This window comes from Chenopodium album, chromosome 7 (genome assembly GCF_948465745.1).
Source record: "Chenopodium album chromosome 7, dcCheAlbu1.1, whole genome shotgun sequence".
Taxonomy (NCBI): Eukaryota; Viridiplantae; Streptophyta; class Magnoliopsida; order Caryophyllales; family Amaranthaceae; genus Chenopodium; species Chenopodium album.
Genome location: NC_137840.1, coordinates 4,874,701 through 4,946,789, shown reverse-complemented (window position 1 = coordinate 4,946,789; position 72,089 = coordinate 4,874,701). Strand labels below are relative to the sequence as shown.

Below are 72,089 nucleotides of genomic sequence, written 5' to 3'. Positions count from 1 at the left end.
GGTATAACAATTGTATTTTATTTATATTGAGTAAAAAAATGGGCTTAAATTGATATATGATTTGGGCTTAAGTAACACTTTTATTTAGTTACAGGGTACCCTACAGATTCCGATTTTAAAAAATCAAGAACTCTGATCCAGAAGCTATTGCAACAGGTTTTCTATTTTACTACCTGGAACAAGAACCTCTGATACAAGTTCCGGTTTTGAAACCTATGGTTCTTAAAAGGTACCAGTTCTAATTCAGAGTACCTTTAATATTTGTTCACCCCTATAGCAGCATGAACATGAAATTTTAAGGTACATGCGCCGATTTCACAAATTCTTGGATCAATCAATCAATCAATCAATCAATCAATCAAAGCCTTAGTCCCAAAAGTGGGGTCGGCTAACATGAACCAAATATGATTATTCCGTGTAGTCATCAACATAAATCTTTCTCCTCCATCCCTTACGATCCAAAACTTCATCCTCACGTAAATCCATGCACTTCATATCCTTCCTCACTCCTTCCAACCAAGTCATTTTTGGTCTCCCTCTTCCTCGTTTAATCCCTCCATGATCCCACTCTTCCACTCTTCGCACCGGTGCACCCACGGGTCTCCGTCTTACATGTCCAAACCAACGCAGACGATTTTCCCTTAATTTATCTGCAATGTCTGCCACACCTACTTTCTTGCGAATAACCTCATTTCTGATTCTATCTCTTAAAGTGTTTCCACACATCCACCTTAACATGCGCATTTCCGTAACCTCCATCTTTTTAATATGCTCTTTCTTAGAAGCCCAACATTCTGTACCATAGAGCAACACTGGTCTTATGGCAGTCCTGTAGAATTTTCCCTTCAACTGTAGGGGAATGCTGCGGTCGCATAACACTCCCGTGGCCGCTCTCCATTTAAGCCACCCTGACTTAATTCTGTGGGTTACGTCTTGATCAATGTCACCATTCTTCTGGATGATCGACCCAAGATACTTAAAACATTCACTCATGGTCAAATCCTTTCCATCCAAACTCACCACTTCATTGCTTGTCCCCCTCTGAGTGCCAAAACGACATACCAAATATTCAGTCTTACTCCGACTTAGCTTAAACCCTCTAGATTCCAACCTTTGCCTCCATTGCTCCAACTTAACATTAACCCCGTCCTTAGTCTCCTCCACCAAAACGATATCATCCGCGAACAACATACACCATGGAACCTCATCTTGAAATGGTCTAGTTAATTCATCTAGAACCGTTGCAAAAAGAAAAGGGCTTAATGCAGACCCTTGATGCAATCCGATTGTAATAGGGAAATCTTTTGTCAACCCTCCGCATGTCCTCACATTTGTTGACACATCCCGATACATATCCTTAACTAGGTCTACATACCTTCGTGGGATACCTTTCTTCAACATTGCCCACCAAAGTATCTCTCTTGGCACCTTGTCATATGCCTTCTCTAAATCAATAAAGACCATATGAAGATCTTTCTTCTTTACCCTATAAAACTCCATCATTTGTCTTATCAAATGGATTGCCTCCATAGTAGATCTCCCAGACATAAAACCAAATTGGTTATCTGAAATGCTTGTGTATGCCCTCAACCTTTGTTCAATCACCCTTTCCCACAGCTTCATAGTGTGGCTCATAAGCTTAATTCCTCGGTAGTTAGAACAATCTTGAGCGTCTCCTTTGTTTTTATAAACCGGGACCAAGGTGCTCTTCCTCCAATCTTGTGGGATCCTTGTAGCCGTCCATATCTTGTTGAAAAGGTTTGTTAACCAATCAATACCAATCTTACCCAAACACCTCCACACCTCTATCGGTACCCCATCAGGGCCAACCGCCTTCTTAGGTTTCAACTTCCTCAGTGCAATCTCCACCTCTACTCTCCTAATCCTTCGCACATACTCCATGTTGATTTCTTCATCACTCACAGAGGTATCTCCTATCACAACTCCATTACTTCCATTAAATAATTCATCGAAGTACCCCTTCCACCTGTCCTTGATGTCCTCCTCTTGCACTAGGACCATTTGGTTCTTATCTTTGACACACTTCACAAATTCTTGGATATAAGGCAGAATTTCATTAAGCTATTGTAAGATGGGTAAAATTTATACTTAAGTTATTTGAAATTACCCTCATGCGTTGTTTTGATCTCTCTAATTGTGAAATTGTAATGTGGTTGATGGTGGATGATGTCCGTTTGTAAGACGCATCATACTTGGAGTCAAGATTAACAAAATATGATGCTTAATTAACAAAATTTTGATCTTGACTCCAAGTATGACATTTTTGTTAACCTTGAATTAACAAAATATGATATTTTTGTTAACCTTGAATTCAAGATAAACAAAATACTTGGAGTCAAGATTAACAAAATATGATGCGTAATTTACAATATGATATTTTGATCATTTACTTGGTTAATCTGACTCCAAGTATGATATTTTTGTTTACCTTGAATTCAAGATTAACCTTTTTTTTTATTTTTTATTATTTTTTTTTAATTTTGATTCAAGATTAACCTTTAATTTGAATTCAACAAAATACATACCTGAAAACTCAATGATGATTAGGCATTCTCATAAAGGAGAAATGTTCGACAAAATGATATTGCATGAGGATATAAGGCCTAACTCACAAAAAAATGTGATTGACTTTGAAGCATAAATCTCTATAGAATTTGATTTAGTTAGGGCTTGTTTTGATTTACTGAATTGAAGTGGACTGAACTGAATTGAATTGATTGGAGCTAAGCTGAATATTTTATAAGAGAAGGTCATTAGGAACTGAACTGAACTAAACTGAAATTAAGCTGAAGAGAACAGACTCTTAGATTCTTAGGATTGTTCCTTGGGTGAAGACAGAAATGAATTCATCCCTTAGGCTAATACATGCCAATTTTGGGTAAATTTTTCGTTATCTCAACAATTTTGATCAAGTCTTAGTTATGTGTTTAAAATATCCACACACTAAAGGAATCAATTAACTACAACTCCTTGTGACCCCCCTTAATTCTATCAACGGTCCCAAAGGTGACTAAAAGTAAGTTGGTAAGTTTTAGTTGTTTTGATTTCAATAGTTGTAAATAAAATAATAAAATGGTAATGTTAACTCAGTTGTTGTAATAAAATAACAAAAAAGTGCAAAAATAAAATAAAAAATTGTTCTATTAAAGAGTTTCAATTGCATTTGTAAAAGGATTGTTCTATTAAAGAGCTTAAGGGCATGTTCTCTTCATATTATTTCCATTTCAGTTCAGTTTAGCTCCAATAAGTTCAGTTCAATCAATTAGAACATACCCTAAATAACTACTCATATTAGAAATTAATATTACTTGTTTTAATATTCAATCTGGACTTTTAGTCCCAAATTTCTCCTAGTTTGTAAGTATTGAAATACAACACCCACGGTTCAAGTATATATTTTGCATCATGGCCGTTATGGGTTAATATAAAGAAAAGATTCAACCTTTGCAACCATAGAGACAATAATAAAGCTTTCATTATCCCCTTTTACTAATCGTTAAAGAGGTAGTAAAGGCAAAATATCAAACAATATATACCACACCATTATTCTCATTAGGACATTAAAAATGGAAAATGCAAAATACAAAATTAGAACACAACAACCATAACTGGAAAAGAAGGGTGGTGTAATGAAAGTTGCATGCCAAATCGGTTTCATATTCATTCATATCGTGTATGGATGGTAGGCAAATGATGATCATCACATGGCCTTGCACTCGTATGCTGGTGGATCAACCTGGACAGCCACACACTCCAATTTAGGCTCCGCAGTATCGCAACATTCAAATATTCCAGGATAACATTCATGGTCTATGTGCTCTTCGCAAAATTCGTCTTTGCATCTATACTCAGTCGGGCTAACTTGTTGACAGTGAAGCCCAGATTCACAGCACAAAATTGGATCATTTGGGGCACATACAGCATCATATGACCCACACGGCCACACACTGCTTCTACATCTTGGGTAAGGGATTGCAGTGTCACTACATGAATTGAAAACACCAGTATTTCATGAACACGGGTTTAAGTAACATTATCGGTTAGCAGTATATATACTTATTACATATGCAAGTAATGCAACAATTAGATTTTTGTGCCTTTTAAAAAAAACCGCTTTATTTATTAATATAATTGAAACATTTAAAAGTTGGTATATCCTAATTAAAAGTACATATATGGCAAGAAAAATTTAATAAGGTATCACATGACTACTATTCAAAAAAAAAAAAAAAAAAAAAAAAAATCACATGACTAACCTATTTTCCTCAAGTAAAAAAAAAAATAGTTAATTAGGTGGTCAAACCATTAAATACCAAATTAGGCCCATTTAGTATGCATAAACATGGTACGTAAAATAGATAACATTTAAAGGGCATAAAATAGTAACCTGCTAAAAGAATGAAAAGGGTAGTTAACTTTATGCTCTTGACCTTGATTGCCATTTTTTTGTAACGTTGAAAAAAAATTATCGAACTTTTGTGTAACTTCGACAATGAGAATAGAAAGTTTTTGTGTGATATACTTTGTACTTTTGCGGCTATTTATACTATTATGTCCGCCAAATTAAAAATTATTGTTTTGTTTAAATATTACTTCGTTATTTTTTTAGTCATATCACTAATATATGTATATCATAATAATGTCACTTGTAATTCTCTTATGTGTAAAGATGTTATTATATTATGTGATTTACTCCCTCCGTTTCTTATTTCTTGCAACAAAGGAGGTGTGCACAACTCCCAAGTCAAAACTTTTAAGGGAGTTAAGCATGGTTGTAATCCCATGTGATTAAACTTAAAAAAGGAGGGAAGGGAAAGGGACCACTTTTTTTTAAAGCATTCACATGGGCTGATTTTTTGGGAGGGTGTACTTTTCCCTCCCAATAATTCACCAAAATTTAAAAACAAGCAAATTTTCATCCAAATTTTCCCTCCACTTACTTTTCACAAGCAAGTGGGGGTATAAAAGTATCAAAACACAATCAGAATTTTTAGTTTCATCAATACATCATCAAAGTTCTCTCCCTCCTAATGAATACATTTGACCATGATTTTCCAAAAGTTAGCACTAACCTACACCTAATCCTACCATAATTACCCACATCCTAAAACATCTAACCTAATTAGTGCTAAATTAGGGGCAGCATCTTCGCTTTTTCTTCATCCAAAAGCAGGTTCAGTTCGAGTTGTCCAAAAAGTTGCATCCTCCACTTCATCACCATCCCAAGACCTAAAAAAAACAAGGTTAGTATCTGGCCATGGATTATGAAGAGTTTTTTTCATTAGAACAATTACTAGGTGAAGAAAATCAGCCATATTCAAGTGAATCATCAAAGACAAGCAGTGATTCAGAGGATGAATATGCTGCAGAATGGGCATATTCACACATTGTAAACAACCAGCAACAAACAGAGGTAGGAGAGAAGAGGAGAGACCTCACCAGGAACAGAAAAGGCAGATTGTAGATGCAATACTACTAAAGATGCAAGGGGGGGGGGGGAACTGACAAGAGGGTTTCTATCACAACTTGCAAGGCAATTTGACATTCATAGATCAACAATGTCAAGGTTGAATGCTGACATTAAGAAGCAGATGGCACAGGGGAATGTCATTGATGTCAGGTCTAAGAAACTAGGCAGGACTGGGCCTAAACCAAAACAGTACTCTGATGAGTGGCTTCAATCTGTGCCTCTGTACAAGAGGACCACAGAGAGAAGTTATGCTGGAGCACTTAATGTCTCACATTCAACAATTAACAGATTAAGAAAGAAAGGAAGACTCAGAACACACACAAGCACAAATCATCCATCTTTAACATCCAATCACAAGGTGGCAAGAATGAAATGGGTGTTAAGTCATATTAACCCCATTCCAAGTCAAGGGAACCCAAAGTTTGTTGACATGCAAGACACAATTCATATTGATGAAAAATGGTTCTATTTGAACCCAGAAACAAGAAAATTCTACCTGCTGCCAAAAGAAGAAGACCCCTACAGATGTCAACAGTCAAAGAGGTTTAAGATTAAGGCCATGTTCATGGAAATGATTGGGAAACCCCTGTATGCAAGAGATGGGACTCTTTTGCATGATGGAAAGTATGGTATCTTCCCATTTGTCAAAAAACAGATGGCAAAGAAAAAGAGTAAAAATAGAGAAGCTGGTACAATGGAAACAAAGGTTGTGCAGAATGTAAACAAAGATGCAATCAGGGAAATGCTACTGGACTACATCATCCCAGCAATACATCAACAGTGGCCAGAGGGACTCTCTAAAAATGTCAAAATTCAGTGGGACGCAAGACCTCATTAAGTGCCAAAAGATGAAGAGTTTGTTGCTGCCTGTCATGCTAATGGGTTCAACATACAAATGGTTTACCAACCAGCACAGTCCCCTGACTTGAATGTGCTAGACCTAGGGCTTTTCAAAGTCATACAATCCCTCCAATATTAAGCATTCCCTACTACTCTGGATGACTTAATCAAAGAGGTGGTCAATGCTTACAATGCATTTAAAGCTAAGGCCAACAAGTACATATGGCTAACACTTCAATCAGTCATGATAAAGATATTAGAAAAACAAGGCAACAACAACTTTTCACCACCACACATGAAGAAGAAGAAGCTGGAAAGATTAGGTGTTTTACCCAAACACCTACATGTCCCAAAGGAGCTCATTCAACAAAGTGTGACATTCCTAGACACAATGTTCATCCCAACACCACATGCAACAGAGGAAGAAGCATACATGGAAGTAGATGCTGACTGAAGTAAAGACATATCAAAAAAGGGACCCTGCCAATGCACAAGGACTGCCACACATAACCTTCATAGTATGTTTAAAATTCTGGTAAGAAACCTTTTGTTTTAGTTACCTATTACCAGCTTTTGTTAAAGATCAATGTGTAATGCTTAGGTTATGTGTATTTTGTTGAATCATGGTGAAAACATGTAAGGCAGTCATGTAATATAGGGCCTCAATATTTTGAAATGTAATGTGAACTTTGGTATCTTAAATTACTGTATTGCATGATCAATTGTTGGTGTATTATACTCAAAACACTTAGTACCATCAGTAAGGGTATGCATATATCAGAAAGATGTTCTATGATGTTACCTCAACACCTAGGTCATAAGACCATTGATGGAGCAACACTATCACAGGCATCAATTAATCAAATGAGTCCCTTCATCATTTGGTGTTCACAACAAAGGCATATTGGGACATGCAATATGGGGGGACCCACTCAAAACACAACCATAAGGCAACTTATTATCCCTCACAATAAATGGCATACCCAACACACAAACAAATTGTTCTCTCATTACATTGTCATTGAGAACAAAGTAGTGTAAGGCAACATAATCCACAGGACAGTCTATGCAAATTGGTCATCATTCATCAACAACACATTCCCCTGGCCATATCACCCTTACAAACTCCAACAGCAACTAAGGACCAACAACATCAAGTAAATGTATCACAGCCTTAGGGCATACAATCATCAACATCATGTACTTTAGCATCAAATCATCATACATCATTAACATTCAAGGCATCACAAAACAACCAACACAGAGAGTACCACAACCCTTTTGCAAATAACAGGCTAACCAATTTCCTAACATAACACTGCATCATTCATCAATTAAACAATCCCCTGGCCATATGCACACACAACAACCAACACAGAGAGTACCACAACCCATATGCACACACAGCTCATGACAAGACAAACAAATCCAACACAATAATAAGAAAATTCCTTGTATACACAACAGTCATAGAGGGACTCATAACACAAGTAAACCAGCAACAATAAACCAAAAGAAGAAAAAAAGTAAGATGAAATGAGGAGAAGAAAGGTTATACGCTGCAGGGTTAATTGGCAGAGAACCACTCAGGGTGCATATCCCTCAGAAAATCCATGTAATCCTCATCAGACAGAAGCTCGGGATCAACAGGCAGCCCAGATCTAACCCTTTTCATCCCTAAGAGGGACCCTTTCTTCTGCTGTTTGGCTGTCACCGTCTCACAACCTTCGACCGCCGCCTTTGCAGGGGACTCAATCACCACCCCTTTAGAAGACCCAGCACCTTCCCCCTTCACAGATCCCTGCCCTTTAGTTTCCTCTTCCAGATCTGAAATCTCAATAGGGTTTTTGAGGGTTTTCCCGGCCAATTCAGACTGGACCTCACTCTCTTCATCAGAAGGCACATCAAGCTTCGCACCACGGCGAACCCTACAAGAAAGCGGCCTCATCCGAGCACGGCGCATGGGTTTAATCTTCCCAGAACCTCTTTCACAGATGTATCGAGTCGCACCTGGAGGGAGGTCATCCTTTGGTGGTTCAGGGGGGAGATTCTCAAAGCAAAACAAGGAGGGGTCGTTTTTTTCAGAGGAACTCATGGTCGTTGGAGAGGAAAAAAGCAAGATCTTCAAGGGGGAAAAGGTGGAAATTTACGAACAAGGAGAAAGCGGCGAGTTACAGCAGAAAAACTAGGGTTCCAAAAATATAGGAGAGAGAAAGTGTCGAATATAAAGGGAGAAGAGAGAGAAGGTGAAGCCATGGAGTAATTGTTGGTAGTTGAATATTCTGGAGATGAATTGAATGAGGTGGTTGGGGAGATGAAGAGATTTGTTCTTCAATGAGTATGATACAGATACAGGGGAGATAAAAGGGTTCTGAGTTTTTTGGTGGGAGTGGTTAGTATAAGTTGAAGAGTTAACGATGTTATTGTAAATTAGTAAGGGGCAATTAGTTTTTTAATCATACATAAGCAAGGGTAATAAGGTAATTTGACCAACTAAAATTTACTAAATAAGGAAAAAAAACATTTGTTGCAAGAAATGTGAACCTTCCTAAAATGGCAAATGTTGCAAGAAATAAGAAACGGAGGGAGTATTAAAGAATAATGAAAGAGGTCTTTGACTCTTTGTTATTTGATAGGCATTTAAAATTTCATTTACGAATATAAAATACTCCATACTAAGGCCCTGTTCACTTCACCTTAAAAAAATAATATTAAGTAAAAATAATTTTAATTCAGTAAAAATAAATTCAGTTCGATAAAATTCAATTTTTATTTACAGAAGAATTTTAATAGAAAATCAGTAAAAATAATTTCAGTTTAGCTTTCAGTTCAGTTTAATTAATTTAAGTTCAGTAAAAATAATTTAAATTCAGCAAAAATAATTTTGTTTCAGTAAAAATAATTTTAGTTGAGCAAAAACAAGGTGGAGTGAACGGGGCCTAACTATAAATTTTATTTTTTGAAAAAAAAAAAAAAAACACATAGTATACTAATTATGATGAGTTACCAAAAATTCTTAAAGGATATGCTTTCCCCTGGCCTGCTATTCTATTTGTTTAGGTCGTCACAATATTCTACAAGTATAATGTATGTTGCAATAATGATGATATAACGATTATATTAAAATGTACATAACACTTGAATGACCTTAATAAACAAACAAAGACATAGTATTATGTTATCTCCTGAACTTTTCAAAGAAACAATAATGTATAAGTAAATAATAATGCTAAGTTAGAGACATACTTAGCTTCGAGTTTAGGGATGCGTTCAAATACGTAGTACATAGGGTCACTTCCTCGAGTTTCGAGGATAAAAATCATAAGCCTAACTAAACCAATAGTAAAATTGATTAAGAAAGCAAATTAGCCTTAACAAAGAACAAAGTGACTTTGAGTGGATGCAATACACACTATCAACTTATCAAGAATCTGTATCAATTGTGATGTTGGCTCGCTGCAAAGAATAACATAAAATGACGTTGCAATTGGAGACTTAGGGCATGTTCGGCACTACCTTTTGAGTAGCTTTTAGGTACTCTCCCTCCGTTTCATAATTAAAAGTCTATTTTTAACATTTATTATTCACATAATAAAGTGAAATATGCTTTTAATTATAAAACGGAGGGAGTAGCTTCTAATTATAAAAATGTGAGTGTTTGGCAAGTAGCGGTTATGGTAGCTTTTAGTGGTGGAGGTAGCTTTCACGGAGTATGAAATTTTTTAGAAATATTAGCTTTTGAAATTGGAGGAAGCTTTTGAAGAACCCGTTATAAAATTAATCTATAGTTTAAAAAAATAAAATATTGAGTTTTATATGTAAGTTACAGATGGTCAATCACTAATTTACCGAAAACTCATACCTAAATTATCTATCTTCACAGCTAACAATTTGTTGACAGCTAAATAGCTAACAGTTATCTACACAGCTAAAAGGAGTAAAAGCTACCTTTACAGTTAACAACTACCTTCAAAGCTATATTTTGCCGAACATGCCCTTGAGATTCCTATAATGATAAGAGTAATAATTATCATGCCACCACATCCTTAAGATTAATGTCATTCCAATCTATTCATGTACCTCAACATTATAGTCTTTTATCCTACGTAGTTGTGTTCTTCTACCACCTCTTTTGAGCATTTGAGGTTTTAGTTACCATATTTTCCCCCTTTTATAGAATATGAATGTAGGGATTTCGGAGAGAAACATTTAATGAGTGGGTGAGCACGTAACTAAGGGGGTGAACAATCAGTGGCGGTGCCCGACAAATTTGGAGGTTTAATGTTTTTAAAAAAAAAAAAAAAAAAAAAAAAAAACCTGATCACATCAATGTAGTATTCAAACCACGAAATCAAGGGAAACTTTATTCTAACTCAACCACCAGACCATAGTCATATTTCTAACGTTAAGCATATGTAAAATATATATACCTGTTTATGTATTGTTTTAAACCCAACAAAATATATATATATATATATGTGAGAATAGGTTCATATGTGAGAATTCATACTTATATGAGAACTGATTTAAAATTTAGAACATATGAGTAAAAATTTAGAACATGTGAGTAAAAATTTAGAACATGCGAGTTAAAATTTAGAACATGTGACTCAAACTAAAATTCTGAACATATGAGTAATAATTTAGAACATTTGTGTGAGTAATATGTTTAGAACATCTAATTTTAAATAACTTGTTCCAAAATTTTAACTTATATGTTCTAAATTTTAAAACGTGTGTTCTAAGATTTTTAATTATATGTTCCAGATTTTAAAAAGTATGTTCTATTTTTTTTTACACGTATGTTCTAAATTCTTTACTCACACTTTCTATATTCTATATCAGTTTGTTCTAAATTTTTATTCACATGTTCATAATCTTAAGTCAAATGTTCTAAATTTTACTGATATGTTTAAAATTTCATAAAGCAAATTTTTTAAATTTTTAATCACTTGTTATATATATATATATATATATATATATATATATATATATATATATATACTTGTTTCAATGTGGCTCCGCCACTGGGAACAATGCGTTTTTTGTGCGGCTAGTCACATAGTATGGCTATTTATAGAAAAACAGAGCAACCCCTATTTTATAAACAAAGTACTCCCTCAGCTCCATCCTTCATCTATGTGCTTATGTTCCTTTTTAGGGGTTTCAAAACTACATGTCTATTTCTATTTAAAAAATTTACTTTTTAACAATATTTCCCTTTAGTATCAATTTCCTTTTAGCATTTTTTTTTTTTTTTTTGTATTTTTGACATCATTTTCCAATACTTTCTCTCTCTATCTCTTCAATAATTATCACTTACCTTTTCTTTCTCTCTATCTCTATAGAATCCCAAATGCAAATTTATACTTCTCAATAATAGGTTTTAAGAAGTTTTTAAGTCCCTAATTAATTCCCGTGAAAAATGAAAACTAAGCATGTAGATAAGGGACGGAGGGAGTATTTCAAAATACCTATTGAGTAATCCTTGAACAACACAACAACACTGATATAATAGCCTTTATATACAATGACATCTTTATTACTAAGTAGCTCTTATAATAGTAATCGATTAACCAATTAATGGTGGCAAGTCACACACATATAAAGTTTGACTTACTTTGTACTTGTTTGGTTTGTAATGAACATCTTTTTAATTAGTGTATACTCGTAATTATTAAATATACCCAAATTTATCTTATTTTGACTAGTGGAACTTTTAAAATGTAAGTAGTATATAAAGTTCCTAAAAAGAAATTAGTTGTTATCTGTTTATCTGTTTGATTTAGCTAGTTATATTAACTAGTCTCACTAGCTAGTTATAATAGCAGATTTGACTAGCGGGTTGTTAATAATTTGTGTAAAAGTTTTTGATAAGTATTCTGTTAACCAAGTCACCTGCATAGTCAACATCAGTAAAGTTATTTAATTCAAATGAGTCACTTCTAGGATAGAAGAGACTCAAGTCATCAGTTCCTTTTAAGTAACGAAGAATTCTCTTTACTGCTACGAGGTGAGATTCCTTTGGATTTGCTTGAAATCTGGCACATAGACCTACACTAAAAGATATGTCAGGTCTACTTGCTGTTAAATAGAGTAAAGAGCCAATCATACCTCTATACATAGTTTGGTCTATGCAAGTTCCAGTTGGATCTTCATCCAACCTAGTTCCAATACCCATAGGAGTCTTATTGGTTTTTGCATTTTCCATCTTGTATTTCTTGATCAGTTCCTTGATATATTTGGATCATGATTCCTTCTTCAGTTTGCTTGATTTGCAACCCGAGAAAGAAGTTTAACTCTCCCATCATACTCATTTCGAATTCTCCACTCATTAAGTCAGCAAAATACTTACACAAAGATTCATTAGTTGCACCGAATAAAATATCATCAACATAAATTTGTACAACTAATATGTCAGTTCCATTTGATTTTAAAAATAATTTTTAATCAATTTTTCCACGTTTAAAACCATTTTTTAATAGGAACTTTGACAGTCTTTCATACCATGCTCTAGGAGCTTGCTTCAGCCCATAAAGAGCTTTGTCAAGCTTGTAGACATGGTTTGGGAATTCTGGATTTTCAAATCCAGGAGGCTGTTCTACATAGACTTCTTCATCAAGATATCCATTCAAAAATGCACATTTAACATCCATTTGGTACAACCTAAATCCCATATAAGCAGCAAATGCAATGAGTAAGCGTATAGCTTCTAACCTGGCTACAGGAGCAAATGTTTCTTCATAGTCAATACCTTCTTGTTGTTTGAAACCTTGTACTACAAGCCTAGCTTTGTTCCTGACAATAATACCATGCTCATCTAGCTTGTTCCTAAACACCCATTTTAATCCAATTGTCTTCTTTTGTTTAGGTCTAGGTTCTAGATGCCATACTTTGTTTCTTTCAAACTCGTTAAGTTCAGCTTGCATAGCATTAATCCAGTCCGCATCAGTCAAAGCTTCAACATGGTTCTTAGGTTCCATTGAAGATAGGAACGCATAAAATGCACAGAAGTTCCTAAGCTGAGATCTGGTATGTGTTCCTTTTGTGATATCACTCATGATTGCATCAACTGGATGAGATTTTTGATGTTTCCAAGGCTTTGGAGTAAAGTCTTTAATTGGATACAATCTTTCTTCATTGTTGGTGACTGGTTCAACTGTTAGAACTTCAACTTGATTTTCAGTTTGAACTTCTTCTGGAACTTCTTGATTAGCTTCGTTCTGTTCTGGAACTTGAGGAGTTCCTGTTGCATTTTCTAATGTAGGATCTTCATTTGCTTCTGTATTTGCCTCATTTTCTTCCAGCTTCTTTTGTAATGATGTTGACTCTTCATCTTGATCCATCTTGCGAACAAATCCTATTTCAAAGTCATCATCACTTTCCTGTACATCAATCAATTGTTCAGTTTCATCGAATATAATATGTACAGATTCCTCAACACACATTGTTCTCTTATTATAAACCCTATAAGCTTTACTATTTGAGGCATATCCTAAGAAAACAGCTTCATCACTTCTTTCATCAAACTTTCCTAAGTTTCTTTTACCATTATTATGAACAAAGCATTTACAACCAAAAGATCTGAGGTGAGAAATGTTAGGTTTTCTCCCTTTGATTAGCTCATAGGTAGTTTTGTTGGAGATGGCTCTAACAGATACTCTGTTGAGAATATAGCATGTTGTATTTACTGCTTCTGCCCAGAAGTTTCTTGGCAGACCACTTGAGATTATCATTGTTCTAGCCATGTCTTCAAGACTTCTATTCTTGCGTTCCACTACTCCATTTTGTTGTGGAGTTCTTGGAGTAGAAAAGTTGTGATCCATACCATGCTCAGTACAAAATTCATCAAATTTAGAATTTTCAAATTCTGTGCCATGATCTGATCTAAGGTGGATCAGTGGATTGCATGTTCTTCTCTGTTCTTTCTTTACAAAGGCTACAATTCATCAAATGTTTCATCTTTGATGACAAGAAAGAAAACCCAAGTAAATCTTGAAAAATCATCAACAATTACCATTACATATCTCTTACCACTTCTACTTTGGATTCTCATAGGACCACATAGATCCATATGGACAAGTTCCAAAGGTCTTTTGGTGCTTACCATTTTCTTGGACTTGAAGGAACTTTGAGTCTGTTTTCCTCTAACACAAGCATCACACACTTTGTCATATAGGAACTTGATGCAAGGAAGACCTTCCACAAGTTCCTTAGCTCTAAGCTTATCGAGTAGTGTAAAGCTTGCATGACCAAATCTTTTATGCCATAATAAAGGATCATTCTCAATAACACTGAGACATGTTAGACTGCTATTAGGAACTTCGTTAAGATCCATAACATATGTGTTCCCTTTACGAGTTCCTTCTAAAATAATGTTCCCAGTGTCATTGTGAATGATTCTACATTTATTTGAAGTAAAACTTACTAAGTTTCCTTTGTCACAAAATTGTGAAATGCTTAACAAGTTGTGTTTGAGACCCTCGACCAAAAATACATTATCAATAGCATGGGAACTTGACCTTCCTACTTTGCCAATGGCAATTATATCTCCTTTCATATTGTCACCAAAGGTCACGGTTCCTCCATAGTAGGCATCCAGTGAGAGAAATCTAGATTTGTCTCCAGTCATGTGCTTCGAACAACCACTGTCGATGTACCAAGTGTTGTTCCCCCTCACTGGAACCTGCATGAAGAATTAAACATTAGTATCAGGAACCCAGGTTTCCTTGGGTTCCTGTGTAATAGGAGTGAGATTATTTTTCATAACCCAAATTTGCTTAACATAATTTTTATTTTTCTGTGTACTACTTTCTCTCTTTAAGCAATTCATCTGCTTATGTCCAGTTTTTCCACAGAAATGACAAACAATACTACTCGGCAAATTAACATACTTCTTTTCCTTTTGGAACTTCTTCTTGAAACCTAGTCCTTCTGTTCTTTTGGTTTGAGCATTAGTAATCCAGTCAGGAACTATGTACTCAAAAGGTTTCTTACCTTTCTTAGCCTTCTCAAGTTCCCCCTCAAGTCTGGCTTTCTCCATTTTGACTTTCTCTAAATCCGATTTCAGTTTTTCAAAATTGGTGAATTGAGCTAGAGAAGGAACTTCAGAATTAGGTGAGTCTATTCCTGATTTTAACATAGAAAGTTCAACATTTAAGAGTATGTTATCATGCTTTAAGTTTTCTAAGGTCTCTTTTAAAACACGATTGTCATAAAAAAGACTAAAGAATCTATATTGAATGTCAAATTTCATGTTGTCAACCCACTCACTATTTTCTTGGTAAGTGATCAAAGCTTTATCACTTTCCTGTTTGGCTCTATGCAATTCTTTAAGCTCTTCTTGAATATCCAAGACAGCATATATTAGATTCTTTTTAGAGAAATGTTCTAGATCTCTTTCAGAAAATCATACCTCAGCTTCAAGTTTCTTCAGCTTAGCCTTTTCATCTGATTTTGCCATTAGGCACAGATGAGCTGTTTCTTCAGGAGGTTGATCTTCTTCTTCTTCTGTATTAGTATCTCCCCAGGCGGCTAGCATTGCTTTCTTCACATTGTCTTTGGTGAAGTAAGTCTTATACACTCTGGATTCCTTGGATTTCTCCTTAGGTTTATTCTTACCGTCCTTGAGTGGACAATCTTTAATGAAGTGATCTTTTGCCCCACATTTGAAACAAGTAATGTCTCTGGAACCAGTGTGCTTCTTGTTTCTGTCAAACCTTCTACTATTCATCATCTTTTTGAATCGTTTGACTAACATAGCCATATCCTCTTCATCAACTTCAGATTCCTCTGAGTCTAAAGCCTTTAGAGCAAGACTCTTGTTTTTGGAACTTTCGTTGTTGGAACTCAGATGCAATTCATGGGTCATAAGTGATCCAACTAGTTGTTCCATATTGAACTTAGTGAAGTCCTTAGCTTCCTCCATGGCAGTAACTTTGGATCTCCATCGTTCATCTTGTGGAAGACTTCTCAAAATCTTTCTAGCTTGTTCATCAATAGGAATGTGCCTGCGAAGGGAGTTTAATTCATTAATTATGTCGTTAAATCTGGTAAACATTTCTTCTATTGTTTCTTTGGACTGCATTTCAAACCTTTCATATCTAGACATCAGTAAATCAATTTTAGAACGTTTTACCTCGTTTGTTCCTTCATGAGTGACCTCGAGTAGATCCCAAATCTGTTTAGCAGTCTTGCACCCCATGATACGATTATGCTCATGAGGTCCAAGACCACAATGTAAATACTTTATTGCTAAAGCATTCATTTCGAGTTTCTGATAATCTTCTTTGTCATAATCAGAAATAAGTTTAGGAACTACCTCATTTTTATCATTTGTTGCGTTTACCTCATAGTCACCAGCTTCAATAACACGCCAAACTTGGTAATTCTCAGCCTTAATGAAAATCTCCATTCTGTTCTTCCAGTAGGTATAAAACTTACCGTTAAACATAGGTGGACGTAGGGTTGAGTACCCTTCTTCAAGTTTTTCCTTGTAGTTCATTTCTCCTCAAGATCTTACTCAGCAAAATTATCTGCTTACACGTGAGAACCTTGATCTGATACCAATTGTTAGTTGAAACGAACACTACAAGAGGGGGGGGTGAATTGTAGATAAGTTCCTACTGACTATTTTTGCAAATTTAAAACAAAATATAAAAGGAACTTGATAGTGCACACACAGTTTTACGAGGAAACCTTCCAGGGCCCAACTGGAAGTAAAACCTCGACCCTTCTAAGGGATTTCAACACACAAACAATCCACTATAATAGGGCAATGATGAAATTACAAACCTATTATAATCCAGACCTTTATATACAAGTTCCAACTAGAACTTGTAGCACGGTAAGACTCAATCCTACCCAATTCAAATCCCCTGACTTGAATTCACTCGTACTCTCACAGTACCAATGCACTCTTTATCACAAAATAATTTCTACTGTATGTGATTATAAATCTCATACACTCTCACCCAATTACCCAATCAATTACAGTAAATAAAGTGCCTAGAATATGTTAGGCAAGCTATGCATAAAACCCGAAACTAATATGACAAGATAAAGCTTGGCAAACTTACACTTTTGATAAAGCTCACAAGATTTTCTTCACGCATAAACTTAACAAAAATCGAAAGCAGTTTTACCTCTACTATTTATACAAGTATAACTTGTATAGAAAGTAGGTTTTCAAAAGATAAAGATGTTAACTTTCCTTATCTCAAAATACGATTTTTCATAAATCATTTTATTGAAGAAAAATCCTTTCCGAAAAATACAAGAAGATATATATAAAAGAATAATATCGTTTTGTAATTGATTTTAGAAAAATAAATTAAAACAAAATCTTTTTCCAAAATCTATCTTTTTATATTTTTCCAATTTTATCTTTTTGCCAAATTATCTTGTCACGTCTCTAATAGATTTCATGCATATCTTATTAACATATTTAACAATAAATCTAGAAGATAAAATCTTAACTAAATTAATATCTCAATGTCGCGCTTCTGTAATTCTGAATATCTTGGGCTTCACGCAGGCCAGGAACAAGTTCCTGCTGTCGCTTGGTCTCCAGTTCACAACTGGAACTTCGCAGCCTAAGTTCCTTGTGGAACTTACTGTCTTCAGCTTACAACCTTCAAGTTCCTGTTAGGGAACATTCCTGTTAAGGAATTTAGTTCTTATTTGAGAACTCTTCTTCTATTGATTAACTCTTTAACTAAAGATTCTTCAAGTCTTCATAATACAAGATGTTCTTCCTCCACCAAGGTCCATTTCTCCTGTACTTAAACACTTGTAAACCTTTAGTTGAGTTTGCTTTAGTTTAAGTTCATCATCATCAAAACTTATAAGCTTCAACAAGCTAATTTCAAAAGGCTGGTTATAATAGCTGATTTGATTTGCGGGTTGTAAGTAACTTATTGTGTAAAAGTGTATGATAAGTAGTTGTTTATTTTTAGCTATTTTATTGTATTCTGTATGTATTTAATACCCAAAAACCTAAGTGTTCAATAAGCTAATTTCAAAAGGCTAGTTATAATAGCTGATTTGACTAACGGGTTGTAAATAACTTATTGTGTAAAAGTGTTTGATAATTAGTTGTTTATTTTTAGCTATTTTAGTGTATTCAAGGCTCTTGAGTTTTATTTATTTATTTATTTATTTTTGAGCCCAAAAAGCTATTTTAGTACGGACGAAAGTACAAAGTAACCAAATAAGCTTTTTATCATGGTCAACCTCTAACAGTGTTCACGCCTGTTCTAATATACTGAACTGAGGGGCCGTTTGGTTCGCACACATTAAACGGAATGGAATCAAAAAAGGGAAAGGAAGAGAAAGGAAAGCTAATCCTTTATTTTTGTATTGTTGTTTGTTTTACATAAACAAAGGGAATCACATTTGCAACCACCACTACTCTCCTCCTTCTACAACCACCACTACCCCTTAAATCTACCCTTCACCTACCACCACCACCACGACGTTAGCCACCACCCTCCTCACGACCTTCCATCGTCTCCCCTATCGCCTGCCCTTGCCGCCACTGGTTCCCTCCCCTCTACCGCCGTTAATGTCCTTTTCTCTCTCAATTTTTTTTTAAAATTTATTTAATAGATCTAGTTGTTTGGTTGTTTTTAGATTATTTTTAGATGTTTGTGGGTAACTTGGGGTGTTTATGGAGAAATATAGGGTTTTTTGGGTGGTTTTTGTGGTGAATCTGGAGGTTTTGGAGATATGGGTGGTGGTTGTGTCGAATTGGGTGAGGTGGTTCACAAGGATGGGTTTTCGGGTGGGTTTAGGTCGATTTGGTGCAATTGTTTTCGGGGAGGGTGTATTAAGGATGGTTTCGGTGGGGTGGTTGTCAAGGAGGGTGGGTTTTTTCCTGTGGGTTTAGGGCGATTTGAGAGGCCGGTTATGCCGGTGAAGTTGGGTCGGTTGATGGTGGTGGTGTCAATGGTTGGGCGGTGGTTTTGGCGGCGGTTAAACAATGGTGATGGCAGCTAAGGCGGCGGCTATGGTTGTTGGGCGATGCATCTGGTGTCGGTTAAACAATGGTGATGGCGGCTAGGGTTCTGGGCGGTGGTTCTGATTGTTGGGTAGTGATTTCAATGTTGGTCAAAGGTATTTACAAGGTGGTCATGGCAGTTGGGTAAAGAGGGATTTGGGGGAAAGAGTGATTCCTTAGAGGGGGTGGGGGAATCAAAGTAGAGGAAAACGGGGTAATAGGAGGGGTAAAAGGAATGATTGATTGTGTGTAGCAAACATCATCAAAGGGATTTAAGGTAGTTGATTCCCTTTTCCCTTTCTTGAATACCCCAACCAAACGGCCCCTGAATATAATTGAAATGAATTGTTTATAAGAAAAAGAAATTTGGAATCAAACTGAAATACTAGTAAATCTTTATCAAACAAGCCTTAATTTTAGTATCTAAAGCGACGTCGTTTATATTGTCCTCTGACCTCTGTACTGTGTACTCTGCTAAAGGGTTTAGGCATAAACCTCAGCTTCCTCCGTTGGTGAAAGCTCGCTTGATTTCTTCCCATTTCCCATTTCCCATTTCTAACAACCATAAACAAAAATTAAAGCTTTCTTCAACATTCCTACATTTGTTTCAAATGGCTTTAATTAGAACAAGATTATCATTTTCTCTCTCTAAAATTTCCCTTAAACCCTTCTCCACATCCGCCATTGAAACTCTGCAACCCCAGAAATCTGACAATGAAGATGATATTGAAGCTCCAGAACAACCCAGAAAACCTTCCAATCTCTCTCCTCAAGAAACCCAAATCGCGGAAAATTTCCATTCTTTAATCAAAGACCATTTCCGCAAAAACCCTAATTTTGAAGAAAACCCTAATTTTCTAAACCCTAATTTCACCATCCCTTCTCTTTCCCTCTCCTTCTCGAAGCTTTCCACCGTCGATTCTCTCTCCCCTGAAATCGTAACCTCTGTTATCGAACGGTGTCGTATTGTCCGCCATGGAGTTCCCTTTCTTCAAGCTCTCGCTTTCTTCAATTGGGTGGTTGGCCAGCATAATAATGGCGTTATTGTCTTGACGGATGAGGCTATTGCGGAAATGATCGATTTAGCTGGGAAGGTAAGGAAGTTTGATTTAGCATGGAGTTTGATTGATTTGATGAAAACTAGTAATTTACCAATTTCTGTAGATGTTTTTAATTCCTTAGTTAGGAGGTATGTTAGGGCAGGAATGGTAGCCGAGGCGATACACGCATTTAATCGAATGGAGGATTACGGTTGCCACCCTGATAAGGCGGCATTCACGGCTATCATTAGCATTCTTAGTAAGAAAAAGAAGGCGGCCGATGCTCAATCGTTGTTTGATAGTGTAAAAGATAAATTTGAACTTGATGTTGTGCTTTATACTAGCTTGGTGAATGGGTGGTGTAAGGTGGGGAATATTCCGGAGGCTGAGAGGGTTTTTGGTGAGATGAAGAAGGCCGGCATTGAGCCTAATGTGTATACTTATACGATTGTTATCGATGCTTTGTGCAGGCACGGGCAAATTACTCGTGCCCATGATGTTTTTTCGGAGATGATTGACAAGGGTTGTCAGCCAAATGTTGTGACCTTCAATAATTTGATGAGGGTGCATGCTAAAGTGGGGAAGACTGAGAAGGTCTTGCAGGCTTTTAATCAGATGAAAAGGCTTGGGTGTGAGCCTGATGTGATCACCTATAACTTTCTGATTGACTCCCATTGTAGGAATGACAATCGGGATGAAGCTACTAAGTTGATTCGCCAAATGGCGATCAAAGGATGTGTTCCTAATGCGCATAGTTTTAACCCAATATTCATCTGTATAGCTAAGGCTAAGGATGTGAATTCTGCTCATCGTTTGTTTGCAAAGATGAAAGAATTGAAGTGTCAGCCTAATACAGTGACATACAATGTGCTGATGAAGATGTTTGTGGAATCCAAGTCGACTGATATGGTTCTAAAGCTGAAGGAGGAGATGGATGAGAATGGCGTAGAGCCTAATGTGAATACTTATAAGACATTGATCTCGATGTTTTGTGCAATGGGGCACTGGTCCAAAGCTTACAAGTATTTTAGAGAGATGATTGAAGTGAAGAGTTTGGTGCCAAGCTTGCATCTATACAACATGGTTTTGAATCTATTGAGAAAAGCGGAGCAGCTTCAGTTGCATGAAGAATTGGTGGAAAAGATGGTTGACAGGGGATATGCTACTCGGCCTATTTGAAGACACAGTATACGAGTGCTACCAGTTTGAGCTGGATTTTCTGTGCTGCACATTAATTGACCTCGGTTGTTAAACTTAATAGGAAGGGAAGAAGAAAATTTTGTGGAAATGTATTCCAAGATTTGTCCCTTGATTCAGTGATATATACAGTGCACTCTTCTATTCTCGTATTTTGATGCTAATGACGGGCAAGGTCCTTACAAATTAGTTTACAATAAAACACTGCAAAGCAACTCCTTTAATGCTTTTGTTGAACTTCTTGTCAAGCTCAAGAGGCAGAGCCTGGACAACTATTATTGTGTTGGCGTGTTCAATCTCACTTATTGCCATTCTCTTGAGGCAGAGCCTGGACAGTTTTTGTGTTGGCTTGTTCAATTTCTCTGTTTGCAACCCAATCTAGTGTACATACATAATTACTGTTTTCTATTCTCATAATATACACTTTGCTGTTTTTGATAAGTCATGCAATTGGAATGGCATGAAGTTTCACATCTTTTCCTAGTCAATTTATATGTTTTACAATGCATTATCGTAGCATAAAAGCACTTGTTTTTCCAAGTCAATCTCACTTCCATAGTTCCTTGCAATAATCTGAATTTTCCTTTTCAAATGTATACTCCGTATTTGGAAATTGGAACCATGTCTAGAGTAATATATTATCTTCTTTTTTACTTTATTGTCCAATAAGGTTAGGGTTAAATCTTAAAAATAAGGGCTAATAAGTGAAATACAAATGAATGCATAGGGTATTATATTTGCCTTCTTTAAAAATGTTTAGTTGGATTAGTCTGCTGCTGTCCAATGGGTACACGAAAGTGATGAAATTGCTTAGACTCTTTTATTTATTCATAAAACGCGCCTGCCTTTTTAAAATTAAATTGAAAACCAAAGCGCAGGACTTAGAACTCATTAGATCTCAAGACTGGCAGCATAATGTTACAGAAGAAATTCTCACATCTCAAGACTGGCAGCATAATGTTACAGAAGAAATTCTTACGACGTATTCCACATACATATCCTCATTTAGAAAAAGATTACAGCAGTCAACAGATCATGGCTGAACCACCACAGTGAGGGAGTACATCAGGTAGCCAGCAAGCCAACGAGCTTTGTGATTTAAATATATCCTCTTGTAACAGAACATTTCCCCCAAAGCAATGAATGGTCAGCATTCTCAGCAACCTTGCATATCGAGCATCTCATCTAAGCGTTTCACTCTCTCCTTCCCTTCACTTAGCAGGAAACGAATCTTCTGCTTGTCTTGACAATCCCGGTTCTTCTCTATCTCTTGCCTTATTGTTTGCTGCAATTCAACTGCAATTGCAAGGACAACCATAATCTCTTTCAGAACTTTCACCAGAATCGGCACAAGATTACTTGTTAAGAGGCATGATCCACTGAAGATCGTAGAAAAAAACGTACATTATGAATCCATAACACACAAAGCTGCAAATGTATTACTACAACTATCATGACCAGTGATTAATAATGGAAAGATTGGAAAATTGACAAGGTTAGGTGATGAGCCAAAGTGAAACAATAAATTAATTCTCTGGTACCCAAAGTAAATTTACCCAAAGATGAGGATCATGAAGTACCCAGAATGGATTATTTTGCCTGCTTTAGGCAACCAAGGTGATATATAACAACCAACTGCAATAACTAATGAAGGAATTCGCAATAGCTCTCGCAACTGATAAAACAATAGCAGCAGAAAATATATGAGAGAGAGAGAGGGGGGGGGGACCTCTGGATTGAGATGGGGCTCGCCTAGCCGTTCTCAGTGCTTCTCTATACAGCTTCAGTACTCTAGCACGAAGAATAAAAGCCTGTAAATCAAGAGTGACACCCATGACGACCTGCTGCAATCATATTCTTCAACGTTAAAAGGGAGATTAGAGAGGTTAATAAAGGGAAAATACACTGGAAGAATAAAGGTTACATCTACAGACAAGATGTTTATTAAATGTCCTAATGACGATGATCAAGCAACAGGCAAGACAGAACAACAATACGGTGTTCGCAGTTACAGTAATGTTACACCATTATGTACAAGGGCCATAATCTTAAATTCAAATTCGTTAAGACTAAACAACAGGGTAATCTATCCTTCTTAGTTATTCAGGACTCCATTACATAGCTTGTCCTACACCATCTAAGCCTAAAGGCAGAAGGAATCAAGAGTTTGAATCCTAATCACTAGCATCCATCAAAGCTTGTCATTTCAGTTCATTAAGTCTACCCTAATGTTCCACCTACTTATTAGCAATTGATAACTAGTTTTCCCTGCTGTTCCAACTCATAAAGCAAGTGCAGTGCTGCCGAATCTTGAGAACTTTTCTTATCAGCTCTTTGCTCCCCCATGGCCTCCATGACACCATAGTCAGGTATGAGCAAAGAGATTTTCGATGTAAAACCATTGAAGCCGGTCCTTTTATCTGAGCCTTCGCCGAATTCAATAGGTGATCTTGACTTTTCTTCATTAGTTTCAAAGCTAGGCATAGGCCACTGCAATCTTTTACACAATTCATACAATGAGTTTCTTGGCCCCCCTTTATCTGTTTTAACAGCTGCAATAACTGGAATAGCAGCATCTGGAGCTTCATTATCTCCACAAGGCAGCAGAGAGACCTTTTGCTTCTTCTGAGATGTATGTTTTCTTTTCATGACACTGAATTTCATATCGATCAGGCCTGAACTGACATCATTCAATTCCTGTTTTTTCCTCTTCAAAACACATTTATCATATGACATTCCTTTGTTATCCAGTCCTTTCAACAAATAAAGAGCAGCTTGTCCCTTGGCAGCTTTTTTAGTTTTACCAATTCCTTCTCCTATCAATAAAATGTCTTCCAGTTGTAGTCTCAATTCTGCAAGCACCACATCTTTGTCATTGATACAATGTTCTTTGAAAAAGTATCCAAGGCGATCACACAATTCATTCAATTCACGGAAGGGAGGTAACTCAAGATTATCAGGTGTTACAATAGGAGACAATAAAGGGAAAAATATTCTCCACACTTCTTCGACATTAAGCTTGGTATCAATTAGTATTGCCCCGGCAATACTCTCCAAAAGGTCACCAAGAACCTTGGGGCACTGCCTTCCTTGCAGCGACTTAGAATCTTCTGCATCCATAACCAGTGTAACGTACTCTGTTATCTGTTTTGAGATTGACTCGGAAGAAAGCTGAAGATGCTGATACAGGTTTCGCCTGACAGAGACTTGGGCAAAATTTTCGTTGTTCACAGAAGCTGAACGTAGGTCAGTTAACTCTCCTGGATCAATATCCGTGTGGTTCTGATAAAGATGCCATGTTATCAGCACATCCAGCACAGCGTCCCCCAGAAACTCCAGCCTCTCATAACAGTAGCCCACCCCAGATTCTTGCTCTGTTAAATGAGTAATAGCTTCGAGTAGCAGTCCTTTGGTAGAAAAGTCATACCCGAGTTTGGATTCCAAGGCTGTAATCTGATCAACTTTTTGGATGCAAGATCGGTCAGATGCCAGATTAATAGCTTTGTCAACATAACCAGGCCCCAGTTCAGCTTCAATTCCTAGCCATTTCATCATATGGAGAGCAGCCATTAATCCACCACCAACATAGTATGCTCCAATAACTGCCTCAACACAATCAGCTATGCTTTTGGAAACCAACCACCGATGTCCCTTGTCACAGCTCTTTCCAAGTACGGTATTTTCGTCAATAGTATGAAATCTCTTATCTAAAGGCACTTCAGATGTGTCAACACCATGTGAACAAGGAACCGGATGAACTGAAAGCTGCCCAGGAGCAACCCATCGACGAGGCTCAAATGCACTATCACGAATGTATTCGTGCAGCTTGCGCTTAGTTCCCAATTTATGTAAGTTAGCATTGCAAATAGTACTTTGGCGCTGGCCAGATAACTTTCCTTCATGTTCATGGGGACTTTTAAGAAAAACATGGCAGCTCACAACATACTTTAGCACTGAATCACCAAGCAACTCTAAACGCTCTGAAGAAAAATCTTCACAGCATCTGAGAGTTGTAAGTGCTTCCAAAATCAGTGAGCTTGGCATATGAAAGTTACAGGCAATCTCTTTCCTTAGCTGACAGGCTAACATCAGAGACTCCAGCCTGTGAATCAAAGAAGGTATTAAATACAACGCCCTTAGAGTTGATAGTTGGATATCAATACAGACTAAAAGCTCAGGTGGCATGTGAACATGATTCTGTCGCTTTGAGTCAACCAGATCACCACTTGACAGCAACTTTCGACGCAACGCACTAGCCTCACTATCTGAGAGAAGATTAAATGGATTATGAGTCTGCTTCAACAGTAACAATGGCTGTCCTGGATAGAACAGCACAATTCCGTACTTCTTGTTGAAGTAATCAGCAAAACTAGTATACTTTGATGGTGCCCCATCAACATTAGAATCAAAAGGGCTCTCAGCAGAGGTATTGACCAAGACTTCTCGAACATAGTATATCCTTCCAGTGTGGATGGACATAACGACAGTTTCTTCCAAGTTCTCTATAGACAATGAACGGTTAGCCAAATGTATAGTATTCTCACCAGCGTTACCTGCTGAAGAGGGGTCACCAATCGAGCTCCTATATTGGGCCCCAGATTGTTCAGCACTCAACCAAGCAGAATTCCTCATAAATTCTACCACAGAGACACAGGAATCAATGCCCTTCCAGTCAATTCTCCATGAATCATGATCTACATAGTCTAACGACTCAATTGGTAAGATCAAATAAATGTATGAAGTACTCCACAGAAGACCAGTGTCTCTCTGAAGAAGAAACTCTCTATTGACCCCACTTGCTTTTGATCCTAGAAACAATTTTCCATATAACCCATTAAAGAGAAGTTCATGAAAGTGCATTGCTCGCCTTATTTGGTCCGACCCCAAATGCACTTCACCACATGGCATAACCGATGATTTGACCATCTTGTCAAGTAGATACAAGTCAACTTTAGTATTAGCTACATCCTCATCTAGCTTCAACTCCGTCAAGAGTACAAAACCAGGGTACAACTCACAATCACAAGAGAAATCAATCTTGTAAGCATGGAATACAGCTCCATGAGGGTTATCTCTCCAAGTACCAGATAAGGCATTAACATGAACTGTCCCGTGCAACTCCTTTCTTTTTGTGGTTCCAGCACCAGCAGACTCATTGCATTTCACTTTTGTATCACTTTCATCAAGTCCTATATGATGACCATCTAGGATATCCATCAGATGCAATGCCTAACAATATTACAGAAATTGCACAATGACTTTGGAGATGATGCAACCCCTACACAAAAATTATTGAAACACCCATAAGTACTCAAGAAAACACCAGTACAAGTACAAACACTTTGATTTTTGTGACGAGTGCACATGTTCTCCTGCCAGCAATGGCATCTGGACTTGTTACAGAGAGAGAAAGAGACAGAGACAGATAGGTAGGCAGATTGAATCACAGCCCATGGCATCTGGACATCATCCATGTCGAACATAAATGCAGACACTTAAAATGTACATGGGCAATTGAGCATCACCCTTCAAAATACAAAAACCTTGCAAATTCTGATGCATCAACTCCAACATTTTTAAATAATTGACAAGTTTGATGACTGTCAATAGCTAGGACTTAACATTGTGGATGGGTATCAAAACAGAAACGTTTCAAGCCGATTGCCAACGCTAATGCTAGATGCTGTGACAATCTCATTCCACAACACAGGCAACAAAATCTTCAAAATACCATAATATTGGCAAGGAGATCAATTCTACTTACACCAATGAATTGATCCCCTTACAACAAACAGAGAAGAAATGTCTATGAACTTGCTCATATTAATTCGAGTATTAATACGAACCGCATCTGACTCATCAAAACCAATTACCTAAAACATTTCAGCAAATGCAACACTTCCTCAATTACATAACTTCTAACAGGCCCGTCCCTGAGCCATAGCAAGAGGGGATAAAAGGTCCATTTTCATAGTTCCCTCCTAACATTAAAGGCTTATACAATGTAAACAAAAGCATGCATTACATAATTAAAATCACAACCAAATTTGACTCAATTATCAAATTAGGCTCCAAAAATAACATGAAATTCTTCTTGATAAAGAAAATCAACAAACTTTTCATTGTAATGAATTCAGTAATTATAACAAACAATTTAAAATTCAACAAAGAACAACCCTAAATTGAATATACTGACAATTAAATTAATGATTTACACTAAAGTGTGACATTTATATTCGATGATTAAAAAAAAAAGAAAAGAAGAAAACTAAAACATTTTACCTCAGAAGCTGCTTCAATGGAGGAGAGAAAGCTCAGATGCTGTTTCAATGGAAATTTCAGAGTATGCAGTATCAATGGAGTGTGGAGATTCTGGAGAGAGAGAGAGAGGGTTAAACGTTAAAAACCTCCAAAGGATCAAAAGAAATTAAAAAAAAAAAAAAAAAAAAAAAAAAAAGTAAATAAGAATAATATTAATAACAGGTGTATGATGTTAAGTGGCGCATCTTAATAATATCAAACGGTCAGAATTTATTCTCATTTATGTATGTACTTTCTTTTACAAGTACCAAACACTTTGTACTTCCTAACCAACTAAACTTGGTCTAATAGAAAAGCTTGCTTCCATCAACTTTGAGGTAGGGTTTAATGGAAAATGATTTTGGCACACCAAAATTGATTTTATGCTCTTCTTATAAAGGAGTGTGCAAAAATCAATTAAAGGTGTACTAAATTTAATTTTCGGATTTAATGCATGAGTCACTTAATTTTGCCCAAAGGTGGTCAAGAGAAGAAACATGATTTATTTATTTATTATTATTTTTTTTTAATCATTCGGGGCTTTTTAAGAGATCAAGGGACAATTTGTAAATAAATCAACTAATTTTCATTAAATGTGGTATGTTGTACATATAATTGTTAATTTAATTTTGAAAACGTTGAGTGATTGGGATTTTTTATTGCTTTATTTACAAAATAGTCAATTGATAAACGTTTCTTGTTTAACAACTACATAGAGTAAGGTTTGCTCGTTTTACAATACTATCACACGCTTTGATGTAACACCATTCACATACTTCCTTTTTTTTTTTTTTTTAAATATGACCCCTTTCATGTTTTCCAATGCACGGGTACAATGATTGATAATTTAACTAGATTAACGCGATGCACGGTTTTAAAATAAGAATTGAATTATAGACTTTTTAACATGTATTGAAAGAAAATAACTTCATCATTTTTCCTAACTAATTTCTAATTAAATATGAATATGCAATTCCTGAAAGTGCATAATTTTCATATTTAATTAAGAAATTTCAATTAAATTATATTAGTAATTATTGTTAAAAACTCGTAAATAACTAAATAGCATGTGTAGATAATTTAAAATTTGAAAATTCAAATGGAATATATTTTCAAAGCTATGTTAAATAGAGTACCTTAAAAAGGAAAAAGAAATATAACATCATCCTTGCATTTTGGAGAGAAAAATTAAACTGGAAAATCTCATTCGCCAATTTTGCTTACGTGTCATTTTAATTATTTAATTTTAAAAGAAATTAATAATCTTGTATTTAATTGGTTACCACTAAAATTTATTTTCCTACATGGCGTGTTGAAAAAATTAAATCCTACGTGGCTCTCTAAAAATTCTGGAAAAAACTCTCCTTTATATATATATATATATATATATATATATATATATATATATATATATATATATATATATATATATATATATATATATATATATATATATATATATATATATATATATATATATATATATATATATCGCTTATGTATGTGGCAAACTGGCAATTTGATGACGTGGCTAAATAAGAAAAAGAAAGTGATACATGAAAATATGACACTCCTTGCCTTTGAGTTTTAATAATAATAACTAGTTGTTGGCTCAGGCGATGCCCCGACACATCATTTTTTATAAGTTTGATAAAAATTAATTAAAAAGAGTTAATATTTAAACAATATAATATTAATAAGTGCATGAATATAATAATCTATATTATATTTCATTTATATATACTTGTATAAGATATGTCTCATTTAAATATAGAGGTTATACATATGAAAAGTTTTTAAGTAAATTAGACATTATTATAGAGAATTAAAGTCACACCAATGAATGAAGAGTTTTTCAAGTAAATCAAACATTATTATAGAGAATTAAAATCAAGCCAATGAAGTGTTTTTTTTTTTTTTTTTTTTTTTTTTTGGACACGATGAAGAGTTTTCCAAAGTGACTACATTACTACAATTATTCAATGTGGGAGAGAGAATGGTAAACACACATAGGATGACACATGACACAAATGTGGTACCAACTCATCATAAGTAAGGGTGACATATGGCATTATTATGTTGTTCCCATGAGTTTTAATAATATTATAGATAATATTTTATTTTATTTTATTTTTTTTTTTTTTTTTTTTTTTTTTTTGAGGAAAATCTCCAAGAGGAGCCCTTAACTTTCATTCATAGATAAATCACCTGCAAGAGCAAAGCTAACAACAGAAGGAAAATCACCAACCCAAACCCGACTTCCTACTTCCCATGGCATGCTATGAGCAAGCACATGGGCTACTCTATTCCCTTCCCTTCGAACAAAACTCCAAGCAACACTACCTAGCAGACTACAAAAATGACGAATGTCATCCAAGATCATATGAAAACAACTTCTACCAACCTCCCGCGACTTCATTGCGTTGATCAACCCTTGACAATCACTCTCCACCACTACTCTCCTCCAGCCATCCTCGACTGCAGCTTTAACTCCAAGAAGTAAAGCTTTTGCCTCAGCAATCCGGGGATCCCACAAGTCCTCAAAGCTCCACGCAGCAGCAAACAAGGCTGCCCCCTTCTCATCACGAATCACAGCACCTGCACTTGACCCAAGACCCTCACATGACCCTCCATCGACATTGAGCTTCACCCATCCCGTAGGAGGGGGCTTCCACCTCTGCCTCCCTCTTCCAACAGCCGCACGCACCCCCTTCTCATCACCCCCCTTCAGCTCACTAATAATTTTAGTAACATATTCCATGGAACGCCTTGGATCACAATGCACCCCTTCAAAAATCCACTTATTTCTCGCACTCCAAATCTCCCAACAGACTGTCATAAACATCCCATGTTCTTCTGCAGGCAGCCTTTCAAAACAAGCAGTAGCTAACTCACCAAATGACTGAAAGCATCCAGTCATTGCACATCCCAGCTCACACTCATCCCATAAGAGACGAGCTATGATACAATCCCTTAAGCAATGTAGCTCTGTCTCGTCTTCAACCCCACACACCGAGCAAGTGGTATTTTTCCCCCGAATTCTCTTATTTAAACCCACTAATGTCGGCAGTGCCCCTCTACATGCCCTCCAAAAGAACACCTTCACCCTTGGTAATGTGACAGCAGCCCACATCTTCCCCCAAAACTTCGAAGAGCTCGAACCCGACGACCTGAAATCAGCCTCATAATCCCCAAAAATAGCTCGGTAAGCAGATCGAACCGAATAGTCCCCTCCTTTCTCCAAATTCCAGCAGATAGTATCATCTAATACACGCACACTCAGAGGAATACTCAGAATGCGTTCTTGCTCAAAAGGTAGAAAAATCTCTTTCACCTTAGGCACATTCCATGAAGCCGTGGGAAGGTGTATCAAGTCACAAACTTTAAGGTTCAGTGACTGACTTCCTCTCGGGGTTATAACCCTTCGAGATTGTGTTCCAGGAATCCACTCACACTTCCAAACTGGAATACTACACCCATCCCCCACTCTCCACCTCAACCCTCTTTGCACCACCCACCTAACGCTCTAAATACCTCGCCATGTGTAACTTGGCATATTACCAAGTTCCGCATCCAAATAAGACCTTTCAGCGAAATAGCGAGCTTTAAGAACCCGAGCCACCAAACTATCTGGGAATTGAATCAACCTCCATGCTTGCTTGCCAAGGAGAGCCGCATTAAACGCTTTAAAATCCCTGAAACCCAACCCTCCACTAGCTTTCGGTTCGCATAGCTTCTTCCAAGCCACCCAATGGATTTTACGTTCCCCATTTTTCTGTCCCCACCAAAAATTAGCCACCATCGAACACAATTCGTCACAAAAAGAAGAGGGAAATTTGAACACACTCATCGCGTAGGTTGGAATCGATTGGGCCACGGCCTTAATCAAAACTTTCCGACCCGCCTTAGACATATATCCCCCCTTCCACCCTTGAAGTCTCTTCCATAACTTCTCCCGGATATCTTTCGTAATCACCCTTTTTGACCTCCCCACCACCGTGGGAAGACCAAGGTACTTGTCATGCACATCCACAATGTTCACCCGAAGAGCATTAGCCAAATCCTCCCTTCTATCAACCGGAACCCCTTTAATAAAAGTCACCGTCGTCTTCCCAAAATTTACCATCTGCCCCGAAGCTATCTCATAAGTATGAAGAACCTCTCGAATGGTATCAACTTTGTTCAAATTTGCCTTTGCGAAAATAATACTGTCATCCGCAAAAAACAAATGTGAGATGGTTGGTGCCGACGGAGCCACGCGTATACCATGTAAATGTCCCAATGCCACTGCTCTATTAAGGAGCCCCGATAAGGCTTCTGCACAAAGGATGAACAAGTAGGGGGATAGAGGATCACCTTGACGTAAACCCCGAGACGGAGTAAACTCCCCCGAAGGTGCCCCATTTATGAGAACTGAAAAAGAGACAGTAGAGATACAATGTATGACCCGATCCACCCATTGCTCTGCAAATCCAAACTTAATCATCACAGCTCTCAAAAAACTCCACTCCACTCTATCATACGCCTTAGCCATGTCCAATTTCAGAGCCAGAAAACCACTCTCACTCCCTGAATTTTTCATATGATGGAACAGCTCAAAGGCAACCAAAATATTATCAGTGATTAATCTTCCCGGGGTGAAAGCACTCTGATTAACAGAAGTAATATCAGAGAGAAAAATTTTCAACCGATTAGCCAAAACCTTCGTGATCAATTTATAAATTACATTACATAAACTAATCGGTCTGTATTCAGTCATTTTATCCAGATCTTTCTTCTTCGGAATAAGCACAATAAAAGTACTATTAATTTTTTCCGGAATAACAGCTCCATTAAGAACACTAATGACTAAAGCAATAACAGAAGGCCCTACAATATTCCAATAAGTCTGGAAAAAAAGAGGACACAACCATCCGGGCCCGGAGCTTTCAAAGGGTGCATTTGTTTAAGGGCAAGGAACACTTCATCTGCCGTATAAGGAGCACAAAGCCTCGAATTCATCTCACTTGTGACCCTTGTATCGATACCAGCCAAGGCCTCATCGAACTGTGATGGCAACGAAGAGGTAAATAATATCTTAAAATAATCATTAGCCACGGAACAAATCTGCTCCTTCTCTACATGTGTCACCCCATCGTCAGTCACAAGGTGGGAAATGCGATTTTTGCTACGACGTTGCGAGGCTTTCCTGTGAAAGAAATTAGTGTTACGATCCCCTGACTCCAACTACAAGGCCCTCGACCTTTGTCTCCAATATATTTCCTCTAGATGAAGTAAGGCATTAATTTCTCGAACCACCTTCTTCCTCTCATTCACTTGCGCCTCAGCACGGCCCCCCTTATTCAAGACCCCCAATCTCTTCCTTTTCTTCCTAATCTCCCTGAAAACTTGCCCATACTCTCTGCTGCTCCACATTTGCAGCTCCGAAGCACACTTCTCAAGCTTTAACTCGACAGAAGGACCCCCTAGCTGTCAGGCGTCCCTGACCATATCTTCACATTTCTCGTGCTCGCTCAAATCTGAATATTTTCTCACTTTCTTTGCCATTCATTCCAACCTGCTCATCCAATACTAGTTTAATTGGAGCGTGGTCTGACCATTCACGCTCCAAATTAAACAATTTTGCTCTCTCGAAAGCATCGAACCAGTCATTATTAGCAAGGGCTCTATCGAGTCTACATTGGGTATTATCATCACCACTTTGTCCAGTATCATAAGTAAAAGCGTACCCCGAGAAAGGAACATCACGTAACAAACACACATCAATTGCCTCTTTGAAATTCTCCATTTGCCAATTAGCACGATTTCTACCCCCTTTCTTCTCCGAGTCAGACAAAATTTCATTATAATCCCCAATGCACACCCAAGCCATGTCACACCCCGTCGCTAGTTCACCCAGAAGCTTCCATGAGAGATATCGGTTTTGAACCTCCGGCCACCCATAGAAACCAGTTAGCCTCCATTTGATACTTCCCACACCCTTCACCACTACTACATCAATATGATGAATTGACATAGACCTCAACTCTACATCGATGCCTTTCAACCAAAACAAAGCTACTCCCCCGGACCTCCCCTGGCTATCTACCACAAGACCATCATAACCCAACAACTTCGCACGAATTTTATTCATCTCCCTACTACTCAACTTCGTCTCCATTATAAAAATGAAAGACGGGGCCTCTCTCCGTACTAAGTTCCGGAGATTATTAACTGCAGGAGTATTGCCCAGCCCCCTGCAGTTAATGCTCAGAATACTCATTGAGCTTGGCGGGGTAGCTCGAATGCTACCTCCGCCGACCGCAATCCATTAGAATTTCCATCAGTCATAGGCTTTTTGGACACATTCTCCAATTCTAGCAATCCCTCACTGCCCTCCCTGCTCCTTTTCCCTAATAAAGCATCTCCTTCAAAGTCCATCTTACAAACCCCCGTACCCCCTTTGTCTTTTATCCCTCTCTTAAATTTCTTTCCCCCCCACTTCCCAGCTTTCTTTCCCCCCCCCCCTCCCCTGCCACAAAAGCCAAATTCATCACCCCCATACCCATCTCCTTACCCCCAATACCCCCTGCTGCCTCAACTCCCTCCCCCTCACTACCACAAGACCCATCATTCTCAACACTCACATCCTCCAACCCTTGAGCAGATAGCTCCTTTCAGCCACCTCAGAAGCGTAGTCTACAATTTTATTCACCTCACCCAACTCAACCTCTTTGTCTGTCTTTTGGTTACTCAACACAGTGTCTTGCGATTGCAAAGCAATAGGTTTATGCGTGAACACAAGTTTACGTTGAGGTGCTGAACGTATACTATCCATCTCCTTCTTAAACTTTTCTCTCCCCTTGCGCGGTGAGGCTCTCAGCCAAAGTCCCCATTGCTTCTCATCTGGTTCATCCTCTTCAGCAATATTAGGACAATCTTTCTCCGTATGTCCCAAACTTCCACACAAAAAGCAAAATGTTGACAGACGCTCGTACTTAAATTGGATGCTTGAAATCGCCCCCTTCTTGTTCCTGATCTTTTGAACCCGCCTCAGCGGCTTCGAAGTGTCCACCATAATCCTAACCCTTCTTGACTTATCCCAAGCCAATTCATCATCTTCAACCTCTAAAACCACCCCCACCTTCTCAGCTATGATTTTGACATCCGAGTTTGGCCGGCTGTCCAAGGGTAAATTATAGAGTCGCACCCAAAAAGGGCAGTATTTAAGTTCGATTGATTCTGGTTGTTCATCCCCATTAATATCTCCCAATAGCAGCAATTGGTTATCGAAATTCCAAGACGCACCATCAAGAACCTTCTCCTTGTCACGCCAATGGAAGAATTGGATTATAAATAAATTATTTTCGATTTTCCGGAAAACAACATTGCGTTTCAACGACCAGACCTGTTTTAAAGTCCTCTGAAGGGCTTCAAAATTATACGATCTCACCGTCAAAATTTTACCAACAAGAGACAGGGCAATCTTGCTTCCATCAGCCTCCGAATTAGAGGCCCCCAAATCAGCAATATCGTCTTCTTCCGCCGTAATCTTCAAATTCGACCACTTCGTCGCCATCTCGTCCTCCATCTCGACCCAAAACACCCCGCACGAGGGGAGTCAGACTTGTACAAGCAAGAGCACCACCACTCTGACCTCCGTAAAATAGGAACCCTATTCTCCAGAGCGAGACTCGAAAGAAGCGTTTATTATTAGAGTCTTGAATTAATATTATAGATAATATTGATATCACTAAATATTAATAACTACATTATTATAAAAAGTTAATTATTAATAAGTGAATGATTATAAAAAGTTTAAAATATATTATTAAGACAGATATAACAAGATCCCACATGATAATGTTTTACACTCCTTCTGTTACGAATTACTCGCAACAAAAGGGGGGGATTGCGGGCTCCTAGCTTAGACAAAAGTTCTTAAAGTGTAATTATTGAAAAATAAGGACATGTAATTAGTACTAATCCAACCAAAAAAAATAATAATTAAACCAAATCAAACACAGCCACCCAACACCGTACCACCACCACCACTTAGCAGCATACCAACCAATACCGTACCACCACGACCTAGCAGCACCACAATCGAACCCACAATCGAATCCAGGAATCCACGAATTTGAGCGCCACCAAGCCCACCATCCATAAACCCCATAACCCTCAACCGACGAATCGAACAACGAACCCCAAAACCCTTAACCTTCAACCCACAATCGATCCCACGAATTTGAGCACCACCACCCACAACCGACGAACCCACAAACCCCAAAACCCTCAACCCGGAATCTTGAATTCGAACCCATAACCTCAAAATTCATAACCCACGAACCTAAAACCCGATCCCACAAAAACCCAAACACGAATTTAAAACCAAAACCCACGAAAATCGTAAGATTTGGAAAACCCACAACAAAAGGAAGGTCTTCTTCAACAATTTATGATAATGGGGTTGGAGGAGGAGAAAAAAATATGGGGATGAGGAAGAAAATGAAAAAGGAAGAGAGAGAAAGATTATGGAGAAGATGATTTTAGAAAGATAAGATGAATTTAATTAGATTAAGGGCCTGTTTTGATTAACTGAACTGAGCTGAACTGAACTGAACTGAACATATTGGATCTAAACTGAACCGAACCGAACTGAATATTTTATGTGAGAAGGAAATTAAGAACTGAACTGAACTGAACTTATTGGAGCTGAACTGAACTGAACTGAAAATAAGCTGAAGAGAACATACCCTAAATTAGTTTTAATTAATTATGTTTAAAGTATGTAATTGAGGTTATAAAAATTTATGTAAGGGTATTTTTGTAATTTCATTTTAAAAAAAATTTACTAAAAAAATGAAAGATTTGGATTTTTTGCGAGTAATGTGTATCGGCTATTTGTATTAATTGTTGCGAGTAATATGTAACGGAGGGAGTACTTCCTTCGTTTCTTTTTAATTGCAACACACGTAGTTTTAGGAGATGATTAATTAAGGTAAACGAGTGATTTTATCAAAATAAATTTAACACAAGGATTTATCATGTGTAAAAATAAATCATTTTGAGTAATTTATCCGTTTTCATTACTCCATCCGTATTTTTTTTAAGTGTTATAGTTTGACCGTCACATTGTTTTAGGTAATTTAATTGACTTAAATAAAATAAGAGGTAAGTGGGATAGTTGGAGTATTAAAAAATTGTAAAAGAAAGATAGTGGGGTTAATAGTTAATTGAAAATTAATGAATGTGAGAGGAAATATATATTAAAAAAGTAGTAGTGAGTTTGGGTGGGGACCATAATAGGAGAGAAATATAATATTTTAATATAGCTTTTTGCCAAAATAGGAAGTGTAACACTTATTAAAACACGACCGGATTTGGTAAGTGTAACACTTAAAAAAAATACGGAGGGAGTATATAATATCAACCTCAAAGCGTGTGCCACAAGATTGTGTTTCAAGTAAATAGAAACAGAGGAAGTAATAATTATATAACACAATATATATCTAGTAAAAAAAGTCAATGAATAGTATCAAAAGGCAAAGGTCTCATGAATAGAGGTAGTATTAGGCCCCGTTCTTTAGAGCTGCTCTACTCTGCTCAAATCAGATCTGCTCTGCTCAAAAGAAATCTGCTCTGCTCTGCTCTGCACTGCTCTGCTCAAAAGAAATCTGCACTGCTCTGCTCTATTTTCAAATAATAATTAATAATAATAATAATAATTAATATTCAATAATACTAATAATTAATATTGTATTGATGATAATAATTTATTATTTTGAATAATTATAATAATTATTAATATTAAATATAATTATAATAATTATAAATATTAAAAATAATTTTAATAATTATTAATAATAATTAATATTTATTAATCATAATAATAATTATTAATAATAGTTATAATTATTAATATTTAATAATTCAAACTATTAAGAATTAATATTTAATAATATTATTAATTAATAATTTCTAATAATTATAACAATTTTTTCAAATAAATAAATAATAATAATAACAATTTCTTTTATAAACAATTGATATTATAATGACAATTTGTTAAAACATTTTATGTATGTGGTATTGATTGTTAGTTCATTGACATATGTTTCTACTATTAACATATGTTAAATATGGTATACATATATTTATGTTTTCACTCACCTAAATCAATGGTATGCACTTAATAATAGTAATAGCAATAGCAATAGCAATAGCAATAGCAATAGCAATAGCAATAGCAATAGCAATAATAATAATAATAATAATAATAATAATAATAATAATAATAATAATAATAATAATAATAATAATAAAAAAAAAAATTAATAGTAATAATATTAATATATAATAATAATAATAGTAATAATAATAATAATAATAATAATAATAATAATAATAATAATAATAATAATAATAATAATAATAATAATAATAATAATAATAATGGTAATGGTAATAATAATGGTAATGGTAATCATGATGATGATGATGATGATGATGATGATGATGATGATGATGATGATGATGATAATAATAATAATAATAATAATAATAATAATAATAATAATAATAATAATAATAATAATAATAATAATAATAATAATAATAATAATAATAATAATAATTGGAAGATATATTCTGCAGGTGATGTCGCTGCCCCTAAACTCGTGAAGAAATTGGCAGATATATATTTCACAAAGGTTATCGCTTCTGCAAAATCCACCTTTTCTTTGTCTCCTCGGCAGTTGGCATTGTGGAAGTCGCAGCAGGGTGATCACACCTCTGCTTGGCTTCGGGCAGTCCCTATTTCTGGATTGAGTCAGACGATGAACGCTAAGACATACCGATGTGTGCTGTGTTATCGGATGGGTGTTCCATTGTTCTTTATCTCGACACCGTGCTCTGCTTGCTCGCTGGTTTTTACTGGGGATGTATTCGGCGACCATGCGGTGTCGTGTGCTGGCATTGTAGGTATTAAACATCGGCACATTGTTGTTCGGTATACATTTGTTGATTTTTGCTACAGATCTGGGATTTCAGCAAGAAAGGAGGTTGACATAGGATTGTCTGGAGGGAATGACGGGGCCCTCTTACCTGCCGATGTGTTACTTTATTCATGGGATCGTGGTCGTGATTTATGTGTCGACTTCACAGGGTCGATCTTCTCCTTTGACACAGACAAGGCTATCTGACTTTGTTCCAGGACGGGTTGTGGCTGATGCGGCTCATCGGAAGCGGGTTAAGTATGAAACTTGTTGTCTGCGCGATTGGATATGGTTTAATTTCATTCATTCCCTTCTCCTTTTCTTCGCTTGGGGATTTAGAGAAGGAGGTTGTTGCGTTGCTGAAGCGGATTCAAAGGTTCTCGACGACGCAACACATTGGGGCTCGTGCTGTAGCTCATATATTCACTAGGGTAGGCTTTGCTATAGCTAGAGGAGTGGGGGCCCAGATTGTATCTCGGCTTCCTACTAATTTATTGTAGGTTGTATGACTTTTGTTTTTGTGATATAATAATAATAATAATAATAATAATAATAATAATAATAATAATAATAATAATAATAATAATAATAATAATAGTAATAATAATAATAGTAATAATAATAATAGTAATAATAATAATAGTAATAATAATAATAGTAATAATAATAATAGTAATAATAATAATAATAGTAATTGTAATAATAATAGTAATAATAATAATAATAATAATAATAATAATAATAATAATAATAATAATAATAATAATAATAATGTTAATAGTAATTGTAATAATAATAATAATAATAATAGTAATAATAATAGTAATAATAATAATAATTGTAATAATAATAATAGTAATAATAATAATAATAGTAATTGTAATAATAATAGTAATAATAATAACAATAATAATAATAATAATAATAATAATAATAATAATAATAATAATAATAATAATAATAATAATAATAATAATAATAATAATAATAATAATAATAATAATAATAATAATAATAATAATAATAATAATAATAATAATAATAATAATATTGAAATCTGCTCTGTTTTGCTCGGCTAGACTCTGCTCTGCTCAGCTGAAATTTATTCTGCTCTGCCTAAAAGCTCAAAAGAACAGGGACTTAGATTAGATTTGATTACTTATATCTTAATAGATTAGTCTACACTAGAGTAGAGTTGATTTCTAGGTTAAATCTCTACCTTATAAAAAATTTAACAATATTCTTATAAATAGTGCATGGACATTTATTTTCCTAAAATGTTCTTTTACATATTTGCCTCCGTTTGATGTCAAAATCCTTCATAAAAATGTTCTTTTACATATTTGCCTCCATTTGATGTCAAAAGCCAAGAACCTATATTCCCTTCATATTTTCCCTATTTGGAATTGATCATTATTATACAAAGTATAAAAGAGACTCTAAATTATTATTTTTTTAATATATATATATATATATATATATTTGATGTCATTTTTCTTTTTTCTTTTTTTTTTAATTTTTAATTTTTAGCTTACAACAAAAATTTATCAATTTATCGTAGGAAATTGAAACATTTTTAAATAGCACAACCTCCTACATTGAATTATGAGAACATATACTATATCATAATTTAAAATGTATGTAATTCTTTCATGTATAATAGCGATTTATTATTAAAATGTACAGATTAAAAATAGGTTTTATAATGATTGTGCATCGCACGGGTTCTAACCTAGTATATATAAAAACAAAATGTCAATCACTTGGATAAGTATTGTTTTTTATTTTTTATTTATTTACACTTATCATCACACTTAAATAGGAGGAAATTTAGGATAATTAGTGTTTTTTTTACACTTATAATTCACTTTGACATTGTGGACAAAAGCCAATCACTTTTCATCATTGGTAGTTTTGGAATTCGTAGCTTTTTTTTTTTTTTTTTTTTTTTTTTTTTGAACAATGCTTATTTTTTGAATGTATAAATTATGTTATGCAATTTGATAGTGGTGTATTTATAGGCAACCAACCACAATAGTATGCTTTTTTTTTTTTTTTTTTTTTTTTTTTTTTTTTTTTTTTTTTTGAGGAAAAGTATGCATTTATTATCTAATACAATACTTTACCTAATACGCAGTACAATACTTGTAGGTTTTTTTTTATTTTTTTTTTAGAAAAATTAAAAATATAAATAAAAATAATAAATTGATGCATCATACAACAAAATGGGAATTTTTTTTAATGTGGAAGCCACACTCAGTATAGGGAGGGGAATGTCAGCAAATTTCTGTTTGATTAATAGTTAATACTCCTCTGTTCCCTATTGATAGTCACTTTTGCCATTTTTTTTGTGACCCAAAATGTTAGTCACATTTGTTTTTTTCAAGTACCATTAATATTATTTTTTTACCAAAATTCTCTCCTATTTGTAAAAATATTTGTGCAAATTTAAAATTCCCATGTATTTTAATTACTTTCTCTTTCTACTTTTTTCTATACCCAATGTAAATTTACTTTTTCAATGTAATTTTGCTACTTCTTATTTATGTTTATTAATTCCTATAATTTTCTACCAAAAGTGACTATCAATGGGGGCCGGAGGGAGTATATATCTAGGTATCATACAAGCAGTCATAAAGCATAAAGGCTATCGATAATAGTTCTTCTCAATGCGTTAGTCATCCTGTATGCGATTGGATTCCCATAACTAAAAAAAATAGGGGCGTCGCATAAGCAGCTACAAAAGGGGGAAAAAATAAACAAAATAAAACAACAAATTAGATAAGAGAATTAAAGTTATTAGGTTTAAAAAAAAAAGTTATTAAATAAGGATGATTAAGGGTCTGTTCACATTTACTTAATTTCAGTTCAGTTCAATTCAGCTCCAATCAGAGGATGATTTTACAGTAGTCCTTTGAAAAATGACTACCATATAATTGTTTTTTTTTTTCACCTTATAAAATGGTCACAATTAGTCTTTTATATCTACTATGCATACATATTTTTTGAAAATTTTAATCCAACATATAATAATTATTTTCCGAGAAACTATAAAAGAATTAAAATTACATAAATGTAACTAAAAATTTGATAAATCAAAAAAATGTTGATAATACTTTTTTATACCTAAAATAAAGTAAAATAATTAATTATTGGAAAAAATATATCAATTATAAACTTTATAATCATGAAAACATTATGGTAATCATATTTCAAATAATTACCGTAAAATTTTCAATTAAATAAATAATTTAAAAAAAAATTGTATCATCACCATCTATAATTATCTTTTGCTTTTAGATAAATGTTTTAACACAAACATAGCATTGGCTATTGGGTACAAAATAATACGATAAATTATAAATCTATAAGATTTCTCATATCATTATAAAATAAAAACACTACCGATTTTTTTTTAATTGTACAATTATTATTAGATTAACTTGTGTTTAGCTCCTATGTAGGGATAAGTTATCATCCTTCAAAAAAAAAAAAAAAAAAAAAGGTTAACATGATAATATTGATAAAAATTGACAAGATAAAAACGTATTTTAGATAAGATTAGAAAAACATTTTGTACATATTTTAGTTTTTTTAAAAAAATCGATCTATTGTTGAGCCACATAAACGTAAAATAAATTGATTGGGATATAAAAGTTTTGTGGAAGAAACTTTATCACATCTTAGTTAGAACACTTCACTGAAAAATTTCTATTTAATAACTCATTGTTATGCATTTTACTATTTTATTTGGCTATTGATATGAACCTAAAGATGAAGATCTTCTTGGTTTTTCTTGTGCTTTCAGCCCTCCATGTTTCCTCATCACTAGCAGTAAAACAGGTTATCTTAATTTCTAACTATAATGATTTTGAACTTAATTTGCATTGCTAATTTGATATATTATGATGTCACTTTTATAGTCGTACGTAGTTTATATGGGAGCACACTCCCATGGTCCAGAAGCTACTACCGAGGATTTTAATGGAGTTACGGATTATCATCATAGTTTCCTTGCAAATTTTCTAGGAAGGTATGCATAATCAAATTGTTAATGACTTATGTTTTTTTCCCAAAACCTTATTAGGGTTTTATTTTCGATGTTTCTGATTCATTGAGTTTAAACATTACTACGTACAATTTGTGGTTTTGTTGTGTATGTAGTCATGAAAAGGCAAAGGATGCAATATTTGACTCGTATACGAGGGTTATCAATGGTTTTGCTGCCAACCTTGACGAGCATCAAGCAAAGGAAATAGCAAGTTAGTCCACAATTAAATTTTTTAACGTGAATTTTTGTGTTTATAGGAGATTACTTAAGTAGTTAAGTATATACTAATGTACAAGGACGTTATTTTGCATTACTATACCTATATCAAGTTTATTGGTCGTGTTAAATTGTGGCTGTCCATATAATTAATTTGTATTTTGTGATTTAGAACATCCGGACGTGGTATCTGTATTTCTAAACAAAGGAAAGAAAAAACACACAACACACTCTTGGGATTTCTTGTTGCTCGAAAACAATGGCATTCCAAGTGAAGAATGGGCAACAGCCAGATTCGGAGAAGATACCATCATCGGCAACCTTGACACTGGTATTCTCTTGATCTACTGCCTATAATTATTAATAATGTTACAAAATTTGATATTTTGATGTATACAACTATAAAAATCTAACGTGATCTTATATGACTACACGCACATTTTCTACCAAACTAATGAAAAAGTTTATAATATTTGATCTTGGAAATAATACACTGTATAATTGTGGACAGTTTGGTATTAGAAATAATTATTGTGTGAAAGAATTGTATGTTAAAACAAAAGTTACTTTTATATGATGAATTAGACTACAATAATGAACAAGTATATTCTTGAGGGGTGAAATTATTATATGATTCATCTTCTAAAATGATATTCTAATTTATGCTTGATATAAACTGTGATTAGGTGTATGGCCTGAATCCGAGAGCTTTAACGACATAGGGTATGGACCTGTTCCATCGCGATGGAAAGGTTCTTGCGAGCACTACTCTAATGAAACTAATGGAGTTCATTGCAACAGGTTAAATTATCAACTTCTAAACAAAAAAAATCATGAAATTTGACTTAAAAACTTTTATATATTTACACAATGAAAAAAAATTTGTAGGAAGTTGATTGGAGCAAGGCACTTCAACAAAGGATACAAATCCAATGGTGGAAATGTGCCAATAGCTATGGAATCTGCACGAGATTTCGATGGCCATGGATCGCATACCCTCTCAACAGCAGGAGGAAACTTTGTACCAGCAACCATAAATGGCAATTTTCTAGGAATTGCAAAAGGCGGTTCACCAAGAGCACGAGTTGCTTCATACAAGGTTTGCTGGGAGCCTATTGAGGGAAATGAATGCTTTGATTCTGATATCATAGCAGCTTTCGACAGGGCCATTCATGACGGTGTTGATGTGCTATCTTTATCTCTTGGAGGTAATCCTGTTGACTACTTCGCGGATGGAAATGCCATTGGAGCCTTTCATGCTATTCAAAATGGTGTTGTTGTGGTGTGTTCTGCTGGTAATTCTGGGAATAATCCTGGTACTGTCACCAATGTTGCTCCTTGGATTTTTACTGTTGCTGCGAGTTCTATGGATCGTGAGTTTGACTCCTTTGTTAAACTTGGCAACGGACATCTTTATAAGGTATGAAACGATCTAACAATATTATTATTAAAGGACTCAACCAAAAGGTTTATTTGCAATTTTATTATTATAATTTCAGACTCATCAATAATTTTTCATTTGGCCATTGGTAGGGGGCAAGCCTATCACAAGCATTGCCAAGAGTTGGACCATATGCACTCATCTCTGCTGCTGATGCAAAAGCTGCTAATGCATCTGCTCATGACGCGTAAGGACAACTCCCTTTTAATTCCAATTTGAACAATACTTTTTGCTAATTGTTAGTAACTGATATGTATGTTGCACCTGTAGTCTCCTTTGCAAGCCAGGCACATTAGATGAGAAAAAGGCGAATGGAAAGATCGTGGCTTGCCTTAGGGGAGTCACTGCTAGATTGGACAAGGGCAATGTAGCAAAACTTGCTGGCGCTGCTGGCATGATTCTTTGCAATGGCAAAGAAGATGGAAATGAAACCATTGCGGATCTTCACGTACTTCCTGCAGTACATGTAAACTACAAAGATGGAGCAGCTATATTCAACTATATTAATTCCACAAAGTAAGTATTCACATCTTTTCTACACCAATTGTACATAATTTCTCTGTTTCTTGCTTTTTTGGTGTTGAATTTAGACTTGATCAAAAATCTTTTTCACAGTAATCCCGTGGGTTATTTTACTGCCTTTAAAGCAAGTTTCGATGTCAAACCTGCTCCTTCAATGGCTCCCTTCTCATCCGTCGGTCCAAATACAGTTACACCACAGATTTTGAAGGTTTGTACTTAAGAACTTTTAGTCTGTTTTAGTTACATAAATCTTCATCCTTTACTTTATTGGCTAATTCGAAAAATATGTGTAATTTTACCTCATTATTGAGACCTATACTGATTATTGTAGGACTTACTAAATCTTTTCTGTGCTCTAAACAGCCTGATATCACAGCACCAGGTGTGAGTGTTGTAGCTGCATACAGTCAAGGGGTGAGTCCAACAGCAGAGCCTTATGATCACCGCAAACTTTCTTTTGCAGTCGAATCTGGTACATCTATGTCTTGTCCCCATATATCTGGTATCGTCGGCCTTCTGAAGACACTTAACCCAACATGGAGTCCTGCTGCTATCAGATCTGCTATAATGACTACAGGTAAATAATCCTATTTATCTTTATGAACAATTTTCTTAATAGTACATATATATTCCGATTTTAGTGTGTAATGATCTGTCATTGAATCACAGCTAAAACTCGAGATAACACAATCAAACCAATGGAAGATGGGGACTTTGCTAAGGCTACTCCATTTGCTTACGGAGCAGGACATGTCAGACCAAACCGCGCCATGGATCCTGGGTTGGTCTATGACTTAACCACAACTGATTACGTGCACTTCTTATGTGCCATAGGCTACAACAACACTATAATCAAAACCTTATACAAGGGTTCCGTTGAATGTTCAAAATCAAATTCTAACACAACCACCCTTTTGAACTTTAACTACCCTTCGATTACAGTCCCTGAACTTTCTGGCTCCGTCACTGTTACTAGGACTTTAAAGAACGTTGGATCTCCAGGAGAATACATAGCAAGCGTTCGCCATCCATCAGGAGTAGCTGTTACTGTGAATCCGAGGGTATTAAAGTTTGACAGAGTTGGAGAAGAGAAGAAGTTTACAGTGACTTTAACTTCTGAAATAAATAATAGTGTAGATTACAAGTTTGGAGAGTTGTTGTGGTCAGATGGCATTCACAATGTTAGAAGTCCTATAGCAGTTGCTTCTTCTCAGTAATTAGTGAATAGATTAAAAAGTCGTTTAAAATGTTTTTTCTTAATTAGATTATGATCAGGGAATAAAACAGTAGCATAAACATCATAGTTAGATGATAATTAGTTATTACTTATACATATTTGGAATAGTTATTTAAGTCAGCTGGACAGTTGATGACTTTGTTTTTTTTTTTTTTAAAAATAGTTACAGATTATATTGCCAATTTGTTTGATTTTAGGAGAATTTTGAAGCACAATTTACCAATTTACAGTTGAAATTCAATTTAGAATTGGTGATGATCAAGGGCAAGAAAATAAATAAGAAAAAAAGTTGACAGCTGTGGGATTTGAACCCACGCCCTTTCGGACCAGAGCCTAAATCTGGCGCCTTAGACCACTCGGCCAAACTGTCGGATGTGAAATATAATTAACATCATAACACAGATCTTATGCCAATCTTCCATTTAATTATTTGACCCATACCAAAAAGTCATGCAATAAGGCTTTGAACTAGGGACTAGGGATGTTAACAGCTCAAACGATTTCATAGAATTTTATAGAACGAATTCACTTTAGTAAAAATAATTAAAATGATCCTCATTATTAACAAAAAAAAACCACTTGGTTGATCTATATAATTCAACCGAGACTCCCTCGCATCAATTGATCTCCCTCCGTATTTTATTACTTGCTATATTTCTCTATGCATGGAGTTTTAAGACAATGGTACAAAATAATAAAAATATGATAGATGGGGGTTGGTTGAAGATTAAAGAACTCCAAAATAGGGGAAAAAAAAAGTAAAAATAATTTCAGTTCAGCAAAATAAATTTAAGTTAAGTAAAAATAATTTTAGTTCAGCAAAATTAAGGTGAAGAGAACGCGGCCTAAGTAGGAAAGAGGGAGAATATGGAAGAAAAAAATAAGTGAGTGAGAGGATCGGAGGGAGAATATGAAAAATATTAAAATCCTTTTTTTGATCTACTTAACACCACAAATTTTTATATGTGGCTATGGCCACTTCATATATAAGGCAATTAAATAAGTAATAGGGGGTTACAGTGATGAGCAAATAGGGTTACCTTGACGTATGGGAGTTACTTAACTAAAAAAAAAGGTTACTCTACTTCAGAAGTGAAATCATTTTTTTAATTTTTAAAACAAAAAAAATAGGATTTACTCGAATGAACAAATAAGGTTATTTATTTCTAAATTATTACTTGATATTACTAATATAATAAATTGGAGTTACTTTAATGGACAAAATTAGATTACTTTAATGAATAAATAGGATTACCAATATATATAAATAAGAATTATTCTTATAAGTCAGCATGGTCACACCGTGTGGCTAGCCACATACAAGACTTATGTCTGATTTTTTTTTTTTTTTTTTTTTTTTTTTTTTTTTTTTTTGAAAATGACTTACCTCTAATTTAAGTTATTGTTATTTTGTTTGATATCGTCTTGTGTTAATTTTAGTAGAAGTTTAAGTTATTTAGTTATCAAGTAGTCAAGTGTTATTTTAGGTTAAACTTTGTGTTACTTCGTACACAAATTGATGTTATTTTATTTAAAGTCTATTGAACATTTGATATTCAAATAAACTATATCTTATGTTATTTTATTTTAAACTAGTGATGTTTTTAAGTTACAAAATTTGCAATTAGAAGAAAATTTTGATTGAATACGTAGAAATTGAAATAAAATAGAGGAAACTAAGTATAGTAGAAAGAAAAAGGGGAAAACAGGGGAGAGGAAGGGATAATAGAGGAAGGCTAACTATGTACCTAAATACTAAAATACCTAATGTCCAAGCAACTAAACGATGTCATTTGACCCTGGAGTATCATGCTTCAGGAGTAGGATGAAAATTGCGAAAATTTAATTCCTCAACAACAATCAAACACAAAGTATTCATAAGTATATTTCAATTGGATTAAAAATGATTTTTTGATAGAATGTGATATATATTCTAGATATCATTATGTATAGAAGGATATAGTTTGTGAATATTCTGTAATTATCTTGTGAGATTTCCTAACGTGTTTAGGATTCACATTTGTAACCCTATATATATTTGATCAATTGAAGACACTCCAATATGAGTAGTTTCACATTATCTAACGCGGTATCACAGCTAAGGTTTTGATCCAATCTCGAATTCGCAATATCTTTTAATTTTTTTCTACGCCCTATACCTAGTCGTACACCCTCTCCAACATTGCGAATATTTATCATATTCTATCATTTTTAAATATCTTGATTCGAACACAAGACCAATTTTTTCAACCCGGTTTTGTCTAGAATTAGGTCGATTTGATCCATAATTTTGTCTGTCAAACCGATTTTTGAACACCCCCACTTAGGCCCTATTCATCTAGCTAATCTATTTTTGCTGAACTGAAATTATTTTTACTGAACTTAAATTATTTTCACTGAATTGAAATTAATTTTACTGTATTGAAATTATTTTTTTTTACACATTTTCTATTATATTTCTTCTTTAGCTTTCCTGATTTTTACTGAATTGAAATTATTTTTAATGAACTGAAATTATTTTTATTGAATTAAACTTATTTTTACTGAACTGAAATCAGTTTTACTGAATTGAAATTATTTTTACTGAATATTATTTTTGTAAGGTGAAGTGAACAAGGTGTTAGTTATGGCATATTGAAATTATTAGGATGCCACAAGCACTTGATCTCATCAATCAAGAAATAGAAGCCTTTGGCATTATTGGCAATGGATATGCTTCAAAATTTCTTTTTCAGCAAAGAGCGATCTCCTCACAATCTCTTTCACAAATCACATGTGGGGCTGAATGATAGGGCTTGGCCCAATGGAAGGTGAAATGACAAGAAACAAAAAATTACAAATTCTTCTATGGACCCTAGTCTATCTATTCTATATGGACCACTCAATTTCACGCGGCCCACTCTATAATATGCAGCTTCACTTTCTTCTCCTCATCCCACCATTTTAGCTGCTTTTTTTTTTCCTTCTTTAATTCTCTTTCCCTTTTTAATCTGATTTTTTTTTGAAAGAAATTTAATCTGATTCTTTTAATTTCTTTCTCTATTACAATCCTTTTTTACAAATTCTTATTCTTCTCTCTCCTCTGTTCTTTATTTTTTTTCTTAATATTTTCCATTGATTTGCCGCATTTAACATGATGGAAATCGTCGAAATTCCTGAAGGAATCAATCAAGATTAGTTATTCTGAATTCATTGTGATCAATATTGATTTAGATTTTGTTTTTGAGATGAATTTGTGGATTTAATCCTTGTTTTAAATTTATTTAAAATTCTTGAAGCTAAACCTATCAATTTCAACGGATTATGATCGATTACAAGCTATTATGATCGATTAATTGATATATTTGATTGTTCTCATTAATTTGATCATTCTTATTTATTTATATGAATTTTTATTAATTGATTGTTTCAAAATTAGTTATATGTACCACGTCTATACTTTTGAACATTTGGTAAAAAAATCTGAACGATTGCAAATTTTGAACATTTAGTAAAAAAATCCGAACTAAACATCGAAAATTTTGAACATTTAGTAAAAATATCTGAACAATTGCAAAGTACCGCGCCTATACTTTTGAACATTTAGTAAAAAAAAATCTTAACAATTGCAAATTTTGAACATTTAGTAAAAAAATCTGAACTGAACATCAAAAATTTTGAACATTTAGTAAAAGTATCTGAACAATCGCAATGTACCACGCCTATACTTTTGAAAATTTAGTAAAAAAATCTGAACGATTGCAAATTTTTAATATTTAGTAAAAAAAAAAATCCGAACTGAACATCGAAAATTTTAAACATCTATTAGTAAAAATATCTAAAAAAAATTTTGCAATTTACCACGCCTATACTTTTGAACATTTGATAAAAAAAATCTGAACGATTACAAATTTTGAACATTTAGTAAAAAAAATCCGAACTGAACATCAAAAATTTTGAACATTTATTAAAAATATATGAACAATTGCAATTTATCACTCCTTTACTTTTGAACATTTAGTAAAAAAAAATCTGAACAATTTTAAATTTTTAACTTTTAGTAAAAAAATCTGAACATCGCAAATTTTGAACATTTAGTAAAAATATCCGACAAATCGCAATGTACCACTGTACGCCTTGAAATTGATCGGATTAGCTTCAACAATTCATCTTCATCTCTACTTGTAGAATAATTTGTTGGGTCTCTAAAAAATATGAAAAATGTTTTAAAATTATATACAAATTGCAAAAATTTAACTAATGAAGAAATTTAATTGATGGTAAATTGCAAATTCAAAGAAATTTATTGAAATTTTAGTTTCAGAAATCTTATTTACCTTTCTGCATTGGTTTCTTGCTTTTCATCCATGGCTATTCTCGAATTTGCAGAGGAGAGAGAAATATTTAATCTTCTATCAGTTTTGTTAGAGTGGAAAGAAAGAAACGAGAGTTTGGCGGCGTTATTTGTATTGTATTTGTGTTGTGGATTGTATTTGGGCTAGTGGTCCACCTATTCTATATGGACCAGGGTCTATAGTAGACCTATTGAATCACTAATAAGATAATTAATAAAACAATATATAAAGTATACATAATAGAACGATAACAACTTTAATAAATAAAATATTAAATGTATACAAAATCTATAATAAATACAAGCTTATATAATTATATAAATATAATTTTTTTTCCTGTGAACATCCAAGCGTTGCTCAGGCAAAGAACTAGTTACTCCTAGCTAAATTATATCATAATATTAGTATATATCACTCTCTCCGTTTTTAAATACTTGTTCCACTTCTCCTGGCATGTATATCGATGTTAATTTTTTATCTACAATATCTTTGATTATCAATATGTATAAATTCTAACAATGAATATTTAATAATCTAATCATTATGATGATTCTAATAAGTACCCACAAGACTATATTTTTTTTTTATGTATAAATCACAAACATTAGTTAAAGTAGGACAAATAAATAGTGCAAAAAGTAGAAATCGAGCAAGTATTATACCAATTGGTTGTTGGTGTAGTGATTATTGAGTCAATTCAGGTATTCAAGTCGGGTTTGGGTCGGGTTAAATAAGGTCTCGGGTCAAATCAGGATTAGGTTGTGTCGGATCAATCTAGCCTCAGATCAGGTTCAGGTTCTGGTCGGGTTAATTTCGGTTCAGGTTATTCTGGGTCAATCATCCTTTCGGGTGTAAGTCGGTTCCGATTCAAGTCAAATTCATAACGGGTTCAATTTCAGGTTCCGGTTGTATTGAGTCGGGTTTGGTTGGGTTAATAGATGGTACATTCGGGTTCGGGTTAAGGTTGGGTCAGATAATTATTTGGTCGGATAATCTTAAAGTTGCATCATTCTTGGTTTTGTTTCAAGTTCAATTTGAATAAATTCGATGTAGTCAGGTTAATTTATTTAATTACGCTCTTCATAATTTGTTCAAGCATTATCAAGATTTTATTACACCTATATACGAAGTAATAAAGAATAAAAGGTATATAAAATTTTATTAAACCGTCCATGACTCGCTTCAATAGGTTGTGTTGGGGTATAAACGTTTTCAGGTTCTAATAGGGTCAGGTACTAGTTCGGGTTCGGATTGTTGTCGGGTCGGATTAAATCGGTTGACAGTTACTATCGGGTCGGGTGCGGGTTCGGATTCAGATCATAAAGTATTGGATCAAATCAGTTGTTGGTTAACATTAGGTTAGTTCAGGTCGGGTTACGGTTCACTAGTTTCACCTCATTGTTTGTGTACAGGTCAGGTTAAGATCATTACCGGTTTAGGCCGGGTTCTCGGGTCGGGTCAATTTTTGACAGCTCTAATTGAGACTATATTTGATAGAGATGACCGCGTGTTCAATCCCCCACAAAAACAATTGAAAGGAGACTAAAACTTAACTAACCAAGAAAGAATATATATATATATATATATATATATATATATATATATATATATATATATATATATATATATATATATATATATATATATATATATATATTGTTATGGATTTACTCCTAGTCAATTTTAAGATATACGAAGTACACATTATTGCTATAACTATCAAACTTATAATAAAGTTATATAAGTGTATAACGTAACTTTTTATGAATCTTTTGGACCCCCTTTCTCTATTTTAAGTTTATCTCTCAAACAATAACTATTCAGACTTGCCGGTCGATTGGGCATTGTTTCTAATGGTCACTCCTCCTGGTGCAACTTGCTCTCTCATCTCTTAGGACCTATTCTGATTGACTAGAGTTGTCAAAAGTTGACCCGACTCGAAATACCGACCCTAACCCGACCTATTACCCGATCCGTCTGAACCCGAAAAAATGCTGACCCAAACCCGACCTGAAACCAACCCTAGACCCGAATTGACCCGAGTATTTGAGACCCGAACCCGAACATTAACCGACCTAGAGACGACTCGGCCCGAATGTAACCCGTAAATTATTGACCTGAACCGAAATTGACCCAAACCCGTTTTAACCCGTCAAAACCCGAATTCAACCCGGCCTATTCCTAACCCGACCCGAATTCAACCTGACCTGTTCCTAACCCGACCCGAATTTAATCCGACCTGCTACAAATGGACTCGATTTTCAACCCGACCTGTTACAAACCCGACCCGAATCAACCCGACTTGTTATTGACCCGACTCAAATTCAACCCGACTTGTTATTGAATCAATATGTATAGGTCGTTACCTCATGTTGGTATTGGAACGAAAATTGAATCCTAACTCTATTCCTTCAATATTTCATTTTGAATTTTAAGAGGTTAGTTTCACAACATGTTTTTAGGGACGAATTTCAGGGACGAAACATGTTTTCCGCAAATTATTGACTTGAACCGAACCCGACTCGAACTCGAGAATGACCCGACTTGGAAATGGCCCACTTGATTATAACTCGCAAATTATTGACTTGAACCAAACCCGACTTAAACCCGAGAATGACCCGACCTGATTATAACCCGTAAATAATTGACTTGAACCGAACCCGACTTGAACCCGAGAACGACACTAACTCGTTTAAACCCGTAAAGACCCGAATTTAACCCAACCTATTTTTCACCTGACCCGAATGTAACTCGACCTTTTATTAACTCAGCTCGACCTAAACCCGACCCAAACTCGATAAGATGTATGACCCGATGTGACCCGACTCAAGCATGTCCCAACCCGAACCCGACCCGCATATGTTATGACATTAACCCGTATTGACCCGACCTGAGATGACTCGACTCACACTAACCCGACTCAAACCCGACCCATTTACCCAAATTGACAGCTCTATGATTGACTGAAATGAGATGAATTGAACCGAAGTTATTAGAGCTGAGCTGAACTGAACTGAATATTTTATAAGAGACAAAAATTAGGAGCAGAACTGAACTGAACTTATTAGAGCTGAACTGAACTGAACTGAACTTATTAGAGCTAAAATGAACGGGAAATAATCGTATCAAAACAGGCCCCTAGTCTCTTACATGGTCTTGGACTTTATTGAAATGACAACTTTCAACTGCTTTAATTAGGTTTCCGTTAGGAATATAGTAAAATATATTATTGTGATATATTTTCCATATAGATCTTATGATATTATATTTAGAATAATAATATATCTTAGTGATATTCTAAGATAGATTTACGGAGTAGGTTATCTTTTGTAAGCTATAAATATTAGTCAAAATCATCAATACAATTCAAGCTATTCTCTCCTAAATAATTTCGATTTTCAATCTGAAAAAGTCTAATTTTAACGCTTTCTAATGTTAGAGAGAAATTATTCTAGGTGTTTTGAACTTGTTTCTCTCTTCAAATATAAGTACGAGCGAAAATAATAATTGTAAGTACGATCTTATATATCTAAATATATTAATGTCAATACATTAATATGTTGTTATGTACGTGTAAATAAAAGCTCTGCAAATCAGCCTTGGTTTAACTTTTTTTTCATACCTAGTCATTAACTAATCTATATTATTATTAAAACTCATCGGAACAACCTGCTAACGACATGTGTCACCCTTAATTATTATGTAGTGTCACATGTGCGCCATGTATCATCCTATGTGTAACATTTTTTTCTCACTGCATTGATTCAATGTAGTAATTTCTGTAGTAATGTGTAGTTAATTAATATTACTCTATAACTTTTTTTTTTAATAGGAATATTACTCTATAACTTTAATTCTCTAAAATAATATTTAATTTTCATGAAATTTTTTTCATATGTATAACCTCCATATTTAAATTTAAATTTGACATGAACATATTTTAAATGCATATATTAATAAAAGATAATATAGATTATTATATTTTTTTATCACTCACTTTATTATAATCTGTATTGTTTAACATTAAACGTTTTAATTAATTTTGATCAAACTTAATTATAAAATACAATGTATCGAGGCATCGCCCGGGCCAATAACTAGTTAGTATTCAAATAGCTTTCATAAACCTACACACCTCACTTAAGAAAGCTTTAATACTTCGTAAAAAATAATAAGGTTTTAACTAGTTTAATTTTTTTTTTCAAGTGTTTAGTGAGCCACAATGGCGGGTAATTATCCCTCGTTTCGCTCTCACCAAGTCACCAGTATAGCAAAATTTGACCAACTTAATGTAATCCCTCACAAACATGTTTTGGTCAAGATTTTCAATTCCTCTAATAATTAAGTTCATCCAATCCCCCGTCAAAAAAAAAAAAAGAAAAGAAAAAAAAGTTAATCCAATCCCAACCTAAAATTAAACGGTTTTGATTTAAGTTTGAAAAACAAAACCATATAAGTATATAACCGCCTAAATTGTTACCATGGTAACCGGGACCACCACATAGAAGCGTTAGCTCCAAACTTGTAAGTTGTACTCCAAGTATTAAATGTCATCTTCCAAATCTTGTACAAACATTTAAAGAATAAGAATGCGTCCCTAATGTACATAATGGTTGAGTCAGATTGATTTAGCTTCGTTACAAATAAACAAATATAAATTAAATGTTGGTATCATCAATGTTAGTAACAGATTTGTGTAACCGAGTCATAAAACTCAACCCTCTTCTTTGACTATTCCTAACATGAAAAGGTCAATTCCCCCCCAATTTCATTTTTCCACCTACTCTCCCATTCCTTCAACTATACTTTTTCAACCCTTTCATTTTATATCTTTATTTTTCTTTCCCTCATATAATTAATCATATAGTATATATACTATACATGCATGTTTGTTTATATACTATGCATGGATTAGAAGGTAATTAACCAAAGTAATTAGCATGGAAAACTCAAACAAATCCAAGAATTTGTTTCTTAAGTTCTTACCAAAAGCAGCTTCAGCAGTAAGCTTTCAAAACCCTCAATTTAGTCCTGGAAGAGATCATCATCACCACCACCACTCGTCCAAGGCTAAAGCCCATGCACATAAAGGCTTCTCCGGGCCAATCAACTACTCGGTGTTACCGGACGAGGCCCGAGAAAAGCCCAAAAAAGATGGATCAACCTATGAAGCCCATGAGCCCACCTCACCAAAGGTATCTTGCATGGGACAAATCAAGTACAAGCACAAGAAAAAGAAGCTAAGAAAAATAGCTTCTAAAAATAAAACAAATAATGTCTTTTTAGAAGTTGATCATCAAAAAAAGCCAAGTACAAAATCATCACCTTTTAGTAAGTTTTTCAACAAATCATTGAAGAAATCAAAGGGTAGTCATCAAAGTGAAGAACATGGTAAGGAAGGTAGAAGAGCAACACTAGATAATAATCAAAAGAAGAAGAATAATGTGCCTTCTTTAGGCATGATGAACAAGTTTGCTAGTGGAAGGGAAACCCTAGCTAACTTTGATTGGACGGCTCAGATCGCTCCGTTAGATCATGATCGAGATTATTATTCTGATGATGAGGAGATCAGGAGAGCTGATAGCGACGACGATGATGAAGATGATGATAGAGAGGTAATAATCCCATACTCCGCGCCTATGTTAATAGGTGGAAGATCAAGGGATAATAATAATAATGGTACAAATGATGTGATTGGAGGAAGAAGGTTATCTTTAGAACCAAGGAAAGAAGTTAATCTTTGGAAGAGAAGAACTATGGCTCCACCTCCTCCTCTTGCTTTGAATTCCAACAAGGTTAGATCATGAGATTATACCTATAATTAGTTAATTATATATTATAATATTATAAGTAATCAATTTATCATACAAAATACTAGTGTTTTTTTTTTTTTTTTTTTTTTTTTTTTTTTTTTTTTTTTAGGGTTAAGTTTAATTTTCACTTTGCCTTGTATTTGATTTTCATCTTTATTTTTTTTGTCTCTTGTAAGTTGTAATTAATTAGATTGTTATGTGTTAATTACAAATGTATGTTTTTTTTTTTTTTTTTTGAGAGAAATTACAAATGTATGTTTCCACATGGACATAAATATATGGTGGATTTTTGCAATTTAATGTCTTCATTTATTTTCACGTTACAGAAATAACGAGCAAGAATTCAATGTATGACATTGTTGTTGATAAGTTTATTATGTAATCATTTTGCAAAGAAATGGAAGTTTTGGTTGGTTAAATGTACCATGTAATTAAGAGTAATAATAAAACCATTATGTACTACTCCTACATATTTTACAATATTTTTTGGGGTTTCACTAGAATCATCTTTACCATTCTCGAAATTTTATGATTGTTTTTTTACCTGAGAAACTTTTAATTAATCCTCAGAGCTAAGAATTTTACTATAAGTACTCCGTACTCCATATAATAATAAGATTGTTAAAATCATGAATATGTTGATACGTGGTTTGCATATAAACAAAAGATATTCCTAGGGACCTGATAATTCCTTGGTCTTATTTCTTAATTATGAAAAAGAGACATTGCATCTAGATTTTTTTACTCGAATGAAAATGCATAGATAGATGAGAAATTGAGGCTTTGATTTGAATAATGGTTGCGGAGTGCCTGATCTGGCAAGCAACGTTACAAGAAAAGGACCATATAATATAAGATATACAAGTATTAATGAAAATCCCAACTGTCTTTTCTTGTTCGTAAGTCTTTCATTTTAGAGTATTTAATAATTAATCACATATTGTTTCATCCACTTTCTTTTACCTTTGATTCAAATACAAATTTTATGTCACTTTCACTATATAACTAATTAATGTGATTAGTTTTCAATTCATACGACTTTAATTTTATTTAACAAATTGCTTGATTAAAATTGTCAAAAGGATGAGTGAAAGTTTTTCAACATAATCCGCCGAAGGCCTATAGCCCTAAAGTCGTTTTATATTAATACAGTTCACCAAGCAAAACAAACATTATAATAATGAGGGTCGTCTACACTATACTATTATTATAAACAATAAAACTGTGAAGTACTCTGTGTATAAATGGAAATAATTATATTATATTAACCAAAAGTGCTTAACTTGTGGTAGCTGGTATGAGTTCCACGATTACATGAGTAATCTTAAATTGAGAGTTGGGGATAATATAGGTGGTTAGAGTCCCTTATCCGAATTTAGGTGATCCTTGATCAATTGTCATCATTCGTGTTTGTGGCTCTCTAAATAACAAGAATACAAAAGAAAAAAAAAAAAAAAAAAAATCTTAATATTCACCCCGCAAAGGAGGTAAGGAGCTCCCACCATCGGTGCTTGTACTACGGAGGTTGCTTCATCTTCATCTCCCTCGTCACATCACATGCATTGATGCATGCATTTATTTCTCAATAGGATATTTTAGACCAAGTATTTACATCAAATTGGAGGTGTAGTCGTGTAGACCCAACAATACCTGGCCTTATAAAATATCTATAAATGTGGAGTTAAGCAAACGTGTTGTGTCACGTGTCATACTCGCGTTTGTGTTCGAAATTAAACAGGTTGAGGAGGCTCAACACTAACCCGACCCATTTAATAAATATGCCATATCGTGTTGACCCTTTTAATTAAACGTGTTCTAAATTTTTAACACTAACTCATTTTTTCCATGTCCAGAACTTAAAAAAAGGTTAACCTAATAAAAAGTATATATTATATTTCCATAAATTATTGAGATTTTTTTCTTACACAAATTGAGCTATGTTAATTTCGTGTTGAGAATCTCGACAATAATTCGACTTGTTTAATTAGACGCGTCGTGTCATGCCAACTCATTTAATTAAATGCATCACGACCCTTGACACTAACCCGGTATTTAATTTTTATGTCCGATTCATGTCGTGTTGTTGTATCATATCAACTTTAGCTTTTGCTTTTGCTAGCTCTATATAAATGTAACAATTAAATTTAACTATAAAAAAAAAAAAAAGAAAATCAATGTTAAGGTGTCATTAAACATATGAGTAGATTTAATCCCATTTGTAGGAGATTGTTTTTTTTTCCTCGTTCTATTTTTTGCTTCTTCAATAAAAAGCCTTGCCTTTTTATCTAATTGGTAAAACAAACCCTATGCTAATGAGAGTAATGCTTTTCACTTCATTACTTCAACATAGACCAGCTAGGTGTTTACTGTGCTCTTTTATCTATATAAATTTCACATTATTATATGTAATTTATTCAAAACGATGATTCAAACTGTCCCCTTTACTTTTCTTTTCTTATTGCAAATCAATAAGTACAAATTTGTGCTTTAAAAAGAAAAAAAAAGTAATAATTTTGGATCAGTATGGAGCAATACATGCAAGTAAAAGGCCGCTAGATGTGGTTAGTTTGTGAAGTTTCTCTTAATTTAGTTAGGTGTTAGGTCATCAATAAATCTAGTCTAAGAGATGTAATAGTCTTATCTATTAGTGGAAAACAAGTACGATTTGCCTAGGATTGTTGTCGTATTTTTTAGTAACTACTACTCTTTGATAGCATATCAAGAGATTTTGGATCTAGTTTCATTCTTTTCTAGTTTCGTGATTGAATAAAAAGAGACTTGTCAATGATCATGATCATGACATGCTTGCCTATATAAAACATATTTCCTTTGATTTATTTTATTTGATGCGTTTTTCTATGTATGCTTGTTAATACATAATTATAAGAATCTTAATCAATATTTTCACTTATCAAAATTATCAAAAGTTGATTTTCAAAATCATAAATTGCGTGTGCAACGAAATTATAGGACTCTACAACACCTTGTCAACTAATATATATTTGTTTGATTTAAATCACTTTGTATATGTTGTATGATTTTTGATCAATTACAGAATAACTATATTTTCAAAAAGTCAAATAGAATAGTTTTTCAAGACATACCTCAAGATTGTGGCCTTTGTGGGTCAATACTATGCCAATTGGATTAATTTTTTTTTTTTTTCTCATTTGTATGTTATTACATTATTTTTTATTATAATATGGATCCAAACTACAAAACCAAACATATTCTAATAAGGATTTCTAAATAGATCCAATTTATCCAAATCAAAAATTATTTCAGATTGGGTGATATTAGGCCCAATCTAAAACGAAAACCAGATAGGCACCCAGCCCAATCCTATAAAGAGTTTAATCATATCGGTCGGATATTAATGAATACATATGTGGCCACTATAAAAAGTTCAACAATCTCAATCTAGGACTATAGGAGATATTGATGGATCAAACTTGGATTATTCAAATCCTAGGAGAAGCATTGTGGAGAACCAAGTTCATCAAAAAGTAAAATGAAAAAGAAATTGCATTTTTACATTACCTTACAACAAACACAAAATAATAAAAATCAATATAGCAATAGTACTAATAAACATTAAATTTTCTTCTATCAAAGTGTTCAATATATTTAGTCATGTAACGAACAAATGGTAGAAATAAAAAGTGTATTCTATCACATCGGATCCTTCAAGAGAAGTGGATCATCATTCACCAAGTATGAAATTCTCTAGCAACCCACTAATAAAATACATTTCATAATCATAGCAATTTTTAATTTACTACTAATATTAATAATATAAATTATAGTACTATTATTACTCTAGCATTTTTTTTTTTAATAATCTTACATTCTGCTCATATTTTTCTATTTCAAAATCCAATAAACCCGTATAACATAAATCCGCCACTGGTAGTGAATCTAGTAAGTAACGCGTACTCCTTGGTACCTTAAAATCTCACCAATAAGCTCACCTTTACCAGATCCAACATACCTTCCACAAATCTTACCATCCCTAATAAACACAAAAGTAGGGACTTCAACCACATCCATAGCCCTCAAAAAATCCATACAACTCTCATTTTCATCCCCATTCATCCTTGCAAACACCACATTATCCATCTGCCTAGACAACTTGATCACGGTCGGGTACACCTTAACACAAGGTCCGCAATGCTTAAGCCCTACATCAAGCACAACTAGCTTGTCATCGCCTCGATGCTCGTTGATCAAGCTCTCGACATCCTCCCTAGAGTGAAGCTGCACCACAGCCGAGTGACTATCACCGTAGTAAAGCACATCTCCTACTAGTTGATCGGGCCCTATTGCTTCCTCCTCGTGAATCTTTTGCATGGACTTGTAGAACGTAAAGTGAGGGACTTGCTCTATTTTTTCTCTCTTGCAAAGTGCCTTGGTTGCTTCGGATTCATCCCCCATCACAAGAATGAACTCGACATCGTTACAAGTACGGCTTAGCTCTACCATGAAGGGGTAGATTTGGCTGCTTTGATCGCTGTCGCTCATAGCAAACTCGACGACAACGAGCTTGTCTTGAGCGGCTTTAAGGGCGTTGTCGAACTCTTCGATGCTGTGGACTCGTTGGACTCGTTGATCTTTCTTGGTGGTTTGGTTTGGGGTGGCAGCCGTGCTAGCCTTAATCGGCGAAAAGTGTAGTCTTTTAAGGGTTTTGTTGTTGAGTGATGAGTGGAGTTTAGGAAGGGTGGAGAAAGATGAGAAGGCGGAGAAGTTTGAAAGGGTGAGATTGTTGGGAACAAGGGATGTTTTTGTTGGTTTGGATAACAAAAATGAAGATGAACAAGAAGATGAAGATGCCATTTTTTTTTTTAATTTTTTGAGAAGATGGTAAGAATTGAAACAAAGAGGAGAAGAAGATGTTAGTTGAATTTTGGTTAGATGATGTGGGGGAGGTTTTTTGATATGAAGAGATATATAAATTGACATTCACCACTCATTTTGAGTTTGTGGATGAGATTAAGCACAAGAGAAGATACTTTCTTTTTTAGCGTTTTGTTTGGGTTGGGGCTAGTTGTGTTTTCACCAATACAATTGTCTTTTTGGTTGGGCTGAATTCTTTTTATTTGCCCATTTGTACTCATCTCCATAGACCTACGTAGACGCACCGTATCAATTTTAGCCACGGATGGCAATTGGTTGTCCAAACATCGGCCAAAAATGACACAAGAATATCAAGTCGTATTTGATAAAATATAAAGCCAAAATTAGATTTTCAACTATCAGCTTAATTTTTTGACTGAGTTGGTCCTTTGACATACATTCTATAAGTGTCATTGAAATCAAATGATGAAAAATTGTTTAAGTAAATTAATCTGTCAAGAAAAATGGTACATGCAGTTCTTAAATTTTAGCTTGGACAATATGCTTATGCAAATACTACCTCCGTTTATGAAAGTTTGACTCACTTAATATTCATATGGTCAAAATAAATTAACTTTGACTACATGTTATAATTTACTATACAATAAAAATAAATTAGCATGAGGTATCTTATTAGATTCTCCTTATTATAAATTTTTCAAATATCAATTTTTATAATTTTCACTTATACATATGACCGAAATTATTCAAAGATATTCATTGAAGACTGCACAAATATAAAATGAGTTGAACTTTCAGGAATAGAGAAAGTAGTGATCTTATATAGGAACATTGGCTTCCACATTTCATCGGATATGTCCTATATAATAGCACTAATTAAAAGACCGAATAAATGGAAAATTATTTAGAATATTCTTAAATTATAATTTTTTTATTTAAATTATTTAGAATATTCTAAGGTGCAAATTTTTATATTGAAAATTTAGGCACGCTTGATAATGAGATCGCCCTTGAAGATCAAGCGTAGGTGTACGTGTATGTTGGTGTTTACACAAGGCCAAAAATATCATGCTCAAAGTCAAATTTGATTTGGGCTTAAATCCAAGGTTTCTCGGGCTGAATGAACTGAATCCATCTGTCTCAAAGATATTTGTTGGAAAATGTCCAATTGAAGATCATCATTTAATAGTTTCCTTCTTTTGTGCCACTTAATGTGTTTTTCTTCAAGCTAAAAGGTGTTAACAAGCAATCAAATTTGATTTGTCTTCCCGCTTGAATTCTCTCCTAAAACGTTTCAACTTTCAATCTACAAGCAGTCAAATCAATATACTCCGTGTTGCCAATCTTGCCACGTGTTTCCATGTCATCCATATTAATCACTGTTGAAACCCATTGTAGCTCACTTGTGAGTGTCCCATATTGGAGAAAGAGGAGAGGTGGTTCCACTTTATAAGGTAGAGGAGTTACTCCTACTATTGCCAATTGGTTTTAGTGTGGAAGCTCCAAAGCCTAGTGTAGACACCCATTTGTGTCTCCCCAAAACCAAACCCAGTGATGAGTACCTTTCACGTCGAATCATAATCGAATGAAGCGAAAGTGTAGAAAGTCTAGTGTTGCGGAAAGTTTTAATTTCTTTTCTTTTCTCTCTGTTTTTGAAAACTTATTTTGAGAAAATAGCCAATCCAGTTTGGTTGGTCCATGATATGGGTCCAATAATAGTGTAGTTGGATGAGGCTTGACAAGAGCTTTCCAACAGTATATTATAAGCCCAATTCCGATGAATATTGAGGAAATTATGGCCAATTTACTAAACTGGGCCCGGTTTGAGCCTTATATGCGGCCCAATGATCTAGGGGAGGGCCTAATATGATTTATCATTCCTAATTCAATTAGCATTGATAAATTGACTTTTGACTTTTCAGAGTTTTAATTAAAATCAAATAGAATTTTCGAGGAAATTATATGATTTTATCTTCCAGTACGGCAAATTTATCTGATTTTCGAAAACGCGTTAAAACCAGGCTTGGCGCCTGACCCCAGGCTTTGGCGCCTAGAACCAGGCCTGGCGCCTGGCGCCAGTTAGCCAGGGGTTGCGCCAACTCTGTTTTTTTTGTGCGTCAGACTCTGTTTTGTTTATTTTATCTTTTTGGCTGATTTTCTCTATAAATATCGTATTAAAAACTCTGTTTTCATTCACCAATTCACCAATTCTCACGAGTTCTCATCTACAATCAGTTTTAATTAGCATTCTCTAATTCTTTCATTCTCTTAATCATTCATTGAATTCTTTCTTTCTTTCTTCTCTAAACTTTGTTTTTTGCATACAAAATTCCGCATTCACAAGATCTAGAAACACCTAGCCATATTCGAAGTTGCCTTCGCCCTAGACGTGAAAGGTTTAATTTCTGAGGGTTTGGTTTTGGGGAGACACAAATGGGTGTCTACACCTAGTTTGTGGACCAAATTCTCCTCCTCCGTATTCGGGTTGCCTAGGCCCATTTCATATTGTTTCGAAATTTATCATGGTATCAGAGCCCAGGTTTGTTGGGTCGTTCAAAAACTGGGTATTTGTCAAGCCACTGGTTAAGGGGCCTCTATTGAATGTTCATTCCCAATAAAGATTATATTGTACCTTCTGGTGTGCTATAAGTTCTAAGGACACTCACAAGTGAGGGGGAGTGTTGAAACCCATTGTAGCCCACTTGTGAGTGTCCCACATTGAAGAAAGAGGAGAGGTGGTTCCACTTTATAAGGTAGAGGAATTACTCCTATTATTGCCAATTGGTTTTAGTGTGGAAGCTCCAAAGCCTAGTTTGTGGACCAAATTCTCCTCCTCCTTGTTCAAGTTGCGTAGGCCCATTTCATATTGTTTCGAAATTAATCAATCAATAATATTTTCTCACAAAAAATTATTATTTGTTAGTATTAATATTTGAACCCATAAGTCGTAAGGCCGTAACCTTTATATTCATTAAATTTGAACTTTGATTCAATGAGACAATGACCATCTTATATGATAATAATAATGTCGTATTATAAAAAGAGTTATTTATGTTCTTTATTAAATTCTAAAATTATAATTGTGAATCTATATGTGGATATTTTAACAATAATATGATTACAAATTTATTTCGTTTTTTTCAGTTACTCAACAATAATGCATATAGGTGTTAATTAAAATAAGTAACCCAAAAATGGATATCAATTTTACATGTTTTTTCTTTTTACCACAAAATATATTTAATCAAAGGAATTTATTAATTATGATAGTAAAATCCCTTTAACAGTAACAACAAACTGATACAATATAACATTTAGATTATTGTTTATTGAATAATTAGTTTTGATGTTTAATTACATTTACAAAATTTAACAAATGATATTATTTTTGTAAAACCACCAATATATTTCACTTTATTTTGTTGTACTTTTTAATATACAAGCTGTTGTTTCAATGAATACTACAAGAAGGGGGGGTTGAATTGTAATATGACTGAATAGTCAAACTTTTTGCGGAATTTAAACTAAGTAAGCTAGAGGAACTAAAAGATAAGCTAAAGGAACTAAAAGTGCAAGAGAGATTTTTACGTGGAAAATTTCTTGGCCCTAATAAGGAGAAAAACCACGACCACTTGGGATTTTAGGAAAAGAGTCTTCACTAGAATAGGTCAAATGGACCTATTACAAACTAAAGACTCTAACTTCAAGTTCCCCAACGAACTTGAAGCCCCGAGGAACAAGTCACCCAACTTGTTACTCTTCTCTTCTCTTTCTCACTTCTCTTTCTCACATACAAAAGTTCAATCAAACTTCCCCATTCCCCAAAATACAACTCGAAAGAAATAACTCTAGTATAAGAATATAATAACACTCTATTATACTAATTTGGAAATGAACTCTTAACTCGAATGAAGAAAGCAAAAGCTGAAAACTTAATTGAGAAAGGGTGAGTTTTTCCAACTTAGATCAAAAACTATTTATAGAGTAATAAACGCTTTGGAAAACTCTCTTTGTGCAGCAATTCCATTACGCCACTACTCCAACCCACTAAGAAGATCATGTTCCTAAATTCAAGGAAACATGAACTCCTCAATATGTTTGACCATGACATGAAAGAAATCATGGGGAGTAGACCGCAAGTTTTGGAAAACTTAAAATCAGATTTTATTTGTGAAAAAGATATTTAAAAAATAAGAATAAAAATAAAATCCTTTTTGTTATAAAAGATAAACGTTAAAAAAACTGTTTTCCTAAAAACATGCTTGCACTATTTAGACCAATTCCACACAACAATTTTTGAGTATAATTCTATCCTTATACTTATATAAATCCTAAAATATAAAAAATATATTAGTCTTCATGTTATCTGATGAAGCTTCTACTCCAAGGCTTATATTCCTCAAGGGGAACTTCTCTTCTCTGGTGAAGCTTCTGCTCTGAAGCTTCTGTTCCCCGAGGGGAACCTTCTCTTCCCAAGTCTTCATTTCTGAAGCATCAGTTCTTGCAAAGAAACTCTACTTCTTTTTGGCTAGCTTTGCTTTTGGCTCTTTTGTTCCTCATGGTAGCTTCACAAGACACTTAGTTCTCCTGATCTTTGCAACTAATCACACACTTAAACAATCAAGGTCTTATTAGTTTGTAAGTAAGTGAGGTTGTGTCATCATCAAAATCATTAAGTCCAACACAAGCAATGACCCAGAGCATCGCTCGGGCCAAAAACTAGTTTAATATTAAATACAAAAATCTCTAAATTTTACTTTCGTTGTTCTTTTTGTACTTGAATTGTTTCTTTTATTACGCTTGCCAATGCAAAACTTAAGTTATCAATAACTTTAATTTTTAATAAGTAAAAATTATAAAAGTTATATATTAATTTTTTAAAAAATAAAAAGTTATATATTATGATGGTACATATTGAGACGAAATAACTGTAGACACCCATTTGTGTCTCCCCAAAACCAAACCCAGTGATGAGTACCTTTCGCGTCGAATCATAATCGAATGAAGTGAAAGTGCGGAAAGTTTAGTGTTGCGGAAAGTTTTAATTTCTTTTCTATTCTCTCTGTTTTTGAAAACTTATTTTAAGAAAACAGCCAATCCAGTTTGGTTGGTCCATGATATGGGTCCAATAGTAGTGTAGTTGGATGGGGCTTGACAAGAGCTTTCCAACGATATATTATAAGCCCAATTCCGATGAATAATGAGGAAGTTATGGCCAATTTACAAAACTGGGTCCGGTTTGAGCCTTATATACGACCCAATGATCTAGAGGAGGGCCTAATATGATTTGTCATTCCTAATGCAATTAGGAATGGTTTTAGTTTTCTAGATTCTTCTAGAAGGTTCTTTTTCATTCCTAATTCAATTAGCATTGATAAATTGACTTTTGTTGACTTTTCAGAGTTTTAATTAAAATCAAAGAGCATTTTTGAGGAAAATATACAATTTTATTTTCCTGTACGACAAAATATATCTGATTTTAGAAAACACGTCAAAAACAGGTTTGGCGTCCAACGCCAGCCATTGGCGCCTGGAACCAAGCCTGGCGCCTGGCGCTAAGGCTGGCGCCAATTAGTTGGCACCAGCTCTGTATTTCGTGCGCCAATACTCTGTTTTGTTAATTTTATCTTTTTGGCTGATTTCTCTATAAATAACGTCGTAAAAACTCTGTTTTGAGGGACCGACAATCAGTTTTCATTCGCAATCATTAATTCTCTCATTCTCTTCTCATTCATCAATTTTCTCTCTTTCTCTCTTTTCTAAACTAGTCTTTTATATTCAAAATTCCGCATTCGCAAGATTTAGAAACACATAGCCATATTCGAAGTTGCATTCGCCCTAGACGTGAAAGGTTTAATTTCTGAGGGTTTGGTCCCAAATCTCTATTTCAATTATTTAATTTAATTGTTTTGATTATTATTTTCCTTGAAGTTACTAACGTGTGTATTTTGTTATTAGAAAGAGGTACGAGGCATCAAAGTAAGTACTTTAATGGTTTTAATTGATATTATGATGTAGAAATCATGTTTATACTGTTATTATGATATTCCTAGTATCATGTCTAGGGTATTTTTAATATCAATTATGCTTAATATGATTCCTGCGATGTTTCCTATGTTCTTCCTAATATTTATGATTGTTAGTATCATGTTAGGGTTAAAAATTTGATTTTTATTGCTTAGTGATATGCTAGGGTTTGTTATTAATCTTGTTAGTATCATGTCTAGGATCTTGCTATTATGCTTTAATATTAACATGAACATGATTATGATTATAATTGTTATAATTTATGATGATTATGATGATTATTATTATTATTATTATTATTATTATTATTATTATTATTATTATTATTATTATTATTATTATTATTATTATTATTATTATTATTATTATTATTATTATTTTATTTATGATGATATTAGCATAATGATTATTTTTAATTATGATTATTATTATGACTATTATAATTTTATTGTTATGATATTGATTATTTATTATGTTGCTTGGTATTTATTATTATTTCTTGATCACACCTTTTTATCCATGTTTAAAGGGAATTTGGTACTTGTAATCATGCTTAATAAGATAATTAATAATCTTGTTTAGGGTTAATTTGATTATAATTTCAAGTGATCGCCAATAATAGATTTGTTTGTGCATTAATATTCAACCAACATAGATAAACAGGTTTAGGGTTAATCCTAATGATTGCATGTTAATCAGAAAGCGCACATGAATACGATCAGAATAAAGTAGAGGCCTATTATTAGGGCAGGTTCAATCACTTTTAGGTTGGATTTGTACCTTCATCCCCGAACCCTTATTTGGTTCTAGACCTTATGGAGTTGACGATCTCTTGGATCGTTAAGGGGTGTAACCTTCACCTCGTGAACGGGTTACAAGTTCCTAAAACTTGTTGGCGACTCTTTTGCTCTATCTTCTTCCCTTTTGGACGCCACCGTACTTTAGTGTATGATCACAGTGGGGTTCAAGCTAGGGGATTAACGCTTGAAATTATTCCCTACAGTTTTTGGCGACTCCACTGGGGAGGATTTCTATTTTAATTCCTGAATTTGTTTCGGCAATGATTTAGAATGAGTGGATGAGACTCGAAACGTTCTAAGTATTTCATGTGCGTAATTTTGATTAACATTATTGTTATATTGTAGACACCCATTTGTGTCTCCCCAAAACCAAACCCAGTGATGAGTACCTTTCACGTCGAATCATAATCGAATGAAACGAAAGTGTGGAAAGGTCTAGTGTTGCGGAAAGTTTTAATTTCTTTTTTTCTTCTTTCTGTTTTTGAAAACTTTATTTTAAGAAAACAGCCAATCCAGTTTGGTTGGTCCATGATATAGGTCCAATAGTTGTGTAGTTGGATAGGGCTTGCAAAGACCTTTCCAACGATATATTATAAGCCCAATTCCGATGAATATTGAGGAAATTAGGGCCAAATTACCAAACTGGGCCTGGTTTGAGCTTTATGTACGACCCAATGATCTTGGGGAGGGACTAATATGATTTATCATTCCTAATGCAATTAGGAATGGTTTTAGTCTTCTAGAATCTTCTGGAAGGTTCTTTTCATTCCTAATTCAATTAGCATTGATAAGTTGACTTTGTTGACTTTTCAGAGTTTTAATCAAAATCAAATAGCATTTTCGAAGAAATTATATTATTTTATCCTCCAATACGGTAAACTTATCGGATTTTCGAAAACGCGTTAAAATCAAGCTTGGCGTCCAACCCCAGGCCTGGCGCCTGGCGCTAGCCATTGGCACCTGGCGCTAAGGCTGGTGCCTGGCGCCAGCTAGCCAGGGTTGGCGCCAGCTTTGTTTCCTGAGCGTCAGACTCTGTTTTGTTAATTTATATTTTTTGGCTGATTTTCTCTATAAATATCGTATTAAAAACTCCGTTTTCATTCATCAATCATCATCATCATCTATCATTCACCGATCATCACCAATTATCATCATCTACATTCATTCATTCACCAATTGAATCATTCATCTCTCTTTAACATTCATCTTTCCTCTAAACTTTGCTTTTTTAATACAAAATTCCGCATTCGCAAGATCTAGAAACACCTAGCCATATTCGAAGTTGCCTTCGCCCTAGACGTGAAAGGTTTTAATTTCTGAGGGTTTGGTCCCAAATCTCTATTTCAATTATTTAATTTAATTGTTTGTTTATTATTTTCCATGAAGTTACTAACGTGTGTATTTTGTTATTAGAAAGAGGTACGAGGCATCAAAGTAAGTACTTTAATGGTTTTAATTGATATTATGATGTAGATATCATGTTTACATTGTTATTATGATATTCCTAGTATCATGTCTAGGGTAATTTTAATATTAAATATGATTGCTATGATGCCTTTTATTCTTTTCCTAATATTTATGCTTGTTAGTATCATGTTAGGGCTAAAGATTTGATTTTTATTGCTTAGTGACATGCTAGGGTTTGTTATTAATCTTGTTAGTATCATGCCTAGGATCTTACTTTTATTATGCTTTAACATGAACATGATTATGATTATGATTATAATTCATGAGGATTTTGAATATTATTATTATTATTATTTTGATGATGATTATTTTATTGTTATGATTATAATTATTATTCATGATATTGATTATTTATTGTGTTGCTTGATTATTTATATTTATTGCTTGATCATCTTTTATGCATGTTTAAAGGGAATTTGTACTTGTACTCATGCTTAATAAGATAATTAATAATCTTGTTAGGGTTAATATGATTATAATTCAAGTGATCGCCAATAATAGTTTATTTGTGCATTAAATTCAACCAACATAGATTAAACAGGTTTAGGGTTAATCCTACTGATTGCATGTTAATTAGAAAGCGCACATGAATACGATTAGAATAAAGTAGAGGCCTATTATTAGGGCAGGTTCAATCTCTTTTAGGTTGGATTTGTACCTTCATCCCCGAACCCTTATTTGGTTCATGACCTTATGGAGTTGACGATCTCTTGGATCGTTAAGGGGTGTAACCTTCACCTCGTGAACGGTTTACAAGTTCCTAAAAAACTTGTTGGCGACTCTTTTGCTCTATCTTCTTTCTTTTTGGACGCCACCGTACTTTAGTGTATGATCACAGTGGGGTTCAAGCTAGTGGGATTTTAAAGGCTTGAAAATATTCCCTACACATATGCATAAAAAAGATCTCATTGGAAAGACCATCCGTAATGAGTTAAAAACATAGGATTTTACACGTAGGAAATTTGAGAAATATCTTTCACAACTAGGACCGAAATAACACGGCGCGAAACCTGGAAAATTTTATCGAGCACAGAAAGCTGCTGAGGCATGTGGGAAGTAGCGCCAGGGGCCAGAGCTTGGCGCCAGACTTTTAACCGTAGCGCCAGACGCCAGCATTGGCGCCAGGCGCTACAGTTAAAAACTGGCGCTAGTCTCTGATTGTTGGCGCCAACCTCCCCCAATACCGAGCCAGAAATATGCGTTCTAATTTCGACCAGTTTTTTCGTATTGTTTGCTCGATCCTACTTCCTGATTGAATTTTTTCTCACTTTTCTGAAGCCCATATGTGTTCTACATATGGACATAACCCTCTGGGAATTCATGCTCCATCTACCTGATTGAATGCTCCGTGCAACAAAGGGTACATCTGAGATTGTTGAATTCACCAAACCATGGAAGCGAGTTTTTTCTAAAGCTCGCGGTGTCCCATCCACTCGCGCCAACCCTTCACGGTTAGGCTTCCGCGCGGTGCATCCGGACAACTAACCATGGACTCTCTATTGACTAAACCATATCCCGAACCTTAGAGAACTAGAGCCATGGTTAGGTTGCAAACTCATTGCATCATATTGTGCCTACTTGACTAATTGTGTATTATTTGTTGTGCGTATATTCTATGTTTCTCTTAACCGTTTGTTTGACTTGTGTTGAGATTAAATAAATTAATCACTTAAAGAACTTTGCCTAATTAATTAATTAATTAATTAATTAATTTGAGTCAATAAAGTCTAATATTTTAATCAGAATTGACCTAGTACGACTTTAGGCATACCCCAGTTGATTAATAACACCGAAAACAGTCTCAGATTGAAGCTCCAGCATTGGCGCCAAAATATGAGCTGTAGCGCCACTCTGTGGAGTGTGGCGCCTGACGACAGTTCTGTCGTCTGGCGCCAAGCTACACAGTGCGACGCCAGTCTTGTCGCTTGGCCGACAGTTCGGATTATTGGTCGAGTCATCACCTAGTGTCTAATTAACCAGTTTGCTAATTAATTCGGTTAATTTTCGCTGTCAATAATACTTTGTCGAGTCATTAATTGAGTCTAGTCACATAGTCTAGCCACATGGTCATGACACGAGTCTTAACATATCACCTACACTCACTAGTCTTAGCACACACTTTGAGCACATGTCACCATGACCATATCTTAGGTTCATGCATGAGTCGGTCTTTTCCGTCATTTGAGTCGGGGGGTACATTCTATTCTTAATTCTTCATATCCCTCCACCTCCATCATTCTTCTTCACATTCTATTCCATCTTTCTGCACTTCCTCTATCCATCGCATGTTGAATAAAGTTTGAGTCAAATAATTAACAATAAATACCCCCAAATTTCCTTCTCCACAGTACTTGGTCGAGGAGAGAAGGGCGATTAATCAAGGACAACCTCTTTATTCAAGTCTCGCTTTTTGATAAGCCGATTCGTCAAAAGAGGAAGGCTAAAAAAATAATGGCAACTCAAGAGGAAGTCAATGAGCTTAG

The 72,089-nt window shown here is 34.5% G+C and overlaps 7 protein-coding genes and 1 non-coding gene across 8 annotated transcripts; 4 read left to right on the top strand and 4 right to left on the bottom strand.

The window, feature by feature from the left end:
* The first annotated feature begins 5,579 nt into the window (after positions 1 to 5,579).
* Positions 5,580 to 6,329, top strand: LOC145639919 (uncharacterized). Its single transcript, XM_081691240.1, has one exon. It carries the CDS (start codon positions 5,580 to 5,582, stop codon positions 6,327 to 6,329), a length of 750 nt encoding a protein of 249 aa, XP_081547366.1.
* Positions 6,330 to 19,279: 12,950 nt separating this feature from the next.
* LOC145638845 (pentatricopeptide repeat-containing protein At1g20300, mitochondrial-like) lies at positions 19,280 to 22,009 on the top strand. The gene has a single exon (XM_081689887.1). The coding sequence runs from the start codon at positions 19,943 to 19,945 to the stop codon at positions 21,548 to 21,550; it is 1,608 nt and encodes a 535-aa protein (XP_081546013.1). The 5' UTR covers positions 19,280 to 19,942; the 3' UTR covers positions 21,551 to 22,009.
* Positions 22,010 to 23,604: 1,595 nt separating this feature from the next.
* LOC145638844 (endoribonuclease Dicer homolog 3-like) lies at positions 23,605 to 28,150 on the bottom strand. Its single transcript, XM_081689886.1, has 2 exons — positions 27,851 to 28,150; positions 23,605 to 26,846 (listed from the first exon to the last, which is right to left on the bottom strand). The coding sequence occupies exon 2, from the start codon at positions 26,783 to 26,785 to the stop codon at positions 23,813 to 23,815; it is 2,973 nt and encodes a 990-aa protein (XP_081546012.1). The 5' UTR covers positions 26,786 to 26,846; positions 27,851 to 28,150; the 3' UTR covers positions 23,605 to 23,812.
* Positions 28,151 to 30,050: 1,900 nt separating this feature from the next.
* On the bottom strand, positions 30,051 to 34,028 carry LOC145639918 (uncharacterized). Its single transcript, XM_081691239.1, has 3 exons — positions 33,404 to 34,028; positions 31,430 to 32,737; positions 30,051 to 31,330 (listed from the first exon to the last, which is right to left on the bottom strand). The coding sequence occupies exons 1-3, from the start codon at positions 34,026 to 34,028 to the stop codon at positions 30,051 to 30,053; spliced, it is 3,213 nt and encodes a 1,070-aa protein (XP_081547365.1).
* Positions 34,029 to 42,618: 8,590 nt separating this feature from the next.
* On the top strand, positions 42,619 to 46,364 carry LOC145639917 (subtilisin-like protease SBT5.4). The gene is made up of 11 exons (XM_081691238.1): positions 42,619 to 42,687; positions 42,768 to 42,877; positions 43,009 to 43,106; positions 43,284 to 43,442; positions 43,798 to 43,912; positions 44,000 to 44,531; positions 44,645 to 44,739; positions 44,823 to 45,068; positions 45,168 to 45,282; positions 45,438 to 45,651; positions 45,744 to 46,364. The coding sequence occupies exons 1-11, from the start codon at positions 42,619 to 42,621 to the stop codon at positions 46,289 to 46,291; spliced, it is 2,301 nt and encodes a 766-aa protein (XP_081547364.1). The 3' UTR covers positions 46,292 to 46,364.
* Positions 46,365 to 46,601: 237 nt separating this feature from the next.
* On the bottom strand, positions 46,602 to 46,681 carry TRNAL-UAG (transfer RNA leucine (anticodon UAG)). Its single transcript has one exon. It is a non-coding gene; the product is annotated as a tRNA-Leu (tRNA).
* Positions 46,682 to 55,446: 8,765 nt separating this feature from the next.
* LOC145640824 (uncharacterized protein At1g76070-like) lies at positions 55,447 to 56,548 on the top strand. Its single transcript, XM_081692060.1, has one exon. The coding sequence runs from the start codon at positions 55,586 to 55,588 to the stop codon at positions 56,450 to 56,452; it is 867 nt and encodes a 288-aa protein (XP_081548186.1). The 5' UTR covers positions 55,447 to 55,585; the 3' UTR covers positions 56,453 to 56,548.
* Positions 56,549 to 60,105: 3,557 nt separating this feature from the next.
* On the bottom strand, positions 60,106 to 61,392 carry LOC145638843 (thioredoxin-like protein CDSP32, chloroplastic). The gene has a single exon (XM_081689885.1). The coding sequence runs from the start codon at positions 61,289 to 61,291 to the stop codon at positions 60,377 to 60,379; it is 915 nt and encodes a 304-aa protein (XP_081546011.1). The 5' UTR covers positions 61,292 to 61,392; the 3' UTR covers positions 60,106 to 60,376.
* Between the last annotated feature and the right edge of the window lie 10,697 nt (positions 61,393 to 72,089).

What these genes read in the sequence shown, in the direction of transcription:
- LOC145639919 (XM_081691240.1), top strand. Translation starts at nt 5,580, where the DNA reads ATGTCAAGGTTGAATGCTGACATTAAGAAGCAGATGGCACAGGGGAAT.
- LOC145638845 (XM_081689887.1), top strand. Translation starts at nt 19,943, where the DNA reads ATGGCTTTAATTAGAACAAGATTATCATTTTCTCTCTCTAAAATTTCC.
- LOC145638844 (XM_081689886.1), bottom strand. Translation starts at nt 26,785, where the DNA reads ATGGATATCCTAGATGGTCATCATATAGGACTTGATGAAAGTGATACA.
- LOC145639918 (XM_081691239.1), bottom strand. Translation starts at nt 34,028, where the DNA reads ATGGAGACGAAGTTGAGTAGTAGGGAGATGAATAAAATTCGTGCGAAG. An exon ending in TGGAATGAATGGCAAAGAAA is followed by an intron (nt 32,738 to 33,403) that starts GTGAGAAAATAT and finishes GGAATATTGTAG; the next exon opens with GGCCTTCTGTTATTGCTTTA. An exon ending in TTATTTGGATGCGGAACTTG is followed by an intron (nt 31,331 to 31,429) that starts GTAATATGCCAA and finishes GTAGTATTCCAG; the next exon opens with TTTGGAAGTGTGAGTGGATT.
- LOC145639917 (XM_081691238.1), top strand. Translation starts at nt 42,619, where the DNA reads ATGAAGATCTTCTTGGTTTTTCTTGTGCTTTCAGCCCTCCATGTTTCC. An exon ending in CATCACTAGCAGTAAAACAG is followed by an intron (nt 42,688 to 42,767) that starts GTTATCTTAATT and finishes TCACTTTTATAG; the next exon opens with TCGTACGTAGTTTATATGGG. An exon ending in ATCTGCTATAATGACTACAG is followed by an intron (nt 45,652 to 45,743) that starts GTAAATAATCCT and finishes ATTGAATCACAG; the next exon opens with CTAAAACTCGAGATAACACA.
- LOC145640824 (XM_081692060.1), top strand. Translation starts at nt 55,586, where the DNA reads ATGGAAAACTCAAACAAATCCAAGAATTTGTTTCTTAAGTTCTTACCA.
- LOC145638843 (XM_081689885.1), bottom strand. Translation starts at nt 61,291, where the DNA reads ATGGCATCTTCATCTTCTTGTTCATCTTCATTTTTGTTATCCAAACCA.